The 72,089-nt window shown below is 35.1% G+C and overlaps 6 protein-coding genes across 6 annotated transcripts; all 6 read right to left on the reverse strand.

Moving 5' to 3' along the window:
* Nucleotides 1–13,116: 13,116 nt before the first annotated feature.
* On the reverse strand, nt 13,117–13,965 carry LOC123642607 (olfactory receptor 4A47-like). Its single transcript, XM_045557842.1, has one exon. It carries the CDS (start codon nt 13,963–13,965, stop codon nt 13,117–13,119), a length of 849 nt encoding a protein of 282 aa, XP_045413798.1.
* A 1,141-nt stretch (nt 13,966–15,106) lies between these two features.
* Nucleotides 15,107–16,033, reverse strand: LOC123641803 (olfactory receptor 4A15-like). Its single transcript, XM_045556738.1, has one exon. It carries the CDS (start codon nt 16,031–16,033, stop codon nt 15,107–15,109), a length of 927 nt encoding a protein of 308 aa, XP_045412694.1.
* Nucleotides 16,034–28,624: 12,591 nt separating this feature from the next.
* LOC123641804 (olfactory receptor 4C15-like) lies at nt 28,625–29,560 on the reverse strand. The gene has a single exon (XM_045556739.1). The coding sequence runs from the start codon at nt 29,558–29,560 to the stop codon at nt 28,625–28,627; it is 936 nt and encodes a 311-aa protein (XP_045412695.1).
* An 8,073-nt stretch (nt 29,561–37,633) lies between these two features.
* On the reverse strand, nt 37,634–45,740 carry LOC123642107 (olfactory receptor 4C12-like). Its single transcript, XM_045557020.1, is given in 3 exon segments — nt 37,634–38,573; nt 41,495–41,547; nt 45,735–45,740. Coding segments are annotated over 3 exon segments (999 nt in total).
* A 1,465-nt stretch (nt 45,741–47,205) lies between these two features.
* LOC123641805 (olfactory receptor 4A15-like) lies at nt 47,206–48,132 on the reverse strand. Its single transcript, XM_045556740.1, has one exon. It carries the CDS (start codon nt 48,130–48,132, stop codon nt 47,206–47,208), a length of 927 nt encoding a protein of 308 aa, XP_045412696.1.
* Nucleotides 48,133–62,552: 14,420 nt separating this feature from the next.
* On the reverse strand, nt 62,553–63,482 carry LOC123641806 (olfactory receptor 4A5-like). Its single transcript, XM_045556741.1, has one exon. It carries the CDS (start codon nt 63,480–63,482, stop codon nt 62,553–62,555), a length of 930 nt encoding a protein of 309 aa, XP_045412697.1.
* Between the last annotated feature and the right edge of the window lie 8,607 nt (nt 63,483–72,089).

Below are 72,089 nucleotides of genomic sequence, written 5' to 3' on the forward strand. Positions count from 1 at the left end.
CCTCACCTTTCACCTCTTGCAAAAATCAACTCAGTGGATAACAGACTTCAACTATGATGTGAAACTGTAAGAATTCTAGAAGAAAACGTTGGAAAAACTTTTATAGACATTGGCCTAGAAAAGAATTTATGAAGAAGACCCCAAAGGCAATCACAGTAACAGCAAAAATAAATCAATGGGATCTGGTCAAACTAAAAAGCTTCTGCACAACCAAAGAAACTATCATGAAAGCAAACAGACAACCTACAGAATAGGAGAACATATTCACATGTTACAGATCCGATAAAGGGCCGATAACTAGAATGTATATAGAACTCAGGAAAATCAGCAAGAAAAAATTGAACAACCCTATCAAAAAGTGGGCAAAGGACATGAACAGAAACTGTTCAAAAGAAAGTAGACTAATGGCTAACAAACATACGAAAAATGCTCAACATCTCTAATCATCAGGGAGATGCAAATCAAAACCACAATGAGATATCACTTATCTCCAGTGAGAATGGCCTTTATCAAAAAGTCCCCAAACAATAAATGTTGGCGTGGATGTGGAGAGATAGGAACACTCATACACTGCTGGTGGGACTGCAAACTAGTGCAACCTCTGTGGAAAGCAATATGGAGCTACCTCAAAGAGATACAAGTAGAATTACCATTTGATCCAGCAATCCCTTTACTGGGCATCTACCCAAAAGAACAAAAGATATTGTATAAAAAACACATCTGCACTAGAATGTTTATAGCTGCATAATTTACAATTGCAAAGATGTGGATACAAACCAAGTGCCCATCAATACATGAGTGGATTTATAATATGTGCTATATGTATACCATGGAGTTCTACTCAGCCACAAAAATCAATGACATTATGGCACCAATTGTATTATCCTGGATAGAGCTGGAACCCATTCTACTAAGTTAAGCATCCCAAGAATGGAAAAGCAAGCAGCACATGTACTTACCATCAAGTTGGTATCAACTGATCAACACTTAAGTGCATATATAGTAGTAACATTTATCAGATGTTGGGCAGATGGGAGAGGGGATGGGTGATGGGTATATACATACATAATGGGTACGGTGCACACTGTCTGAGGGGTGGACATGCTTGAAACTCTGACTCAGTGGGGCAAGGGAAATATATGTAACCTAAATATTTGTATCCCTGTAATATGCTGAAATAAAAAAATAAATAAAATAAATAAAAAAACCCAAAAGAAACCTAATTGGACAGGTGGTGGAAAGGAAGACAAGCTCGATATTAATCGAATAATTACATAATTCTTAATCACTCCACTTCCTTTATCCAGGGTTTTCTAAGAGCAATACCATTTTAGAATTAAAATATTCATCAGATATAAATAACCCCTTCTTTTTGTCAGATGATAGGGATACTTTAAAGTGTTAAAACTTTGAAAATGGAGACTATAGTGTCCTCATGGTTTATGATCACAAGATTTATGATTTGAAATCATTTACAAGGTAATTGTCCAAAAGGCACTGTGTTGTTCCAGATTGAATACTGGAACAGAAAAATGACACAAATTGACAAATTAGTGCAATGTGAATAAAATATGATATTTAGTTAATAGCAATATGTCAACGTTCATTTAATAGCCTTGACAAACATACACATGGTAATGTAAGATGGTAAGAGTAAGGGAAACTAAATGAGTAGTACACAGGAACTCTCCAAGGTATCTTAGTAACTTTTCTGTTAATCTAAAATTACTCCCAAGTAAAAGTTAATTGAAAACAAAACAGATTCTTCAGTTTGTGCTGTAAAATGCTAGCAATCCCAGCTTCATCAAGCAGTAGCCATGTATCATTGAACAAATCACCATGCCTCAGCCTCCTCTACTGTAAAAGAGATGGTCACACTTGTTCAAGCTGCCTGACCCATGAAAGTAAATCAGACAGTTATTATTGTGTTTTGCAAAGTAGAAATAAAATATTGATATCAGCGTTATTTTTAAGCAGCATTTTCCTTTAGACATAAAAGTGGTTTGGAAAATTGAATCAGTCTTAAGAATATAATATGTTTTTTACAGTATGTTATTTTTCATTTACATCCATTCTAAAATTGCAATGAAACTACTTTATCCATGTAATCCTTTTGAAAAAAACATTAGTAAATAATTTCAGAATCATTAACATGTCTGCGTTTTTTATACAAGTAACCCCAACTCTAAAAATTTATTCTGCAGGTGAAATGAGATCAGGAAGTTTTATAATGAAAGATTGTGCCGTGTCATTTATAATAGTGAAACTTGAGAAACAACTAAAATATTCAATGATAGGAAGAAGTTTATCTAAATGAGGATATTACAAATTAATATCACATAGTGCTTAGAGAAAATAAAGTGGACATATTTAAAATGAGAAGACTCACTCTCTAATGAGAGTCATGATTTCTTACCTTTAATGTCCTTCCCTGTGCCATTTGTTAGGGTGTCATTGTAGAAAGAGTAAATGCTGTGTTCTTTTTTTTTATTTCAGAGTATTACGGGGGTACAGATGATTTGGATACAGGGCACTTGTACTTGAATATTTATAGCAGCGCAATTCACAATGTCAAAGATATGGACAAAAGCCAAATGCCCACCAATACATGAGTGGACTAATAAAATGTGGCATATATATACTATGCAGTACTCTCCAATGATAAAAAAAAAATAGTGCACTAATACCTTTTTATTAACGTGGATGGAACTGGAGACCACTCTGCTGTATTCTATATCAATAACTCTGTAAATTGCAGCACTTGAATTTACCATGTTACATCAGTGTTCTTTAAACAGCCTCAGAAAATTCTGCTCTTTAAAACATCAGGTTGCGGAGGCCATTAGAAAATAAACGATAAATGAGAATGTTTTAGAAAGAATAAATAAAATGCTATTGGGGAGCAAGGACAAAAATATGCACTTGTTGCATTTCTAAGTTATTTAGATTTAACTTGAAAATGTAAGGCTGAAGATAGGTCTAATGTCATTAGACCTATAGTAATTAGGAGCTCCTACCCACCTCCCCCATTAACCAGACAGGAATTTGCATTCTAACAGCTGTTGTTCATTGGACACCTTATGTATCAAGTGCTGTTCTATGGACTCCACATGTATTATTTTATTTGTTTCCACATCCTTTCAGCTTGGTAATGTTATTATCCTCCTTAAGTATGAGCAGTCTAAGATCCAGAAAGGTTATGTAACTACCCCAAGTGTGCACATTTCTTAAGTGATAGGCTCATGGATTGCATTACACTTTATAGCCTGACCACAACACCCACACTTGGAAGCACTGCATCACAATTTGAAATCCTCTCTGAAAACGCAAAAATGTGAATTATAAATCTCACCATTTATCCGTTTATTTAAAATTCTGGTTATGCTAATCTCCCATTCTCCATGGAGAAAAGTCCATTTGGTGGCTGGCCAAAACATGAAGGTTGTTTCCAACTGTTCCTTGTAAATATAAGGGAGACAGGAAGACCATCTCTCCCAGAGGAGGTAGAGAATGTCCTTGGCGGCTTACCAAGTACCATCTTCTACATGATTTAAGAAAAATAAATAAACAAATATTTCATCATTGGTTTCCCATTGCAATTTATAGACGTTTCCCTGAGAAGTCATGAGCCTGTAGAATTGCTTCTCAGCTTCCCCAGGGTTTGCTCATCAGTATGATTTTCCAAACACAATTTTATGTGGATTGTCTTGCTCAAGTGTTTGGAAAACTTTTATGTCTCTGATGAATTAGAGGGTTTTTTTTTTTTTTTTCCTCTCTAAGTTCTCCTGGGTTTCTTTTTGAAGATGCTTTAATTTTCCTTCATGTTCAGGACTAGGACACTGTGTACACTGTGATGGAATATGCAGTGTCTCTTCAGAATTCAGGCAATTGTACTTACTAAATACAAGAGCTGAATTCTGCGCTAGGACAACATGAATCCATAAGGACAATGTACATTGCTTTGAGGCTTGAGTAGCAATGAGTGCTTATTAATGGATAACATTTTATGTATAAGTATGCAAAGATTCAGAGGGTCATCAAAATTTTACTTTTTCCTCAGACTGATCTTGAGATTCCAAGACTTTAAAACTAAAAGCACCATTTGTAGAGATTAAATAATTTTTTCTCAGTTTATTTATTTGAAAAGAAGATATGTCATGTCTGTTGAAGAAAAAATGTAGCATTGAGACTGAAACCTGAAGGACGACTTGAACTTAGCTCATCAGGCCCAGGAACCACACCAAACAATTGGTTGCTATATACAGTCTTCAAGTATTTTATCCTACCTATCTATATGTCTATTTACATCCTACAGAAATATGCAAAATTGAAGTAAGTTAAGGCCCAGAAACACCATCACTTCAATTGTCTGTGGAATCTAGACAAAAGTGTTATTTTGTTTTAATTAAAATGTTATGTGTGTGTCCTGACACAGAAGAATCACCTTATATGGACCACAGTCCTAAAAGGGTGTTATTTTGTATATATGACTCAGGAACAAGACTTCAGAATTCATTCTGGGACCCTGGTTCTTACTTCAAGCCACAGTTAGCATCTTCTACTTCATTCTATGTCTTTCTTGGTTTATTATTTGTTTTTGTTAAAAGACACCTGCAGTGGAATGTTTGTAGCAGCACAGTTGGCAATGGCAAAGATGTTACAATAACCCAAGTGCCCATCAATCCATGAGTGGATTAATAAAATGTGGTATAGGTATACCATGGAGTACTACTCAGCCAGAAAAAATGAGTATATAATTCTTACTCCTTGGAATAATTTGGATGGAACTGGAGTCCATTCTTATAAGTGAAGAATCACAAGAATGGAAAAAACAAGCAGCACATGTACTTACCATTAAATTGGAACTAATCTATTAACACTTATGTGCACATATGGAAATAACATTCATCAGAAACAAAGCAGGAGGGAGGAAGGGGGAGGGGATGGGTAAATTCACACTTAACGAGTACAATGTACACTATCTGTGGGATAGGCAAACTTATAACTTTGACTCAAACGGTACAAAAGCAATTTATGTAACCAAAACTTTTGTACCCCTGTAATACTCTGAAATACAAAAAGAAACAAATAATAAAAATAAAAAAATACAAAAAAAGGAGGGAAGATAATATAAGAAATATTATTTTGCACCATTATGAAAAAATAGGCTGAATTCTTTTTAATGTTTAAATCAGAAAAGAGAAAGAGACAGAGAGAGCCACCGCCAAGGAGAAGAAACAAGAGGTAAGGACATAGTAATTTGCACTTCCAGAATTTATCCAATATTCTGCTCATCCTACTGATTAAAATTCCATTTCATAAATTATTAAATTACAAAATTTACATTAAGTTTCCGAAGATAGATGTCTCAATTTCTGGGCAGGTTCTTCTGTTCATTAGAATTCTTTATTACTCAGTCCTTACCAAAATTTTTTACAAACCAGAACTTTAAGAAATGTTCTGATACCCAGTGGATCTAGTCTTCCTTCCCTATGCTTCTCACATTTTTTAATTACCAAAGGCTGGTATTCAACACAGGCCCACATCCATGTACATTATAGAATTGGCTTCTCAGTTTATGTGAAAAAATGGTTTGTCACTGGGGAGGAAAGGATGAGTGGGTATTAATTCATCACAAAATTATTATCTCTAAAATTAAGATCTCTGCTGGGGTGTGAGAGTCAGCCTAACATTTTTTACTGTAGGTCAGTTTACATAATTATTTTGACATAAAAAAATAAACAATTTGACTGAAGAGTAATGAGTTACTGTCAGATGTAGTGATTTACTGATGGAGATTTACAACGGTGAGCAGAAAGGAGGCACCTAGGTATTTGTATGGTGTCCAGAGCACATAGAGATTCTTCTATTTTCCTTCATTTATCATAACACTTTATTTTTTATTGGGCTTCCCATGAATACTGGCTTCCAATGACTCTCTCAAAGGTGCTCTCTTAATAATGATCACAGACACAAATCTGATGAACAAAGTATACAGGAAAATGTGAATAATTGTTTTCTTGTTCATGTCAAATCTCTCTTCCACACACCACCAGGAGGGAGGATAGATGAAACACCAGACTGAGGATAAAGAAAAGTGGTTCAACTGATGCAAGGCACGTCCCTGGTCACAGATGGCTTAAGACCAACACAGAAGCACAAAGTGTTACCATATCCAATGGAATCAAGAGAGAACACCAATTAGGATCAAATATTGGATCAGGGGATATCGAGATAAAAGTAGGCAGAGTAGGTGAGAGGCAACTAAAATAATCCAGGTGAAAGAGGATGGCAGCTTGGAACTAGGTGGCAGCTTAGAGTGACTAGAAGTGGTTGAATTTGGGATATACATGAAGGTTGAGTCATTGGGATTTCCTGATAGACTGGATATGGGGTATGAGATACAGAGATCAAATGTGTCATCAGCTGAGCTAGCAAGTATTGTTTGAGTAGAGTAGGTTTGGAAATGGGGGCAAAACCAAGAGTACATCTTTAGACTTGTTCATTTGAGAAACCTATTAGTCATTCAGGTGGCAATGGTGTGAAAGAATTGGGATTTCCAGATCTCAACCTTGAAAAAGAAGTGTGGGCTGGAGATATTAATTTGAGAATCTTGGTCATTTTAGGAGAGTGTGTCCTCGAAAACTGGGTTAAATGTTGCTACTAGATATCATAAAATTAGAAATGAGTAATGATCATTGAATTTAATGATACAGGGGCCATTGGTGCCCTAGACAGTAATTTACTAGTTTAATAACATGTCTGAGAATGTGTGGTGTGTAAGGAATTTCCGTATCTGTAATAAGGGAGACAGAATGAGCACGTATGAAACAATGCATGTATGATATAAGTTCCAGAATGGGAAAATATCAGTATGATCAACAGATTTCAAAGAATATGAAATGAGCTAGACCCTGACATGAGAATTTAGAAAATTTTAAATTCATTAATTTGCAACTGATAAAATGAGCAACAAGGGCAACAGCATTAGCAAGGCAGGAAGACAGAAAAGCAAGATGTACGTAGTTGAAATCTATGGACTCTGATATCCCAAAAAATTGGCTTATATTACAGATCTTTCAGGATGTAATTAACTGGAGGATAGACCCTCTCTCTTAATCTCAGTTGCTTTTCCGAGAGTGCATATTAAAGATACTAAATGTCTAGCATTATGGTTTGAATTTTAATGTTTAAACTTATAGACATTAAAATATAATAAAATAGTAACTTAAATTTTATTCATTAAACATTATAATGTTTTCATGTGACATATCTCATAAGATTAATCACATACACCCCTGCTGGCTCTGGGTGCAAGGTGCCTTGCGTACATGCACCCAAGTAGACTGGCAATAAGAGCTATCTTTACCTGTGTAATATTCCTGATTTTCCACATTACAGTTAGTTCTTATGCCTGAGTAGCTATTACATGACAGACAACCTTTCTGTGCCCCAGTTTCATTTTCTATAAAATGGCAAACTAATGTTACCTGTCTCCAGCGGTTTTTGTAAGGATTAAAGGATTTTGTCAATGTAAAAGGCTTAGATCAGTATCCCTAGTTCTTTTCCCAGGACGTGGAGAATGATACTGAGCACAAACTACCTTTAAACAGGCCCCCGACCTTTGCATGGATCCTACAGACATGTGCTTATGTACACTGCTACTAAGTGCTCACTTGGTCAGCAGGATATCAGCTTAATACTCCCCAACACACAGCAGAATATAACATTTTGAATTGACTTTAAAAGACAAGTCTTCCAAAACCATTTCCTAAAACAGCCTGCAGTTCTAACCAAAAGCAAAATAGGTTAAATAAAACATAAGTGTTTTCACTGTTATTTTTATAAATTAGGAAAGTAAAGCATGGCCTATTAAAAATATCCTACATACAGTGATAAAATGTTTAAAGTCAAAGGATCACTGCCAATCATAAGCACTAATGATGGATAAAATTAGTTTGATTTAATCATTACGCAATTATACATACCTCAAAACATCACATTGTAGCCCATACATGTATATAATTATTGTCAATTAAAAATTAAGAAATAACAAACACTTTCATGCACGTCCTTCAGAGGGTCATTTGTAGATATATTGTATATGTACAATCCTTTATGTATTTTACTTTATATGAAAGTATCAAAAATATGATGCATGAAATTTTATTTTTAGTTTTATTTCTTTTAGAGACAGGGTCTCACTCTGTCACCATGGCTGGATTGTAGTGGCACAATCATAGCTCACTGGGCTCAAACAATCCTCTTGCCTCAGCCGCCTGAGCAGCTAGGACTATATGCACGTGCCACCACACCTGTCTAATTATTTTCTTCTTTTCTTTTCTTTTTTTTTTATTTTCTTCTTTTCTTTTGCAGAGATGGGGTCTTGCTGTGTTGCTAGGCTGGTAAAAAATTCCTGGGCCAAAGTGATCGTCTCTCCTTGGACTCCCAAAGTGCTGGTATTATAGGCATGAGCCACTGCACTTAGCCTGAAATTCTAATCTAGTAGTTTCATGGGCCTCCTCCCCACCCCTACCTGCCTGATCCCTGATGAATGTTACTTTCAAATGTGCACATAAATGTTGATTGATTAGTAACAATTTAATGGTGACTACTTGTGGTGTTTGTTTTTCCACTCTTGTGATGAGTACCAGTCCACTTAGAAGAATGGGTACCAGTCCATCAAGGTTAATACAAGAGATATTAGGTCACCATTTTTTATGCCTGAGTAGTACTCCATGGTATACCTATACCATATTTGATTAATCCTTTCATGTATTGATGGGTACTTGGCTTGTTTCAATGTCTTTGCACTGATTTAAATATTTCTGTTGGAGAAATTCCTAGAAATGTCATGACCAGGTAAAAAAAATTCACATGCTTAGCTTTGATATATACTATAACATCAATGTCAAAATCCTATACCAGATTTTATTCCCATCAGTAGTATATTAAAGAGTAATTGTCTACACAGACTTATTAACACTAAATATTATTAATCTTGATTATATTCAACAAATGATGTGGTGAAAAATTATATTTCATTTTAATTTACCTTAATTCAATTATTTATTTATAAAATTGTGTGATAGCACAAACAATATGTGTATTATCGGTCTTAAGATAAAGCTAAATTAAAATCAATATAGGATCTACATAGAGATATGTCTGTATACAGTCATCCATATCCCACTAATGATAATTTTTAAAATCTCTCTTAGTATTACAGGTTTATATATATCACAAAAAGTATCTATCTTGTCTTTCTTTCTTTCTTTATTTTTTAAATTTCAGAATATTATGGGGGTCCAAACCCTTGGTCACATAAATTGCCTTTGCACCTTCCGAGTTAAAGTTACAAGAGATCCCATCACTCAGACAAGCGCACTGCACCCATTAGGTGTGAATTTACCATCCCCTCTTCTCCTCCCACCTCTTCCATCCCCGATGAATGTTACTTCCATAGGTGCACAAGAGTGTTGATCAATTAGTACCATTTTAATGATGAGTACCGTGATGTTTGTTTTCCTATTTTTGTGATATTTTAGTTAGAAGAATGGGCTCCAGCTCCATCCAGGATAATATAAGAGAGGTATTAGTTCACCATTTTTTTTTATGGCTGAGTAGTACTTAATACATTAGTTAGCACCTGCTATGTACCAGACATTTTGCTAGTACTTTATACATGTTTTCTCATTCAATCCTCACATCTGGAAAAGATGTGGCACATTTTATGGCTGTGAAAAAGCAAAGTAGTTAATTTGCTAAAGACTATACAGTTAGTATGTTATAGAGTCAGGATCTGAATCCAGGAAGTTCACTTTATGGCTCATGTGTGTATCTTGCATCTGAATTTCTTATGGAGCTAAACAATTTCTTCAATAAAATCTTGAAAGTAAGAAGGTGATAGTAATGTGTCTAGCACGGGCACCTGGGTTGCCCTTTTTAACAAGCAATCAGTGGCCCTGTGTCCTCAGAAAGCCTGTAACCTGACCACATGTATCATCAATAGTCTTCATCTCTAATTAAAGGCTTTCAAAGGATCATTACTGTACATAAGTCTTCTTAATTCAGTTTGCTTTCCTTGAGAGACACATGGAGATAGAGTTATCTACAGTAGCACTTTTATAGGATGAAAGTTACTACACCACAGTAGATTCAAAAATTAATGCTTTCTTGGAATGCTTCTGGAGGGAGAGGGCTTAGTCCCTGAACAACCTCCCTTGATATCACCACCCACTCCTAAGAAAATCATCAGCATCAAACTCAGCATGAATGCAGCTGCACACCAATAAATGTGTGTTTATATTGATAAATATGTTTACAATCCAATTCATCTCTGCATTAAAAATGAAAATCAGAATTTGAAGTATAATTAACTAATTATAATAGATAGGGAGATTACACATAAGTTCCTTCTCGAGAGCTATTAGTAGACAAATAAAGATGAAAGGAAGTCAGTACGAGAGGAAAGCAGAAATATATACACTTTCTACATATGCATATATATACATATATATATATATAGAGAGAGAGAGAGAGAGGGTGAGAGAGACAGACAGGCAGATAGAGAGAATCAAGTGAAAGAAGAGAAACAGATGGTCTCTCTAAAATCATCCTAGACATATGAGTTATTCATGTTCCTCCTCTTCCTAAGAGCATATCTCTGCAATACACACACTCTTATTTGCTAATGTTAATTACCTGGATAGAAGTCAAAAGGAAGACACTTAATTTCTGATAACTTGCCAAAAGAGATTAAAACAAATCAAGCTAGATATTGTTGATAGTTCAAGTCTCTCCATCTTGGGAGCACAATTTGTGTACATAGATAAAATGAAAGAGTGAATTAATGACACATTTTAAATATAATAGAATTATGCATGTATTTAAGGATTTGATTATTTCAACTATTTCAAAATAGTAGCTCAAATTGATAGGAACATGTTTAATGCTCAAATAAATTCTTAAGGCCACCTCCATGACACACTAGAGTTTCAAAGTAAGTCAGGACCGTCACAGCGAACAAATCATCTAATCATTCAATGGGGAGTTATATGATAGGACTAGAGTTTCTAATGATTTTAACAAAACATTGAAAACAGATGAATCAAGTGTCCCAGGACTTAAATAAGAAACAACCTTTGTGGTGGACAGAGGAACTTAAATGTCGTCTCCATAGGAAAAGTTGCGGAAAATGATAGCCAGCTAAGCCGTTTATAAAATCATTCATGGGACTGGGCCTGCCATTTGGCTGTATTCTGAGCTCAATTTGTAAGCAGTGTCCAATCCACCTTTTAGAAGAAACATCATTAATAAGATGTTCTCCTTTGGGTAATGGACCTGGGCTATGAGAGGGCAAAGCGCCCTTTTCAAACGGCACAGAATTCCACAATGTGCAGACTTACATCATTCAAACCGCATCCCTTTGAGGCTGTGTCTCTACTGACTGAGGAGCTCATCACAGTACCAGAGAATTCCCAGCCACCCTACAGTGATTGGGTTTTCCCAGGGGCAGAGCTCCACTGGAGCCAGGCCAAGCTGATGCACCACAAGCACAAATCCAGATCGTGGTCTTATCCATTCAAAGATTTGCTGCACAGCTAAGCTCTGTTCTTCAGTGACACATGATCCCACTGCTTGATCACACAGAAGAAGAAAAGGGACTGGTACTCATTTTGGCCACCTAACAATATCAGGACCTAGATTTTTTTGACATGTAGTCTGGTGCTCCCTTCACCTTTCAGACGATTATCAAAATCATGTCATCTAACTGCAGGGTAGCTGCCGTTACTAAGGATTAAAATATGGACCTTTTCCTGAAAAAAAAAAAAAACACTAAATTTCTTCTCACTCCATGATACTCAAATAACATGTTTTCAATTTAGAAATATTGTAAGTTACGTAAGTGGTTTAGCTGAGAAATATTTCCTTTGGTTTACCATGGAGTAATGATTCCCAATTTCTTTCCATATACCTTATAAACTATTTCCTAAAGCAGTTTTCAAAAAGATACCAGATTCAAGAACTAAATGTACAACCAGATTTTTTAATAGTGAAATTATTTTATGGATAACTTTTACTATTTGCTGTTGTAAAAAAAATTCATTTAATTGCCACTGGTAATTTTTAATCTAATAAATTGTTACTTTTCTAACATGTAATCAAAAACATTTTATATACTAAATCATAATTAAATATTAGTCCCAAGGTTTCTTATAGTGAAAATATCATAGTATGTAGAGTAAGCACACTTGGGCTCAAGGATTATGTATATATTCTATGATTTATTAATATTTATTTACCTGTTGATCCTCCATATTTCTGTAAAATTGGAACATTAGGTGTCAGTTTTATAAAGTTATTGTAACCATGTGAGGATCTTTAAAAATGTCTCATAGGTTTAATGCAATTAATCTATCTAATCACTGACAACTTTTACTCAGTAGAGGAAACCCAACACATTTTTAAATATAAGGTATATCAAGTGTGTGCTAAGAGATTATTGGCAAGATCTTCTTTCTAAATTGTAATATTAATATATTCCACACTGTCCTAGATACCATTAGGCAATACTGCTTGAATATACAGGCACGTTATACAACTCTGCAATTAGAAGAGAAATTTTTTTAATTTGCTGCAATACATAGGGGTTCTTATCTAAATGTTCTCTTTTTTTCTGATATCTTTTGATATGTTTATTTTTTTATTTCAGCATATTATGTGGGTACAAAAGTTTAGCTTATGTATATTGCCCTTGCCTCCCCCTCCCCCTACTGAGTCAGAGCTTAAAGCGTGATATGTTTGAAAGAGCATCAGATTTGGATCTAGATCAATGCAGATCAGAACTCGAGATCAGTTTCTGACATTGGGCTGGCAACTTAACTTTTTTGAATTTTGTTTTCTTCATCTGTAAAATTGAATAATCATAATAGTACCTACCTTGCAAAGTGCTGTGAGAATTGAGTAAAAGGTGGGGAAAAGGCTTTGAAGTAATGAAATATAAAATTTGAACAGATCATGATGGAAATATAATCTTCATATTAGATCATTTATTACCTGAAATTACATTCCTGTTTAATAGCATTCTGAATGCATTTTTTAACTCTGCATTCCTTACTGTGTAGATAACTGGATTAAAATGGGAGTGACGAGAGTATAAAACACTGCTATGGCTTTATCCATGGTAAAAGTAGCTACTGGTCGCAGATACATAAAAATACAAGGCACAAAGAATAAAATAACAACTGTGATGTGGGAGTCACAGGTGGAAAGGACATTTTTCCTCCCCACAGAGCTGTGAGTCTTCAAGGAGCACAGGATGACTGCATGGGATATCAACAATGACACAAAGGTGATCACAGGGATTAGCCCACCATTGGCAGCAACCAGGAGACCAACAAGGAAAGTGTCAGTGCAGGCCAGTTGTATCAGTGGGAAAATGTCACACATGAAGTGATCCATGATGTTGGGGCCACAGAATGGGAGCCAGAAAGTAACTAAAATCTGCCCAATAGAGTGGAGAAAACCTACTGTCCAAGACACCCCCACCAGGAGGCAGCATATGTGGTGGCCCATCTTGGTCACATAGTGCAGAGGTCTACAGATGGCCACATAGCGGTCATAGGCCAGGACCACCAGGAGGACAATCTCTGAAGCACCTAAGAAATGTTCAACAAAGAGCTGTGTCATGTAGCCCTTGAAGGAGATAGCTTTTGTCTCAGAGAGCAAGTCAGCTGGCATTTTAGGGATTATGGAAGAGGAATAGCGTGCATCTATCAAAGATAAGAAAGCCAGGAAGAAATACATTGGGGAGTCCAAAGTCTGGCTACAGATTATGGTAACCACAATGAGCAGGTTTCCCACGACCGTGACAATGTAGGTGATAAGTAACACCAAAAATAGAATTCTCTGTGTCTGAGGATTCAGTGTCAGACCCATGAGAATGAATCCAGTCACATTCATTCTGATTTCTTTTATTTCAATCCTGATGACAAATTCAGAAGTGGTGGATTAACCTGTAAAAAAAAATTCTTAATGGAAAAGGCACTATTTATTTTGGGTTTTCAGATAAGCCAAAGACATTTTAACAACAGAAACTATTTTCTTTCATGGGATTCCAGAAGAGAAGAAACATGCTTTTCTTTTTCTATTTTATAAAAAGAAATGAGAACAAATCTTTGAAGCTGTCTAATTCAGCTTCTAAGGAGGATGCTGAATTCCCAGCTGCTGGAGGACATCCAGGCAGAGAGCACTCACCTGTAAAAATTCTGACTCCTTCTCAGCTGGTAAGAAATGTTAGAAAACTCCTCCTTAAATATATTTTGAAAAACTACAACTCTTGGTTCATGTTCAGCACACTGTTGTTGATATACAGATTAATTCTAATTCACCCGCCCCCCTTGTTCTATTTAAATGCTCTTTAAGTAAGCTGCAGAGAAGAGGGCTCTGTCTGTCTTGTTCTCCTTTTTATGCCCAGCACTTGGTTCAGTGTCTGAGTCACAAAGGTATTCAATAAATATTGATTGAGTAAACAAATAAGTCAGAAGACTCTGCTTATTTCCTGTGTTTTTAAACTCTGTATACAGCTTTCACCCTTTGGATCTACTCTCACTCTTTTCCACCTCGGATGGTTGTTTTTCAAGGTCAGCTTTAACCAGCTGCCTTACCTCTGGCCAACAGGTGAATGCTAGCGATCAGGGAGGGGAGGAAAGGATGACAGGGCATTTATTTGGTTCGTTCTCTCCTTTGGCTTGTCAGTGGCTTGGGTGCCTTTAATTAAGACTCCAGCTCTTTGGGAAGAAAAAAGAAAAATTTAAGTACTTCTTCTTAAATAAGAACTTGATATAAAAGTAAAAATTGTTGTCCACCAAAGAATCTTAACACAGTATGATTGCATAAACATTAAAAGGGATTAATTAAACCTATGGAATTCTCTTGGTTTCTAAGGGGAATACCATATTCCATTACAATAAATATTAATTTATATGGATGTTTAAGAATAAATAGGCTAAATAACCAAAAGGAATGATAACAATGATAGTGAAAGTATTCCTTGCTTCTGTGAAAAAATGAATGTCATGTTCTGCCATTAGGGATACAGTCCTCATCCAACTAAGGTCACTTTTTTACTCCACAGTTTCCTCATGGCGTTTTTCATTTCTGCATTTCTCAGGGTGTAGATTAGGGGGTTCAGCATGGGAGTTATAAAAGTTAAAAACACACTCATGAATTTATCAATGGGGAGGGTAGAATTGGGCCTTGCATATAGGAAGATACAGGGGACAAAGAATAAAACGACCACAGTGATGTGGGATGCACAGGTGTACAAGGCTTTGTGTTTCCCTTCCAAACTCTGAGCCTTCAGAGAGCGTAATATGACCCCATAGGAAAGGAGGAGAATGAAGAAAGTGACAGTACAAATGGCCCCTCCATTAGCCATCATGGAAAGTCCAATGAGGTAGGTGTTGGTGCAAGCAAGTTCCAACAAGGGATATATATCACATGCAAAGTTGTCAATGACATTGGGGCCACAAAAAGGGAGCTGATAAATAAAAATAAATTGAACTAATGAGTGCAGAAAGCCTCCAATCCACGCCAGCAGCAGCATGAGAACACGCACGCGTGGATTCATGATGATCAAATAATGAAGCGGTTTACAGATGGCCACGTAGCGGTCATAGGCCATCACCACCAAAAGAATGACTTCTGCACCAGCAAATAAATGATCTATAAACACTTGAGTCATACAAGCCTGAAAGGAAATGGTCATTTGCTCAGAAAGCAAGTCTGTGATCATTTTGGGAGCAATGGTGGTCGAATAGACAGTATCTATAAATGATAAATAAGCCAGAAAAAAGTACATGGGGGAACCCAGGGACGGGCTGGCCGCGACGGTCACAACGATGAGCAGGTTGCCCAGAACCGTCACAATGTAGATGAGTAAGAACACGACAAACAGAACTTTCCGCCCCTCAGGGTTCTGTGTGAGCCCCAGAAGGATAAATTCAGTCACATTGTTCCTCTTTCCCATGTTCTTCTAAAGGTGTTGAACTCAGGTGTCAGAGCCTGCAAACAAAAGGGAGGATAATGAATTTAAGATGATCGCAAGCTGTATGTCAAAAGTGTAAAGCCTTAGTCAACAGTGTTTCCCCACAGGGCCTCACACAGGGTAGCTCATTAGAAAATATGTGTGTGGAACGTCCTTCTTCAGCTACCCTCTGCATTTTCACAAATTTCTTGCTTCAGCTACAGTGCTGAGACCAGCATTGTAACTGGAAGTTATGTAAGAGCAGATACATGTCTGAGATGATCTACTGAAATCAGGACAGCTGCTTTCTCCAGAGTATCTCTCAGAAATACTGCATTTTCAGTATTATGTTTTTTTTCTCAGGGTTTCTTGGCTCTTTAAAATCTGTCATGCAAACAATCTCATATGTTTGGGCTTTACTTATATACTGATGGAAAGTAATATCCAGTACATGGAACATAAAATTATAGACTGATGTTTGGATATTTGCCTTTCTGAAATTTTTTACTATCATCTCAAATAGCTCCCGTCATCTAGGCATAACTCCCTCACAGCAATGAAAAAACCAGGCACATGGTGAGTACTCATTGAATACTTAGTATAATTAAAGTAAATTTCTAAGCTCATGAGAGAGCAAGTGAATGGAGACAGTTGTATCAAATTCTTACCAGCCATGAAAATCCAATGAAGGCAATGTCGTATTTGAAAACATACACACACACACAAACACACACACACTGAATTGCCATTTATTGCAATTGAGGCTATTAAAGGAAAAAGAATTGATAATATAACTCAAAGTGGATGGTCATTGTACACACCTTTTCCCCACGTTTAAATTTTGTTTGGAATTTATTACTTTTTAACCATGATCAATTCAGAATGTCAATAATAAGGATTTTGGGGAAAATCATGGTATAGTAGAAAGAATGCTCAAAATCTGGAAATATTGGTTGATTTTGATGTTAGCGAACTTGGGAAAATCATGTTCTGCCTTATATTTCTTATTGGAAATGTAATGATTTTTCTAGATAAAGTTTCTGCGTTCTTATTGACAAATTTATCATAAATTACATGGTGTCATTTATGCTGGTAGATCATTTTTATACTAATCGGTATGATTTAGCATGTGCTAAAGGTTATTTGATTTTTTAAAATAATTAATACATGAGTTATTTTGTTCATTAGTTCTTGGCCACCTGAGTTCATACTGAATACAAGACATTCATTCTACCTTGAACAAAGTAAATAAACTGCTGGGTCTTTCAGATGTGAACCAGCGCCAATTTTATGTATCACATGTGCAACTTTGTATTAACATAATTATTTTAAATATGCTCCATTCTAGTGTCTACATTTGTTGACGGTCATTTGTGAAGGTCAGGAGATCATTCTATCCTTTATGCCTCTAGGTGAGCCCAGTTACACTCTAGCATGAGAGGGAGAACAAAAGTGTACACAGAAAGAAAATAAGAGATAACTGTGAAAAGGCAGATAGAAACCAGCAAAAGCCATAAGCTGAATGAAATAGGCTTTAAAATGGGCAAGCATTTTTGTTGAGGGGTTTGAAAGAGTTGAGAATAGAGGAATTTCAGATTCCTGAAGCTGTCAATCAAGTGGTGGCCTGGAAGGTAATAACATTAGTACCATCACTTGCCACTAGGAATCTATATTTCTGGGTAAAAAAAAAAATCCAAATTTAAACTTTAGGATGGATCAATAGGAAAGAGCAGCTGCCTAAAGAATGAGTTCCATCTTTTGGGCTTCTGATATTGCATTGCATATGTACATAAATAAATGTCCTCATTCACAATTATGAAGCTATATCTACATTTATAATAGAAAATAAATACTCAAAGTTCATATGAGTTGTCTAAGCATTCAAGAGATAACTTCCAGCAGGAGGAGATCTCCTGCTCACCCCTTGAGTACTTACAGCACTTACTTGTGTATCACACTGTAAGTGCTTAGGCAATATTTCACTATTAAAAACGTCTTAGCAGCATTATTACTCTAAACTGTCAAAAATTATCAATCCATCTGAATGATATAAAATTCTATACTTTATCAATATTATGTTTTATGAAAAAAGAAATATATTTGATTCAAACATCTGTAAGATTCTTCAAATTGCTTAACATATTGACTGAGAACAAATAAATCTTTAAGAAATGCTAAAGAAATGTTAATCCACAGTGAGTATCCCACATGACAATTAAATAACATAAATCAAGCAGATCTATACTATGCCAAACTCAACAACATAAGACAAAAATAAATCACTTATACAGTATGTGAGTTTTTAGTTTTCATCAAGACCCTGTTGAAACATACGATCACAATCAATACCTAAGTGTTTCTATTTAACTCTCTTTATAGTAAAAACTGTTTCCTATGTAAACAATAGCTGTTTTCAATAATAGAGCATCGACCATAGATATGATGCAGGAGGAATTTCAGGTGCTCATAAACATCTAATCAGTTCATCCGATTGTTTTCTAAACAAGATAAATTTTAAAGAAATATCACATTTTTCCAAGTTAATATCTTCATAATAAAGTAAAAATGCTACCTCTAATACCTGCCTGTGGTTGAATGGACTTTGCTAACAAATAAAGAAAGTAATAATCTGAGAAGGTGAATTGCCCATCTTGCATTCAGTAATGGTCAGTTTTGTTTTGTTCTACTTTGTAATTTTGCAAGGGTGGGCTGGTCTACCTGCAATAGTATAGCTTTGGAGAGCTCAGGCTCTAAATTCTGGTTTGGAATTTGAGCTTCAGAATTTGTATATATCAAGTGTGTGTCCTTGGATAAATGACTCAACATCATCTCTATAATCAGAATTATAACAACACCTACCACAGAGGGTGGTTTTAAGGATTAAATAGGACAATGCAAATAACATTCACTGAAATTTTCTGGCAAATAATAAACACTAAATAAATTCAAGATACTACTTACTATTATTTGTTTCCCCATATAATTTTAGTGTCACATTTTTGCAAGTGATATTACATAAATTTCTCCAAAGTCCACTCTCTTCTCTATCCAAAGAAGCATTCTCTATGGGATGGATGGATTGTCATTATTGTACACAGTTATGGAGGTTGTCCTTTCCATCCCCACTCACATTACTGTGTGGACATCCACTGTCTCTCTCCATACCTCTCTTTTTTCTTTGAAATGTATCAGTAAAACTTAATCTTACAGACCTTTTTGTAAAGGTGCATACTGTGGTGTTTAATAGTTCCATTCACTATATCTTAAGACCTTAAAACTTCCTGGGGACAGCAGATGGTGACAAACATTTTACTTCCTCTATTCTCAGTGCCTTCGCACCACCATTGCTGCCGCTGCTGCTGCTGGTCTCACTTTCTCCACTGCTGATCCTGCCACCAGCAATGTCTGCCACCACATCTCTCACTGCCCATCTCCCCTGCCCCAAAGCAAGCCTCAGAAAACCAGCAGTGTTTCTAACCCTCCAAAGCTTGTATTCAGTCTACCAGACCTCCACAGTTAATCACCTATTTGAGGTTGTTTGCAATTTTTTCCAACTTTATTGAGGATAATTGACAAATAATAAATGTATGTATTATAAAAAAAGGGGAAGAGATCAATATAATTAACCCACAGGCAGAAATAGATGTAGGCATTTTCCTTAAGGTTCTGTAGATCTTATACCTAACAAATTTCATAACCTCTATTTCCACAGAAACTAAAATATTCTTTATAATAGGGCATAAGTGCAGGTTCATGAATTTATGAGTAACTTGATTTCCCAGAATAGGATTACACACTTTGTAAAAAGGGACAATAAATTTGAATATCAAGATGTTATTTGGGGCATATGAAGAAAATAATAGAAATAAGAGACTGGAATAAATATTTGTACACCTATGTTCATAGCAGCAACTCAAGTGTCCATCAACTAATGAATTAATAAACAAATGGTGGTATTATCTACAATGGGATATCAATCAGCCTTAAAAATGTATAAATTGTGATACATGCCACAACATGGGTGAACCTTGAAGACATGCTGAGTGAGCTATGAAGGAAACCAGACACAAAAGGAAAACAGGTTATAATCTCACTTTTATGAGGCACCTGGAATAGTCCTATTCATAGAGACAGAAAGTGCAACAGTGGTTACCAGTGGTTAAGGGGAGGGGAGAACGGGGAATTATTGTTTAATTGGTACACAGTTTCCGTGTGGAATGATGAAAATTTTTGGAGACAGTGATAATGGTTGCACAACAATGTGTTACGGATATTTTACAAAAATAAAAAAAGTCAACAGAAATAAAACATCTACACAGAACCAGAACATTTAAAAATACATACACAAGGTACAATTTATAAAGAGCTATAGTAATCCTTCCTATTAACTTTAATGTATTAAGATACACAATACATAACTGTTGAGTTCTCAAACTTATGTAAAGCAACCTAAAAGAAGTTATTGTGAAGACCACATATATCACATTATATTTCTATATTGTGTTATGCATTTTCTCTATTTTAGTTTACATTTAAATAAAGCTAGTAAAAAATTTGGGGAAAACTATGGCCATTGCACTCATTCTAATAATATTGTATAAAGTGAAGGAAATGTATGTGCTGTCTGTTTTTTTCTTGGAGATTCTGGCAAAAAACATTTGAGAGCAAATGATAAAATCTTCTGAAGAAATATATATATATCATTCAAAGTAAGCCTATTTTGCTAGTATTATAATAGCAGTGAAGAGTTTTTGTAAATATATTACCTGGGTTTTATATTTCATCTTTGGTCACTTATTACAAAGCCAGGCTTCTGCAACTTTATCTTTGGTCCTAGAAGATGACAGCTTCTTTTGATAGCAGACAAGTCAGAATTGCCACCATATCAATCCAGGTGTGACTGTGAAGAAAAGAAAAGGGCATACTCAGTCACCAAAGCTGCAAATGCCTTGTCACACAGGGATATATCTCTTTTTACCTGCACAAAGAATGACCATCTTCTTCAACTTTCTTAAACATTTTACAGTTTGGATTATGGAATTATCCAGAGTTGGCTTCAAGAATAAACAGTTGATATGACTGATGAATCATCAAATTTGAAAGCTGCTAAGAATATGTATCAAAAATTAAACATATTTAAAATCTCACTAATCTAAATAATTTGCACAAAAGTTTTATACTATTTTTAGTCAATAGTGCACAAAACTGGAAAATCTGAAAAATGAACTTTGTTTTGAATATTTGTAAAGCATTTGCATGACTGCTTTAATATGGTTCATGTCTAATAAGGTAATGGCTTTTATTAATATTTCATATCTTGATGGTAACATTAATACCCAAGGAGAAATCTTCTCCCAGGTAAGGAAAGACATTAATGGGCACTTAACAATAAACAGCAAAATACTTCACTGAGTTGTTCAAACTGTTTATCCCCAAGGCCACTTCCAAATTAAATCCACTGAGGAATCATGCCCCAGAGAAGTGAGACTTCCCTCCCACCTGTTCCTTCCAGTGCATCCTGTATTTCTAGAATCTCCTCCTGGACAATAACTTTAAAATAATTAAGTGTTTAAGAAGATTGAGGATGGGTCTCCAGTCCCTTCTGGCTTATAGGGTTTCATTTGAGAAGTCTGCAGTTAGTCTGATAGGTTTTCCTTTGTAGGTTATCTGTTATTTTTGTCTTACTGTGCAAAGGATTTCCTCTTTCGTGTTTACTTTGGCCAGTCTGATAATTATGTGACTTGCTGATTACCTCTTTACCTTGAGTCTCCCAGGAATTCTGTGTGCTTCTCGTATCTGAATATCTAGGTTTCTTGCCAGGCCATGCATACTTTCTCTAGTATTCCAAGAAATAGATTTTCCAGCCATTATGTATTTTCTTCTTCTCTATCCAGGATGCCTATAATTCTTATATTTGGTTTCTTTATGTAATCTCGCATTTCCTGTATGTTCTGCTTTTGTCTCTTGCTTGTGTGTTCTTTTTCTTCATTTGATTTGTTTAGCACATAGGCATTATCTTAAAGCTCTGAGATTCTCTGCTCTGCATGATCCATTCAATTTTTAAGGCTTTGCACTGTGTTTTGAAGTTCCTTGAATGCATCCTTCATTTCCAAGATTTCTGGTTTTTTGGTAATATTTCAATTTCTTTAGAGTATTTTTCATTCATATCCTGTATTGTTCTCTTGGTTTCTTTCTTTTTTTTTTGGTATTTCCTTTTTTTATTAATCATTTTTTATTTCAGCATATTATAGGGGTACAAAAATTTAGATTATGTATATTGCCCTTGCCCCCCTACTCCCTGAGTCAGAGCTTCAAGTGTGTCCATCCCCTAGATGGTGCACATTGCACTCATTATGTATGTATACACCCATTGCCTCCCCCCACCACATCTGCCTGACACCCGATTAATGTGCTCTTAGGTGGTGATCAGTGAAACCAATTTGATGGTGAGTACATGTGGTGCTTATTTTTCCATTCTTGGGATACTTCACTTAGTAGAATGGGTTCCAGCTCTATCCAGGAAAATATAAGAGATGCAATATCCCCATTATTTCTTACAGCTGAGTAGTACTCCATGGTATGCATATACCACATTTTATTAATCCACTCATGTATTGATGGGCACTTGGGTTGTTTCCACATCTTTGCAATTGTGAATTGTGCTGCTATAAACATTCGGGTGCAGATGTCTTTTTCTATAATGACTTTTGTTCTTTTGGGTAGATGCCCAATAATGGGATTGCTGGATCAAATGGTAGGTCTACTTGTATCTGTTTAAGGTATCTCCATATTGCTTTCCACAGAGATTGTACTAGTTTGCAGTCCCACCAGCAGTGTATGAGTGTTCCTGTCTCTCTGCATCCACGGCAAGGTTTATTGTTATGGGACTTTTTGATAAAGGCCATTCTCACTGGAGTTAAGTGATATCTCATTGTGGTTTTGATTTGCATTTCCTTCATGATTAGAGAGATTGACCACTTTTTTATATGTTTGCTGGCCATTATTTTGTCTTCTTTTGAAAAGTTTCTGTTCTTGTCCTTTGCCCATTTATTGATAGGGTCGTTATATTTTTTTCTTGTTAATTTTCCTAAGTTCTATATAGATTCTTGTTATCAGCCCTTTATTGGGTGTGTAGAGAGCAAATATTTTCTCCCATTCTGTAGGCTGTCTTTTCACTCTAATGATAGTTTCCTTGGATGTGCAGAAGCTTTTTAATTTGATCAGGTCCCATTTATTCCATAACATTGAGAAGGATGATATCTTCCCCAACTCATTCTATGAAGCCAATGTCACCTTGAAACCAAAGCCAGGAATAGACATAACAAAGAAAGAAAACTACAGACCAATATCCTTCTAATCCAGCATCATTTCAAAAAAATTAATTCATCATGACCAGGTGCACTTTAACCCAGAGTTGCAATTATGTTTCAACATATGCGAATCTATAAATGCAGTTCACAACATAAATAAAAACAAGAACAAAGACCATATGATTCTCTGAATAGACCCAAAAAAAGCATTTAGCAAAATACAGCACACTTTTATGGCAAAAACTCTTAAGAAAATAGGCATATATGGGACATACCTTAAAATTATTAAGGCCATATAGGATAAACCCACAGCCAATATCATACTGAGTGGGGAAAAATCTGAAATCATTCCTGCTAGAACAGGAACCAGACAAAGTTTCCCAGTATCTCCAGTTCTATTCAACATAGTGCTGGAAGTCCTTTCCAGATCAATCAGACAAGAGAGAGGAATTAAGAGTGTACAAATAGGGCAGAAGAGGTCAAACTATTGCTCTTTGCTGAAGATATGCTATTATATCTAGAAAATACCAAGTATTCAACCAAGAGATTCCTGGAATTGGTAAATGAATTCAATAAAGTCTCAGGACACAAAATTAATGCACACAAATCATTGGCATTCATATATGCCAATAACAGTCAAGTGGAAAATTAAATCAAAGATGCAACAGCTTTCACAATAGCATCAAAGAAAATTAAATATTTAGTGACATATTTAATGAAGAAGGTGAGAGACATATATAGGGAGGACTATGAAACACTGAGAGAAAAACTGTAGAAGATGTAAACAGATGGAAAACCCTGCCCTGCTCATGGATTGGCAGAATCAATATTGTTAAAATGTCCACACCACCTAAAGTGATCTACAGAATTAATGCAATTCCTATCAAAATATCATCATCATACTTTGCAGATCTAGAAAAAGTAATTCTAAGCCTTGTATGCAACCAGAGAAGACCTCATATAGCCAAGGAAATCTTAAGCAAAAAGAAGAAACTTGGAGGTATCAGTCTACCAGACTTCAAGATTTACTATAAGGCTATAGTAACCAAAACATCATGGTACTGGCACAAGAACAGAGATATAGACCTTTGGAACAGGACTGAGAACCCAGATATAAAACCATCCTCATATTGTCATTTAATCTTTGACAAAGCAGACAAAAATGTACATTGGGGAAAAACATCTCCATTCAATAAATGGTGCTGGGAATCTAGATAACCACATGCAGAAGACGAAAACTGGATCCTCACTTCTCACCTCTCAAAAAAATCAACTCACAGTGGAAAACAGGCTTAAACCTGAGGTGTGAAACTATAAGGATTCTAGAAGAAAATGTTGGGAAAACTCCTATGGACATCAGCCTAGGCAAAGAATTTATGACAAAGACGCCCAAGGCAATCACAGCAGCAACAAAAAATCAATCCTAGATTTTTTTAAGTGGATTCTCACAGACTTTTATTGAAATGGCTATTCTGTGTCTTTAAACAGGAGGAAGGACCCGAATTCAGATGCTTTCTCTTCTTAATGTTACTGTCTTCTCCCTCTTTTTGCCTCCTTTCCAGCACTTGAAAAGGAAACGTGGGCATTTTAAAAACATGATGATTCATAAATATAAGATATGATCACTCCCATTAGCAAATGTAATGGCTGAGATGCTCACTGCAGCTTTCAAAGCTCTCAACTTGTTGCCCTCACTTGTCTTGCACTTGTCCTCCCAGTGCTCCTGCTCATCCATGCTCCGGCCACGCCTAACATTTTCCGTGCCTCATGACTACATGTAGACATCACACTCCCTGAATATTCCATATCTCAAGGAAGCTGAATGACCTCTGCTATAGCTTCAACCCTCCATATCTACCTGGGCACAGAGTACCCAGTTCAAGTACCAATTGCTTAGCAAAGCCTTCTCAGATTTTCCCAAAGAGCTCTCTCACTATTAATGGCCTTCCACTGTTAAAATGTGTGTGTGTGTGTGTGTGTGTGTGTGTGTTATTCATCATGTATTTCTTATGTGTATTCTCTCACTTTTCCTTCAACATCTTTTGTCCATTTGATATTACAGTATCTCACAGGCATGTTGGCTTGGCTCTGCTTTGCACACTTTAGGCTAAGCTGGGAGGGAGAGTAGAGCAGTGAGCAGTTACCGAGGATACGGACCGGAACCCAAGCCTGTGTGATCCACAGCAAACCCTCTCTTATGCTCTGCCCACCCTGCCATGCAAGGCATCAGACTCCACCACACAGGTGAAGCCAGCATAAAGCCAAGCGTCAAGCAGACGCCAGGTAAGCTGGGGAATCCTGAAACATTAGAATCTTTTCATCACTGGGGGAAATATGTCCCTGGAACTTCAAGATTTTGAAGAGACAGAACTAGATGACAACAGTCCTAAGTTCTCCTGAGTTGGAGGCAAGAGAGAAGAAATAGTTCGGTTGGGCTTGAAAAATGTACCTTTTTTTCTTGTAAAAAAAATAGAGATGACATCTGATACAAAGCTCACAGTTTTCTCTTTTTCAATTCAATTTACTCAGAAGATAATCATGTGCAGAATGTCTAAAATGTGTAAATTTTACTTTAGAGTTGTTCACTCTGCTGCAGAAGCTATGAGGAAAGGAGATATTCCACAGACAGCCAACCTTTCCTAAGGAGACCTGAGTTAGACTCCAAAAATGAGTCTAAAGTACCAGGAGAAAGTTTCTTACTTCTGCTTCTAGAACATTCTAAAAGAAAAAGAAAATATTTCACCATTCTGTGTAGAAACACTCTATAAAACCAACCAGCTCGATTAATCCAAAATATTCTCCAGCAGAACATGTGAATTAGACATGTATGTTTTCTCTGTCAAATATTTACAGAGATTTCATAAAAGTTCACAAAATCCCAGCCTCCAGAGAGAAAAAGACCACATCCCTTCCCACCCAACCTTGAAGGATTTTCTCAGTGAGGTATTTAGTACTGTTAATCTAAGACCACAGTAAACCAGGGGCCAATTAATCCCAAGCAAGGCTGTCAACAGGCAGATTCTGTCCTCAGAGCTTGACTTCCCTCCTGCCTGTGCTAAGGGACACCAATCACTACAGTGACCAGCTGCTCCCTCAGCCATGCCCTCAGAGTCACATCCAGGTGCAGACTACTGAAAGTTACGAAAAGATTTCTTCTTTTGTCCAAATCTTTTTGAATGGCCGAGATATAGACTCAAATAAATGTTAATACCAATACAATTGAATTGTAAATCCATCATTTGTATTTCTATGACTTTAGGCAAGTTTCTTAACTTCTCTTAATTTCCTATTCTGGAAAATATTACCGTTAAATATAATATTTAATAATCAGAAAAATAAATTATTTATAATCAATTTTTATTAATACTAATGATATTAATAAAATACATCATCAGTAGTTACAATGAAAACAACTAATAGAACTTCTATAATTTCCAAAGTCAGTAAGTCAGTGAAGGGCAGAAAGGAAAAGAGAAAAATGGAAAGAAAAGAAAATAATGGCTGTTTTTACATCTTTTTATTTTAAATGCACCTCTTAAGGTATAATTTATATACAATAAAATGTGGCATTTTAAAATGTATACCAGGGGAGTTTGACAAATGTATACACCCATGTAACTGCTACCACAGTGGTGTGTATTTATTCAAAGAAGCAGGTTTTGACTTTATGTTCTCCTCATTTTTATATTCTGCTTTTTTGCCTTCTGCTTTTTATTATTTGATTTCATTATATGCTTCCTTCTGAGGACTACGAGGGGAAATCTGTTCCTTTCCTCTTTCCTAGGTTCTGATGACTTGCTGGCAATTTTGAAATTCTTTAGCTTGTAGATGAATCACCCAATCTCTCTGCCTCCCTCTGCACGTGACATGCTCCCCTTGTGCATGTTTTTCTGTTTCCCATTTTTATGATGACACAGTTATGCTGTATTAGGATTCTCCCTAATAACCTCATTTTAACTCGATCATCTGCAAAGACTTTATTTCCAAATAAGGTCAAATAAACAGATACTGGGGGTTAGGACTTCAGCATTTTGGGGGGATAGAATTCAAACCATAACAATCCTATACAGCCCCTAAAACTGGGGAAAAAGTACTGCCTGATTCAGGCTCTCCAAATTTCTTCCAAAAGCTCTGTTGGTGTCTCTTCCTCCATCCCACCTCCAGCAGGGACCCTCTACCTGTGCAAAGCCCAGACTCTCCACCTCGGGCCCCTGCCAAGAATCAAGACAGGTTCCCAGGATAAAAGTGGCCACAAAATTCAACTCACTTTATTGAAGATCTTGTGTCTCTAATCTTATACCTTTCAGTTTCAGTTTTCTCAGTAGGTCTCCAGTATCTCGTACAAGTGATTCCTATACTGTATCTGGTGTTTCTAGTTGTTCACAGCAAGAGTATTTTTGGCCCAAGTTATTGCATCAAACCCAGGAGCAGAAGCCCATTTATATATTTTCATTATTGTTCATTTGTTAATTCAATACATATATATTGACCACTTACTATGTGCCAGTTACTGTTTTAGGCACTGGTGATTTAACGATAAAGTTTTATTATTTTTCTTAATCATCTGACTTTAAGATCCCACAGTAAAGATTTTGAGAAAGATAAAAATCCTTACTCTTATATGTATTATTTTCTAGTGTATAAACAATAAATAAAACGAATAAACTGTATGACATGCTAAGTAATGATAAGTGTTAAAGAGAAAAATTAAGCAGAAATGTAGGAATAGGAGTAACAAAAAGTGAGTGGATGAGATTTGCTATATTGTGAGGTAGTCAGAAAATGCGTTACTGAGAAGATACATTTGAATAATGAACCAAGGGAAGTGAGAGGGTAAGACTTGCACATACCTGGAGGAGGAATAATTGAGACACAGAGAACTATTTTACACGGTTTCTTTGGAGGTATATCCTGGGGTCATGTAAAAAGTTGACAGGAGCAATGGTTTGTAGGTTGTGATGGGGTTAAAGAATTGTTAGAGTTGAGTACTGATAAAAGAAAGGTTGAAATAATGATATATGGTTGAAAATTTTTGATTATTACATTCTAAGTAAATATAAATTTGAATGTTCTTAATTTACATATGTGGATACTGGGCTGCCAATTCAGAGTTGATGAGTGATCAGAGGGTGAAAATAAAATTTTCTGAGCCCCCATTAATGCTTTTTGTTATAACATTATGTTTCCTTTTTCTATACAATGTATAGTCCATAAAGTTTTTGTCCAAGACTATTTTAACTTTGTAACTCTTAACCCTGATTTTATAAAAAAAAATTTTAATAATTTATTTTGCATCAGAAACCACTAGTAATCTCTTCCATATTTTCCTCATGGAATTTTTTACCTCTTTATTCCTGAAGGTATAAATCAGAGGATTGAGCAAGGGAGTAAGGATAGCATAAACTACTGCCACCATTTTGTCAGAGGATAAAGCAGATGGAGGTCGTGCGTATACAAATATGCATGGGACAAAGAACAAAATCACAACAGCAATGTGAGATCCACAGGTAGACAGAGCTTTTCTCCGCCCTTCGGAACTATGAGTTCTCAGAGAGAACAAGATGACACTGTAGGAGACAAGCAACAAGGAGAAGGTTATGATACAAAAAACCCCACTGTTGACTACCACAAAAAGGCCAAAGACGTGAGTGTTGGTACAGGCAAGATCCAGTAATGGCTGAAAGTCACAACAGAAGTGATCAATGACATTGGGACCACAGAAAGGCAACTGGAAAGTAAAGAGAATTTGTATCATGGAATGCAGGAAGCCCCCTGTCCAGGCTACCCCTATCAGAATGCCACAGAACCTTTGGTTCATGATGGAAGAGTAATGCAAAGGCTTGCAAATGGCCACATACCGATCATAGGCCATGGCTGTGAGGACAATCAACTCTGCCCCACTTAGGAAGTGTTCAGCAAAAAGCTGAGTCATGCAGCCTTCAAAGGAGATGGTTTTCTTCTCATAGAGGGAGTCTACGACCATCTTCGGGGTGAAGACGGAGGAGAAGCATGCGTCTAGGAATGACAGGAAAGCCAAGAAGAAGTACATGGGAGACCCCAGTAATTCAGGGCTGTTGAGGATGGTTACTACAATTAGGGTGTTGCTCCCAACTGTTGCAATGTAGACAAACAAAAATACAACAAATAATATTTTCTGAACATTTGGATTCTGTGAAAGGCCCAGGAGGACAAACTCAGTAACAAAGCTTTGGTTTTGCATGATTTCCAAGGAAAAGGTGAAATCTCCAACAGTGGTGATCATGTAAAATCTGTAGTCATGATTAAGAAAAATTTGCTTCAGTTCAATTTATAGCATTATTATCATCAACAAGTTAGAGCATCCATATTCAAAATTACCATGAGTGCTTGTGTTGTCACTGGGAACACAAAACTCAAAATTGTTGAAGTAGTAGTGATAGGACCGACAGAATTGGGATGTAGATAAATAAATATAACACTACTTTAAAAGAGGCCGAGTTTGAAAGCGGGGAAGGCAAGCATCCACATGTGGTAGAGAAGAGAAATAGTTTTCTTCTCTGTCAAGTGACAGCTTTGATTATTTACTAGTGGCTTCCAGAGTGAATTATTGAAAAGGATTCTGAAGCCACCTGCAAGTTATGAAGAAAGGAAGACTGTAATTTATTGGCCATGCCTGCCACGGGCATGAAAGGGGAGCAGGGGTGATCAGCATGCCACCCTAATCTGCACACTGCCTCATCTACAAATAGAAGACAAAATAACATGCATTTTAAAAGCTTCTTGAAAATCATGGCTATTTCTCAAATATTTCTTTGAAAGTCCTAACTGTGTGGTGCCTTTAAATGAATTAATTCATTCTTCATAAAAGAGAATGATCTGGGGAAAATGTCAGTCTGTACACTTAATACATAACAAATATTACTAATTGTTGAGTTTATTTTTAATCTGTCATTTAAGAATGAGAATAGAAGTTTACAAATATAATAATGCCTATATGAGAGTGTTGTCATGGTGACTAAGTGTAGTAAGGTGGGGCTCAGGACCCACTGCCTAGAACACAGTCTGTGATAGTCCTATTGTCCCTGTTTGATTGGAGGGAAGCTCATGCTTAAAGAAGTTAAGTTCAAGCAAACAACAGATGCTGGATGTGGGGTTTGAACACAGAACCTCTGGCTCCACAGGATCAGCAGGGAAAGGAGTAGGATTTTCCTTTTCAGCAAGCATTTCAGAGCAGGGGTGACCTTTCTACAAGCACTTACATGTACAAATTGGCAGCCACCACATAGGCAAGGAAGAGAAACAAGTTGCACATAAGACAGAGTCTTGAGGCTTTATTAATTATTTGCCAATTATTCACACAATGTGTTCAGGTCTGATCCAGTCTACCTACTAAGGATATACATGTTTCAAATGTATTTGACAATTATCTTTAAGGAGAGGGGTGTATATATATTAATAGCTCACCTGCTCATCTCCTGGGATTATAAGGAGGGTCAAATTTGAAAATGTGAAAATATTGCTTATGATGAAGTGCCCTTATCAACGTAGTGATGAGTAACTCACTTACAGAGCCATCCACCTTACCCACAGAAAGGTTTGGAATGAATCATCCAGAATATTCTCCAACCTTTGACTTCATTTTCCATAGGTAGACACAGTTTCACCAGATGATTGGATGCTCATCTACACGCATACCTGAAATGCATCAGTCAAATAGCACATATGTGTATCTGCATGTGTTAATATTTGTGTATGTATACCTATGTAGTATATCTGAAAAACAGGTGAATAAAAGAAAAGAGGGAATTATTGTGAGATTTACATATAAGCTGATTTTTACATATACACATGGTAATATAAGATGGTAAGAGTATGGGAAACTAAGTGAGTAGTGCACAGGAACTCTCCAAGGTTTTTTAGCAACTTTTCTGTTAATCTAAAATTACTCCCAAGAAAAAGTTTAATTAAAAACAAAAGAAGTTGTTCAGTTTGTACTAGTAAAAAGCTAGCAATCCCAGCTTCATCATGCACTGGCCATGTGTCATTGAGCAAACCACCATTCCTCAGCCTCCTGTGCTATAAAATAGACAGTAACACTTATTCAAGCTGCCTGACTCATGGAAGTAAAACAGACAGTTGTTATTAATGTGTTTTATAAAGTAGAAATCATATATTGATGTCAGCATTATTTTTAAGCAGCATTTCCCTACAGACATAAAGTGATTTGGAAAATTGAATCAGTCATAAGAATATGTTTTTTACATCATGCTATTTTTTAATTATACCCATTCTAAAAGTGCAACGAAACTGCTTTATCCATGTAATGCTTTTGAAACACATATAAGTAAATAATTTCAGAATCATCAACATGTTTGTGTTTTTTATACAAGGAACCCCAACTCTAGAAATTTATTCTGCAAGTGAAATGAGACGAGGAAGTTTTATAATGAAGGATGGTGCCATGTCATTTATAATAGTGAAAGCTGAGAAACAACTAAAATATTCAATGATAGGAAGAAGTTCATCTAAATCAGGCTATTACAAATTAATATCACGTGGTGATTTAAACAAAACACTAATAATATGAGGAGATAGGTGAAGCATCTTTATAACATTAGTGAGAAAAACAATAAAAATTGTAATAACTCTTCTCATTTGTATAGATATTTTCAATATAATTTTATAATCTAGAAATAAACATAAAAATTATAGTGACATTTTATTTGCAATGTATATATTATTATCATTAAGATATTTAAAATTAAACAGGTTTAAAACCCACAATGTCATATTTTTTTATCATCTAAGCAGTTCAGAAAATGGAGGTGGGATTTGGGGATAAATCATTTGCATAGATGGAAGTAACATGCTAACATAAAACAGAATCTTACATTAAAGTTCTAAACTCTTGTATACTCTTCATACATTGCCATATCATGGGGCCAGCCCTCCCTGTCCTCTATGCATTCACTTTGATATCAATATTAAATTCACATTCTCCTCTAGGTAGCAGCTTATTCTGTCCGCATTTCTCCTAGAACCTTCCATGGTCTTTCCTTTCCTGACAGCCACACCCTTAATATGCTGGGGCTGCACCTCAGATTGCTCAGGTCCATTCAAAGCATCTTTTAGAGCTGTGAACTTGGGAAGTTGACCTTCTCATGCCTCACTATCCACATTACCTACTATTTCCTTCCTATCAGTTTTTGCAACAAAACTAAATCTGGCACCATTCATTACAAAAGTAATGGATTTTTTGTTTCAAGTTTGAAATATACATAACATTCAGAATTATAAGAAGAATTAGTAGTAAGGTTGTCATTAAAAGTAATGTTTTGTAGTTATATTTCAAGCAGTAAACTTTGGATGCATTTATGTACATATGTGTGCATATCAGTCACATTTGCATACTTTTTTCAAATAAATATTGTTATTACAAAGAAAAAGAATAAAATAAAATCCTATTTGTAATTGCCCTCCCTGTTAAATTCCTTAAATCCACCATATTTTTGATCCACGATTATTTTTCAGCAAGAAAAGATTTGTTCCTTGCCTGTCTAGCAAAACACATTCCTTTCCCTGGAAACCTGATAAATATGTTCTCCAATTTCAGAATTTCAGATCCTTTTCTCTGCCCTCAGTGTTGCTCTATAAATTTACCTAAATCTCTCAACTTTTATACTCTTACTGTTTCTGGAATTTGGAAATAAAAAACTTCCTCTATTCCACTGGTGTTCTTCCTGATGGATGCCTGGACCTTCTTTTTCCCCATTGTCTTAGTGATTTAGCTCATTTTAAGGAAGAGCGAAAGCCGTGACAAGTAGCACTAAAGCAATTTAAATTTTCCTGAATAATGCTGAGGGAGGAGCTTAATGCTATTTGTGACATTTCAAATGTGCATAGGGAAAATAAAATAAACGAAGTTAAAATCAGAAGACTCCACTCTGTGATTAGAGTCATGATTTCTTACTCTCGATGTCTTTCCCCGTGCCATTTGTTAAGATGTCATTGTGAAAATAATAAATGCTATATTCTTTTTTTTTATCTCAGAGTAATATGGGGGTGCAAATGATTTGGTTATAAGACACTGGCACCTGAATGTTTATAGCAGCACAATTCACAATCTCAAAGATGTGGAAACAGCCCAAATGCCCATCAGTACATGAGTGGATTAATAAAATGTGGTGTATGTATACTATGCAGTACTCCCCAGCCATAAAAAACATAGTGAACTAATACTTTTTTACTAACCTGGGTGTAACTGGAGATCACTCTGCTGTATTCACTATCAATAACTGTAAATTACAGCACTTGAATTTACCATGTTATATCAGTGTTCTTTAAATAGCCTCAGAAAATTCTGCTTTTTAATCTAAAATATCAGGATGGGGAGAGTATCTCAAGATAAATGATAAATGAGAATATTTTAGAAAGAATAAATATGTGCTTGTTGCATTTCTAAGCTATTAAGATTTAACTTGAATATGAAAGGCTGAAGATAGGTCTAATTTCATTAGACTTGAAGTAATTAGGAGCTCCTACTACCCTGCCCTCCTCCATTAAGCAAACAGGAATTTGCATTCTAATAGCTGCTGTTCATTTGACACATTTTGTATCAAGTACTGTTCTATGGACTCCACATGTATTATTTTATTCGTTTCCACATCCTTTCAGCTTGGTAATGTTATTATTCTCCTTAAGTATGAGCAGTCTAAGAGCCAGAAAGGTTATGTAACTAGTCCAAGTGTGCACAGTTCTTAACTGATAGGCTCATGGATTGCATTACACTTTACAGCCTGACCACAACACCCACACTTTGAAGCACTACATCACAAGTTGAAATCCTCTCTGAAAATGCAAAAATGTGAATTATAAATCTCACCATTTATCAGTTTATTGAAAATTCTGGTTATGCTAATCTCCCATTCTCCATGGAGAAAAGTCCATTTGGTGGCTGGCCAAAACGTGAAGATTTTTTCCAACCCTTCCTTCTACATCTAAGAGAGACAGGAGAAGAATCTCTGCCAGAGGAGGTAGAGAATGTCCCTCGCTGCTTACCAAGTGCCATCTTCCACATGGTTCAAGGAAAAATAAATAAACAAAAGTTTCATCCTTGGTTTCTCATTGCAATTTAAAGATGTTTCCCTGAGAGGTCATGAGCCTGTAGAATTGCTTCTTAGCTTCCCCCAGGGTTTGGAAATTTCCCCTGAGTATGATTTTCCAAACCCAATTTTATGTGGATTGTCTTGCTCAAGTGTTTGGAAAACTTTTATGTCTCTGATGAATTAGAGGATTTTGTTTTCTTTTTTTCTTTTTGATGTTCTCTTGGGTTTCTTTTTGAAGATGCTTTCATTTTCCTTTATGTTCAGGAATAAGACACTGTGCATACTGTGATGGAATCTGTAGTGTCTCTTTGGAAAATTTGGGCAATTGTAATTACCAAATAAAAGAGCTGAGTTTTGGGATAGGACAGTATGAATCCATAAGGATAACACCCATTGTCTTGGGACTAGGGTAGCAATGAGTGCTTATTTCAGGAGAACAGTTTATGTATAAGTATGCAAAGATTCAGAGGTTAATCAAAATTTTATCTTTTCCTCTCAGAAACTGATCTTGGGATTCCAAGACTTTAAAACTAAAAGCACCATTTGTAGAGATTAAAGAATCTTTTCTCTATTTATTTGAAAAGAAGATATATCATATCTGTTTAAGAAAAATGTAGCATTGGGACTGAAACCTGAAGGACAACTTTAACTTACTTCATCAGGCCCAGAAACCACACCAAACAATTTGTTGCTTTATACAATCTTCAAGTATTTTATCCTATGTATTTATATGTCAATTTTCATCCCACAGAAAAATGCAAAATTGAAGTGAGTTAAGGCCCAGAAACATCATCACTTCAATTGTCTGTGGAATTAAGACAAATTTGTTATTTTCATTTAACTGAAATTATATATGTGTGTCCTGACACAGAAGGATCATCTTACATGGACCACAGCCCTAGTCAGGGTGATATTTTGTAAATATCACTCAGCAAGAAGACTTCTGAATTCATTCTAGGACCCTCGTTCTCACTTCAAGCCACAGTTAGCATCTTCTACTTTATTATATGCCTTTCTTGGCTTACTATTTGTTTCTGTTAAAAGACACCTGCAGTGGATTGTTTATAGTAGCACAATTTGCAATTGTAAAGATGTGGAAATAACCCAAGAGCCCATCAGTACATGAGTGGATTAATAAAATGTGGTATATGTAGACCATGGAGTACTACTAAGCCATAAAAAATGATGAACTAATACTTCTTGTGTTAACCTGGATGGAACTGGAGTCCATTCTTCTAAGTGAAATATCACAAGAATGGAAAAAACAAACAGCACATGTACTCACCATTAAATTGGAACTAATCGATCAACACTTATGTGCACATATGGAAATAACATTCATCAGAAATAAAGCAGGAGGGAGGAAGGAGGAATGAATAGGTAAATTAACATCCAGTGGGTATGTTGTGCAATATTAGGGGATGAACACACTTATAACTTTGACTCAAAGGGTACTAGAGCAATTTATGTAACCAAAACGTTTGTGCCAAATAATATTATAAAATACAAAAAGAAAACAATAATAAAAATAAAAGAAATGCAAAAAAGACAAAGTATTGAAGATAATAGATGAAATATCATCGATAAGATATTCTCCTTTGGGTAATAGACCTGGGCTATAAGAGGGCAAAGTGCCATTTTCAAAAGGCACAGAATTCCACAATGTGCAGACTTACATCATTCCAACTGCATCCCTTTGAGGCTGTGTCTCTACTGACTGAGGAGCTCATCATAGTACCAGAGAATTCCCAGCCACCCTGCAGTGATTGGGTTTTCCCAGGGGCAGAGCTCCACTGGAGCCAGGCCAAGCTGATGCACCACAAGCACAAATCCAGGTCATGGTCTTATCCATTCACAGATTTGTTGCACAGCTAAGCTCTGTTCTTCAGTGACACATGATCCCACTACCTGATCACAGAGATGAAGAAAAGGGACTGGTACTCATTTTGGCCACTTAGAAATATCAGGACCGAGTTTTTCTGACATGTAGTCTGGTGCTCTCTTCACCTTTCAGAGGATTATCAAAATCATGTCATCTAACTGTAGGGTAGCTGCTGTTACTAAGGATTAAAATATGGACCTCAGCCAGAAAAAAATAAACACTAAATTTCTTCTCACTCCATGATACTCAAATAACATGTTTTCAATTTAGAAATATTGTAAGTTACGTAAGTGGTTTAGCTGAGAAATATTTCCTTTGGTTTACCATGGAGTAAAGATTCCCAAATTCTTTCCATATACCTTACAAACCATTTCCTAAAGCAGTATTCAAAAAGGATACCAGATTCAAGAACTGAATGTGCAACCATATTTTTAACAGTGAAGCTATTTTATGGATAAATTTTACTATTTGCTGTTGTAAAAGAAACTGCATTTAATTGCAACTAATGATTTTTAATCTAATAAATTGTCACTTTTCTAACATATAATCAAAAAATCTTTTATATACTAAACCATAATTAAATATTAGTCCCAAGATATTCTATAGTGAAAATACCATAGGGTATAAAGTAAGCACATTTGAGCTCAAGGATTATGTACATGTTCTATGATTTATTAGTAGTTATTTAACCTTTTAATCCTCCATTTTTCTGTACAGTAAGAACATTATTAGGTGTCAGTTTTATAAAGTTGTAACCATGTGAGGAAATTTAAGAATTTCACATAGGTTTAATACAATTAATTTTTATAATCATTGACAACTTTTACTCAGCAGAAGAAACCCAATGCATTTTTAAATATGATATATCAAGTGTGTGCCAAGAGAGTATTGGCAAGATCTTCTTTCTAAATTATAATATTAATATATTTCACACTCTCCTAGATACCAGTAGCCAATATTGCTTAAATATACAGGCACATTATACAACTCTGCAGTTAGAAGAGAAAATTTTTTTTTTTTTGCTGCAAAAAAGAGGGGTTCTCATCTATGTGTTCCATTTTTTTCTGATACCTTTTGATATGTTTGAAAAAGCACCAAATTTGGATCTAGATCAATGCACATTTGAACACTGGATCAGTTTCTGACATTGGGCTGGTTACTTAACTTTTCTGAATTTTGTTTTCTTCATCTGTAAAATTGAATAATCATAATAGTACCTACCTTGCAAAAGTGCGGTAAGAGTTAAGTGAGAGGTGGGGAAAAGACTTCAAAGTAATGAAATATAAAATGGAAAAGATTATGATGGAAATACAATCTTCATATTAGATCATTTATTATCTGAAATTGCATTTCTGTTTAATAACATTCTGAATGCATTTTTTACCTCTGCATTCCTTACTGTGTAGATAACTGGATTTAACATGGGAGTGACAAGAGTATAAAACACTGCTATGGCTTTATCCACGGGAAAGGTGGCTACTGGTCACAGATACATAAGAATACAGGGCACAAACAATAAAATAACAACTGTGATGTGGGAGTCACAAGTAGAAAGGGCCTTTTTCCTCCCCACAGAGCTGTGAGTCTTCAAGGAGCACAGGATGACCGCATAGGATATCAACAATGACACAAAGGTGATCACAGGGATTAGCCCACCATTGGCAGCAACCAGGAGACCAACAAGGAAAGTGTCAGTGCAGGCCAGTTGTATCAGTGGGAAAATGTCACACATGAAGTGATCCATGATGTTGGGGCCACAGAATGGGGGCCAGAAAGTAACTAAAATCTGCCCAATAGAGTGGAGAAAACCTACTGTCCAAGACACCCCCACCAGGAGGCAGCACATGCGGTGGCTCATCATGGTCACATAGTGCAGAGGTCTACAGGTGGCCACATAGCGGTCATAGGCCATGACCACCAGGAGGACAATCTCTGAAGCACCTAAGAAATGTTCAACAAAGAGCTGTGTCATGTAGCCCTTGAAGGAGATAGCTTTTGTCTCAGAGAGCAAGTCAGCTGGCATTTTAGGGATTATGGAAGAGGAATAGCATGCATCTATCAAAGATAAGAAAGCCAGGAAGAAATACATTGGGGAGTCCAAAGTCTGGCTACAGATTATGGTAACCACAATGAGCAGGTTTCCCACGACTGTGACAATGTAGGTGATAAGTAACACCAAAAATAGAATTCTCTGTGTCTGAGGATTCTGTGTGAGTCCCATCAGAATGAATCCAGTCACATTCATTCTGATTTCCTTTATTTCAATGCTGATGACAAATTCAGAAGTGGTGGATTAACCTGTAAAAACAAAATTCTTAATGGAAAATGTGATGAGCACTATCTAGTTTGAGTTTTCAGGAAACCAAAGGCATTTTAATAACAGAAGCTATTTTCTTTCATGGGAGAAGAGAAGAAACATGCTTTTCTTTTTCTATTTTATAAAAAAAGATACGAGAATAAATATTTGAAGCTGTTTAATGCAGCTTCTAATGAGTATTCTGAATTCCCGGTCTCTGGAGGACATCCAGGCAGAGAGAACTCACCTGTAAAAAATCTGACTCCTTCTCAGCCAGGAAGAAATGTTAGAAAACTCCTCCTTAAATATATTTTGAAAAACTCTTTTACAACTCTTGGTTCATGTTCAGCACACTGTTGATATACAGATTAATTCTAATTCACCCGCCTCCCTTGTTCTATTTAAATGCTCTTTAAATAAGCTGCAGAGAAGAGGGCTCTGTCTGTCTTGTTCTCCTTTTTATGCCCAGCACTTGGTTCAGTGTCTGAGTCACAAAGGTATTCAATAAATATTGATTGAGTAAACAAATAAGTCAGAAGACTCTGCTTATTTCCTGTGTTTTTAAACTCTGTATACAGCTTTCACCCTTTGGATCTACTCTCACTCTTTTCCACCTCGGATGGTTGTTTTTCAAGGTCAGCTTTAACCAGCTGCCTTACCTCTGGCCAACAGGTGAATGCTAGCGATCAGGGAGGGGAGGAAAGGATCACAGGGCATTTATTTGGTTGGTTCCTCCCTGTGGTTTGTCAGTGGCTTGGGTGCCTTTAATTAAGATTACAGTTCTTTGGGGAGGACCTTTGCTACTACAATGCCTTTTGGATTCCTATAATCACCTTCTCCCTTGCTCTCTCCGGCCTACTTGTGGTAATGGTTGCCTACTGTTACCAGCTCTCGGGTGCTTTATCATGCCTTAGTAGTTTTCTTTAAACCTAGCCATACCTTGAAAAGTAATCTTCACTAAATCCTCTTTAATTTTTCATTCTGAGTATGCTGTTTCTTGCCAAGACTCCAAAGGATGCAGAAAATTTGTATTTTTCCCCTGTAAATACAGTTGATCCTTGAACAACACAGGTTTGAACTGAGTGGGTCCACTGATTCGTGGATTTTCTCCTGCTTCTGCCACCTCTGAGACAGCAAGACCAATCCCTCCTCTTCCTCCTCCTCTGTAGCCTACTCAGCATGGAGACAATGAAGACGAAGACCTTTGTGATGATCCACTTTCACTTAATAAGTAGTAAATATATTTTTCTTCTTTATGATTTTCTTAATAACACTTTCTTTTCTCTAGCTTACTTTAAGAATACAGTATATAAAATGTATAGCATACAAAATATGTGTTAATCGACTGTTTATAAGTAAGGCTTCCCATCAATAGTAGGCTATTAGTAGTTAAATTTTGGGGAAGTCAAAAGGCATTTGTGGATTTTTGACTGCACAGGGGCTGTCACCCCTACCCCCAGCTTTGTTTAAATGTCAATTGTAAATAGAAATAAATAATAAAAAAATATTTTCCTTTTATATAAATTTATTTTATTTAAAAGCATCTGTACTTCTTTTGATATATAATGGCTAAATATATTTAATTTTTGTCAGGAAAAATATTGCAAAAGACGTTTAAATGTAATACAAAAATCACTAGATATCTTCAATCTCTGTGTTTTCTTAGCCTTCTCTTTGGGGCTAGATGATTCTATGGAGTTTGTGCCTTTCACTATCTTTGAGCTATTTTACAACTCTATAAAATATTTAAAGTCCATATATTCTTACCCTGTTTGTTATTTCATCATGGGTTTTTCTGTTTTATTGTATTTGGGATTTATTTCTATTTAATCAACTTATAAAGATTTCTTTTCAAACTTGCTTTGAAGTCAAATGGAAACAAAACATGCTATTAAAGAACATTCTTATTAACATTATTCTACTCCTCATATTAGACTTCGCTAATATGAGTATTCTTGTCCATAAGTACATCCACGCTGTTGTATGTCATTTGGCCATGGTGTTTGCATGTGTGTGTGTGTTGGGGTGGCGGGAAGGGTTACCTAATAGAATATAGTTTTAAGTTTTATTTAAAAATAAATTTATAAGTTCAATTCCAAATATGTATTGATTATCTACTATATTCCTGACACTCTAGGAAGTGGAAATATAGTAGTGGAAAAAAGAAAAACAGATAAAGTCTCCATTTTCATGTTCTAGAAGGGAGAGACAGTAGGGAGTAAATTAAAAAAATGAATTATATAGTATGTCCAAGTGCAATACCTGCCATGAGAAAAGTAAAGTAGAGTAAATGATACATGGTGGCTGCAGAGAGGGATCATTTTCCGCAAGGTAGTCGGAGAAGGCTTCCTGGAGAGGGAATACATAAGCAGGCCTGAAGGAATTGAGGAAGGAGCCAAAAAGATATCTAAGGAAAGAGGTTCCAGGTAGAAATACCAGCAAATGAAAAGTCCCTGAGGAGGAAGCATGGTTAGTACCAGTGATCTGAGGATGCAAGTGTCACTAGAGTGGCACAGGCCAGGATTGGCTGCTGGCAGATCTTGTAAGGCCTTTAGATCATTGTAAGGGGTATAAGTTTATTCTAAATTACAAATAGGTTTTGTGCTTTGGAAGGTTTTGCATGTCAGCAGAATGACATGATCTGACTTAATTGTCCATTGGATTATTATGGCTACTGTAAGGAGAGTAGGCTATAGAGGAGCAAGAGCAGAAGCAAGGTGACAAGGGATGATGTTATTGTAACTGCCCAGCTAAAAGGTGATAGTGGTTTGGACCAGGACGGTCGTAGTGGAAGTGGATGCATGGTGAAGGTGGATCCCATAGAATTTTTTTCCTTTTTTCTTTCAGGATGCTACAGGGGTATAAATGTTAAGGTTACATATATTGCCTCACCCCACCTGAGTCAGAGCTTCTACCATGTCCATCCCATAGAATTTGCTGATGGCCTTGAAGTAAGGTATAAAAAGAGAAAAGAATAAAAATTACTCCAAAGTTTTTGGACTATACAACCTAAAGACAATGTTGCCATTTATTGAGAAAATTTTATATATGGAAGCCACAACTAACGCAGCCAACATTTTCTTGGGTTGTGCCACACATACTCAATTTTTATATCAACATTGAGTCAGGCATAATTATTATTTTAATTTAACAGATGAAATAACTAAGACTTAGTGTAAGGAAGTTGTTCAATGTTTCTTTGTAGGCTGTAACTCCAGCCTCCCATTGGTATAAAGAGCAAAGGCAATTCTATAAAATGTATTTAACATCTGAAACTCTGTACTATTTTCTGTAAAGTGAAGATTATTGGCTCAGACAGTAACTGTGAAAGTAAAAAAGATACTAGCTCAATAATTGGCACAAATTAGGTATGAATATAAAGTAAGTAGCTGCCAATATCAGCTATTTTAATTCATATTGAAATTTTTAAGAGTATGATGTCATTATTGACTGAAAATGGATGACATTTGATCATGACTATTAAAATCATACCGTTCTTTCTATGAGGCCGTACCTGTGTATGCCACCCAAAAGCAAAGGATTAATATAAAGAATGACATGTTTGTCTATCATTTATCTGCATGGATTTTAACCACTCAACATTTATTTTTTTTCTTGTTTACCAGTGTGACTGTATGCTATTTAACATGCACGCACACACACACACACATACATCACACACATCAAATTATTGGTTATTTTGACATTAGGCAGATATAGACAGTGTTTCTCACACACGATTACATTTTTAATAGGGATGTCAAATGTAATTTTCTGATATAAAGAAATATATTTACTTACAAGAGTTGTTATTCACTGATACTCTTTCCTTTAAATCATTTTTTTCTACTTTACTGCTCAGCAACCTCCCTCTACCACAAAGAAAGATCTCTGCCTGTTCACTGCTCTCCATCACCTTCTAATGCCTCTAGATGTGTTTTCATGCTGAAGATAAAGTGAAACGTTAAAGTAGGTAATAGTATGATAACTTTGTAACTGCCTAATCTTAAAAGATCCACCTGAGTTTCCCACCACCTCAAAAAGCAAATGACTGCTATTTCTTGCATAAAGATATTAAGAATTTGGAAACATTAAGGCTCCAACTATTTCCCATATATTTTCAAGCGAGAAAATTTCAACTCATACAGAGAAGTTTGTGTTTCACTGACTTCACATGTGATACTAACAGCCACATCTGTCACTGATAACCATAATGTTTTCACAAACCTCTCTCATCTAGGAACAGATATTGAATAATCAAGAGCACATTTCCAAACAATGCTCTTCCTCTCTTAGAACCAAACTACATGTGTGTTGAGAATGGAAAGTTCTACTAAGCATTTAATTAATACAAAAGCTATAAATCATTTCAGTGTGTTTAAATAGAGTATCAGTTTTTGTCTTTAGGAATTAAGGAAATATTTCTCCAAAGTCTTTCAACTTAATGGAGATATGTATATGCATTTACTATATTGTTAAAGTTTATACATTTTTTGAAAAACAGGCAAATGATGCAAAATTATTCACGGAAAAATAAAGAAAATAAATGTAGCAAACCAGCATTATTATGTTTATTATAAAACTGAAATATTTTTCTCATTCTTTTTATTTATCTGTATTTAATATTTTTCTGCATTATTATTAACATACTAGTCTCACTTTAGGAAAGACAGCTTTAAAGAAATTTTGATACTCTTCTGAATGCTCCAATAGCTCTTTCTCATCTCTATTTCCATTTTTGTGGTCTTAGAAATATTGAAATTTCTGAGAAATTTAAATACTAAGGAAATTAAGGATAATTTCCTCATAAGAGAGGTGAATAATTTATTGAATTATAAACTTCTGTGTGAAGGTTACCATTATTAGTACCTGTAATTATCAAAAGCGAATATTAATTGACTGCTTCACACTCATTAGGCACTGTGAAAAGCCCTTTATATAGATTATTTCATCTAATATTTTTTAAAAGAGGCATATGTGGCAGGAATACTCCTTCTTCTATTTTACAGATAGAAACACTGAGACATGGAGAGGTGAGACCTTATACTCCAGGACATGCAGGTAATGGAGAGCAGACCTGAAGACATAACGCAAGTCTGTCAAGCCTCAAGTCCTGATCTTAGCTTGGCTCCCCAGTGCCGCCCATGCAAAAACTTACCTAGGTCACTAGCATTATCCCTCTTTAAACTCCATCTTTCAAAAAGGCTTTAAGGAGACTATTCCTCATCCTAACTTATAGAGGCATAAAAAATTGATTTAAACAACACTTGGGAATTTGAAACATGTCAACTTCTGAGATTCCTCTAAGAAATTCCTATCTCCCTTCTCAGGAGAATGCAGAATTGTTAATTTACTTACAATTACACACTGCATAAGGACATTTCAATCAATAAAGAGCACATGTGGAATGGTGGTCCATTAAGATTATAATACCACATTTTTACCATGCCTTTTCTATCTTTAGTTATGTTTAGATACGCAAATACTTGGCATTGTGTTGCAAATGCATACAGTATTCAGCACAGTAACATGCTATATAGGTTTGTGGCCTAGGAGCAATAGGCTCTACCATATAGCCTAGGTGTGTAGTACGCTAGAGCATCTAGGGTTATTTAAATATACTCTATGATGTTTACACAATGACATTGCCAAATGATGCATTTCTCAGAATATATCTTTGTCATTAAGTCACACATGACTGTATTTATTTATCTTAAGTCAGTTAAAAACAGGATTTTTAACCTGTTCTAAATTCTATATTAAAAAGAAATATACATACAGCACTCATTATTTGTAAGGAACTTCTATATTAATCTCAAAATAACCCTATGAGATGAGTACATTACTCCCAATTCATAGATAGAAAAGGCAAGGCTTAGAACGGTTTATTTCATTTATCCAGAATGGTGTACCTAGTAAATGGTAGAACTACAAGCCAATTTCTGCTCTTTCAGTTCCACCGTGTTCACTGGCAAATTTAAGAGCTCTCCAAAATGCAAAATCTCTGGAAAGTGTTGGACTATGTTTCATTTTAAGCAAATTCATAATCTTGGATTTCATATTATATTAAAAGAGAGTTTTCTAAGAATTCAAGCACATAGAGGCCCGATTTGATCTATGAATAGGTAAACCAATAGATGTATGTTTTTGTGACTGGGGGAAGACTATGGCAATATAGTATCATGTTGTATATGCTCTTCCAGATCATTGCCATTTCCATATCAAGAGGTAGGGTCTATCCTCTCTACTGGAACATGGTGTGTACTATATGATTATCTTGACGAATGGAATACGGTAGAAATGATTGTATTAATATGTAACTTCTAAGGTTAAGTAAAAAAAAAAGATAAAGATAACACAACTTCTGCTTGACTCACCCTCTTGGGACACATACTTTTTGGAGCACTCAGCCACCATGTCAAAAGTCCCATTGTGCTAAAGCCTGCATACCTGAGAGACCATGTGGAGAAACCACATAGAAATAGGGGCATATACCCAAGGAGCCCCAGCTATTTTAGCTCCCACTATTCCACTGTTCAAGACTTTCAGACCTATGTGCAGACATGTGAGTGAAGAAACTTTTTAGGTGACTTTAGCAACAGCCTATTCCTGACTGCAACCCCATGAGCCAGAAATACCCAGCTGAGCTGATTACAAATTTATGACCCACAGAAAGTATCTGAAATAATAATAAAGTTGTTGTTGTTGTTTTATGGCACTAAATGTTTGGGTGACTTGTTACACAGCAGCAGTATCTAAAACACTACAATAATTTAGACATATAGTATTGGCTCCTGAATAGACTAATTGAACAAAATAGAAAACTAGAAAATAGAATAATTGATATGTAAATACATATGAAGGTGGTAGTATTGCAGGATAGTGAAAAAGTGAATGATTATTCAATAAATGTCCTGGGAAAATTTAATTATTTTTATGAAAAGAAAGCAAAGTGTATTTCTACCTCACACCTTACCTGAATATTCAAACCCTATATGGATTAAATAAGTTATTGTAAAAAGAAAAACTATAAGTTTTTAGAGAAAATTATTTCTATATAAAAATCATGGCAAGAAAGGACTTTGAGAAATATGTGCAGAGGACTTTCTTCCTGAGTTCAGCTTCCTCATACCTGCATCTTGGCTTGGGTGGTGAATCCTTGATCCCTACTGTGTTTCTTCCAGTACCAATTGCCAGATTCTCCAATTGCAATAATTATGAAGTTTCTAAATTCCTATATTGGATTCCTTTTTCATTAAAAAATCTAGAATACATTCTATTTCCTTCACTAAAGAATAAATAAAATTTCAGGGTGGACTTTTATTCAACTTATTCAATCTGTTGAAGTACTGAATGCACTAATATTAAGCGCACTAAGTAAATGTCTTGTAAATTGACACAAGGATTAAAAAACACAACTTTTTGCTTTATTGTATATGCTGTGGGTTGATTTTTCTACAAGGCAATATGTAATTCAAGAACCTTTAAAAATTATCTTTGTAATACAGTATTAATTCTTCAAATCTACTATAGAGCAATTGTAAACACAGAAGATACCTTTGATCTATCTAAAGTCAATGAGAACATACAGTTTACAGATAATCAGAAAGGCATTCATTGTGCAAAACAAAACAATATGTTCCCAAAATGTTTAAAATTCATAGTGTTTTTCTCTTTTTAAAAAGTGCACCCAGAGAGTTAACTTAAGGTAGGCAGATTCTATGGACTCTACTGTGATATGAATGACTTAAACGCATATTTTAACTGTTGGAGGAGGCCAATTGATCTAGATATACATAGAGTGTGGCTGGACATTTTTCTATCCAAAAGTTGGTCAGAATGTATCAAATCAATCATATGCTACCTGTATGTACATCTTAGCTCTGTAACAGTATGCAGTTGATAAACTTCATTTCTCATGGAGTTATCCTCACCTGTGAACATATTATGTGAATCTTTAAATCAATTAATTTGACCAAAACATTTATTTTTACTGTTAGATTAACACATTTTAACAATGTGAAATTTTAAGTTTAAAATATCAATCTCTTTAACTAAAGGGAACAAGTTCTATTAGGTCATGTTTTTACGTGCCAGAGAGGTACCACAGCCCACAAACAAGAATACATTTTTAATGTTCTCACTACGAAAAATGATAAGTTGGTGAAGTTATAGCTATGTTAATTAGCTTGATTAAATCTTTCTATAATGGATACATAGCTCAAAACATCACATTGTATCACATAAATATATAATTATTATTTATCAATTGAAAATAAATAAGAGAAAAAAGATAAATTGAAATATTTTTTAAAAAAATAAGAACTTGAAATAAAACTAAAAATTGTTGTTCACCAAAGAATCTTCACACAGTATGATTACATAAACAGTATAAGGGACTAATTAAACCTATGCAATTCTCTTGGTCTCTAAGGGGTATAGTGTATTCCACTTCAATAAATATTAATTTATATGGCTGTTTCAGAATAAATAGGCTAAATAACCAAAAAGAATGACAACAAAATGGAGTAACTGATAGTGGAAGTATTCCTTGCTTCTGTGAAAAAAATGAATGTCATGTTCTTCTATTAGGTATACAGCCCTCATCCAACTAAGGTCACTTTTTTACTCCACAGTTTCCTCATGGCGTTTTTCATTTCTGCATTCCTCAGGGTGTAGATTAGGGGGTTCAGCATGGGCGTTATCAAAGTTAAAAACACACTCATGAACTTATCAATGGGAAGGGTAGAATTGGGCCTTGCATATAGGAAGATACAGGGGACAAAGAATAAAATGACCACAGTCATGTGGGACGCGCAGGTGTACAAAGCTTTGCGTTTCCCTTCCAAACTCTGAGCCTTCAGAGAGCATAATATGACCCCATAGGAAAGGAGGAGAATGAAGAAAGTGACAGTACAAAAGGCCCCTCCATTAGCCATCATGGAAAGTCCAATGAGGTAGGTGTTGGTGCAAGAAAGTTCCAACAAGGGATACATATCACACAGGAAGTTGTCAATAACATTGGGGCCACAAAAAGGGAGCTGATAAATAAAAACAAATTGAATTAATGAATGCAGAAAGCCTCCAATCCATGCCACCAACAGCATGAGAACACACACCCACCGATTCATGATGATCAAATAATGAAGTGGTTTACAGATGGCCACGTAGCGGTCATAGGCCATCACCACCAAAAGAATGATTTCAGCACCACCGAATAAATGATCTATAAAAACTTGAGTCATACAAGCCTGAAAAGAAATGGTCATTTGCTCAGAAAGCAAGTCTGTGATCATTTTGGGAGCAATGGCGGTTGAATAGACAGTATCTATAAATGATAAATAAGCCAGAAAAAAGTACATGGGGGAACCCAGGGACGGGCTGGCCGCGACGGTCACAACGATGAGCAGGTTGCCCAGAACTGTCACAATGTAGATGAGTAAGAACATGACAAACAGAACTTTCCGGCCCTCAGGGTTCTGTGTGAGCCCCAGGAGGATAAATTCAGTCACATTGTTCTTCTTTCCCATCTTCTTCTAAAGATATTGAACTCAGGTGTCAGAGCCTGCAAACAAAAGGGCCCATAATGAATTTGAGATGATCGCAAGCTCCATGTCAAAACTGTAAAGCCTTAGTCAACAGTGTTCCCTGGAGGGCCTCACACAGGGCAGCTCATTAGAAAATACGTGTGTGGAATGTCCTTCCTCAACTACCGTCTTCATTTTCACAAATTTCTTGGTTCAGCTGCAGTGATGAGACTTCAGCATTGTAACTGGAAGGTATATAGGAGCAGATATATCTGAGATGATCTACTGAAATCAAGACAGCTGCTTTCTCCAGAGTGTCTCTCACAAATACTGCATTTTTGATATTATGTTTTTCTCTTGAAGGTGTCTTGGCTCTCTAAAATCTACTATGTGAAGAATCTCATATGTTTTGGCTCTACTTATTTGCAGATATAAAGTAATACCCAGTAATACCCCGTGCATGGAACATAAAATTATAGGCTGATGTTCAAATATTTACCTTTGTGAAATACTTTGCTATCATCTCATATAGCACCTATCATCTAAGAGTAACTCACTCACAGCAATGAAAAAACCAGGCACATCATGAGTGCTCATTGAATACTTACTATAATTAAAGTGAATTTCAAAGCTCATGAGAGAGCAAGTGAATGGAGATAGTTGCATTAAATTCTTACCAGCCATGAAAGTCCAATGAAGGCAATGTTTTATTTGAAAATACATATGTACATACACATACACATACACACAGACACACACACAAAAACTGAATTGCCATTTATTACAACCTAGGATGTTAAAGGAAAAAAAATGGATAATAGGATTCAAAGTGGATGGGCACTGCACATTTTCCCCAGCTTTCAAATTTGTTTGGAATGTATTATGTTTTAACCACGATCAATTCAGAATGTGAAAAATAAACGTTTTGGGCAAAATAATTGTATAGTAGAACAAATGCTAAAAATCTGGAAATATTAGTTGATTTTGATCTTAGTCATTTTGAGAAAATCATGTTCTGCCTTATATTCCTTATTGGAAATGTAATGAGTTTTCCAGATACGCATTTCTGCATTCTTCCATTGGCATCTTTATCCTAAATGACATAATATCATTTTTGGCAGCAGACTGTTTTTATATTAATCAGCCTGATTTAGCATGTGTTAAACGTCATTTGGTTATTAAGATAATCAATACATGAGTTATTCTGTTCATTAGTTCTTGGCTATCTGAGTTCATGCCGAATATAAGACATTCATTCTATCTTGAGTAAAGTAAATAAACTGCAGGGCCTTCCAGATGATAACCAGGACCCATTTTATGTACAACATGTGCAACTTTGTATTAGCAGGATTATTTTAAATATGTTCTATTCTAGTGTCTACATTTGTTGATGGTCATTTGTGAAGGTCAGGAGATCATTCTATCTTTTGTGCCTCTAGGTGAGCCAAGTTACACTCAAGCATGAGAGGGAGAACAAAAGTGTAGACAGAAAGAAAATAAGAGATAACTGTGAAAAGGCAGATAGAAACCAGCAAAGGCCATAAACTGAATGAAATAGGGTTTAAAATAGGTAAGCATTTTTGTTGGGGGATCTGAATGAGTTGAGAATAGAGGAATTTCAGATTCATGATGCTGTCAATCAGGTCGTGGCCTGGAAGGTAATAGCATTAGGACCATCACTTGCCACTAGGAATCTTTATGTTTCTGGGTAAAAAAAAAAGTCCAAATTTAAACTTTAGGATGGACCAATAGGAAAGACCAACTGCCTAAAGAATGAGTTCCATCTTTGGGGCTTCTGATATTTAATTGCATATGTACATGATTAAATGTCCTCACTCACAATTATGAAGCTATATATGCATTTATAATACAAAATTAATACTCACAGTTCATAGGAGCTGTCTGAGCATTCAAGGGATAACTTCCAGCAGGAGGATGTCTCTTGCTCAACCCTTGAGCACTTACAAGATTTACTTGTGTATCACACTGTAAGTGCTCAGGCAATATTTCACTATTAAAAAATGTCTTAGCAGCATTATTATTATTCTAAACTATCAAAAATTATCAAGCCATATGAATGATATAAAATTCTAGGGTCGGGCGTGGTGGCTCACGCCTGTAATCCTAGCATGTGGGAGGACAAGGTGGGTGGATTGTTTGAGCTCAGGAGTTTGAGACCAGCCTGAGCAAGAGCAAGACCCTGTCTCTACTAAAAATAGAAAGAAATTATATGGACAACTAAAAATATATACAGAAAAAATTAACTGGGCATGGTGGCACATGCCTGTAGTCCCAGCTACTCGGGAGGCTGAGGCAGGAGAATTGCTTGAGCCCAGGAGTTTGACGTTGCTGTGAGCTAGGCTGACGCCACAGCACTCTAGCCCAGGCAACAGAGCGAGACTCTGTCTCAAAAACAACAACAACAACAACAACAACAACAAATTCTACACTTTATCAAGATTATGTTTTACGAAAAAAAGAAACATATCTGATTCAAACATCAGAGATTCTTCAAATTTCTTAACATATTCAATGAGAACGAATAAATCATTAAGAAATGCTCAAAAATGTCAATCCATGGTGTATCCCACATGACAATTAAAATAATGTAAATCAAGTAGATCTATACTATGCCAAATTCAACAAGATAAGATAAAAATAAATCGCTTGTATAGTATGCGAGTTTTGAGTTTAATTGAAATATATGATCATAATCCATACCTAAATATTTCTATTTAACTCTCTTTACAATAAAAACTGTTTCCTATGTAAACAATAGCTGTTTTGAATAATAAAGCATTGACCATAGATATGATGCAGGACGAATTTGAGGTGCTAATAAACATCTAATCAGTTCATCAGATTGTTTTCCAAACAAGATAAATTTTAAAGAAATATCACATTTTTTCTAAGTTAGTATTTTCATAATAATGTAAAAATACTATCTCTAAAACCTGCATGTGGTTGAATGGACTTTTCTGACAAATAAAGAAAGCAATAATCTGAGAAGTTAAATTGCCAATCTCATATACAGTCATGGTCAGTTTTGTTTTATACTTCTTTGTAATTTTGCAAGGGTGGGCTGGTATGCCTGCATTACTATAGTTTCAGAGAGCTCATTTTCCAAATTCTGGTTTGGAATTTGAGCTTCAGAATCCATATACACCAAATGGGTATATTTGGATAAATTATTCAACAGCATCATCTGTGTAATGAGAATTATAATAGCACCTAACATGGAAAGTAGTTTTAAGGATTAAATAGGACAGTGCAAATAAAGCTCACCAAAATTTTTTGGCAAATAATAAACACTAAATAAATTCAAAATACTATTTACTATTATTTGTTTTCCCATATAATTTTAGTGCCACATTTTTGCAATTGATATTATATAAATTTCTCCAAGTCCACTCTCCTCTCTATCCACTCTCCTCTCCTGGATAGGAAACATTCCCTATAGGATGGATGGATTGTCATTATTTTACATAGCTATGGAGGTTGTCCTTTCCATTCCCACTCACATTACTGTGTGGAAATTCACTGTCTTTCTCTATACCTTGTTTCCCTCTTTGAAATTTATCATTGAAACTAAATTTAATCTGAGGGTCCTTTTAGGAAATTAGAGGGTCAACTGAGTGCATACTGTGGTGTGTTCAATTTCATTCACTACATTCTAAGAACTTAAAAATGAGAAAATGTCCGTGCAATTAACTCATAGGCAGAAGGAGACGTTGGCATTTTCCTTTAGGTTCTGTAGAGATTATACCCAACAAATTTCATAATCTCTTTTTCCACAGAGACTAAAATACTCTTTCTAAGAAGGCATAAGTGCAGGTTCATGAATTTAATGAGTAACTCGATTTCCCAGAACATTTTTCCACATTTTGTGATAAGGGGCTATTAATTTACATATCAAAATGTTATTTTGGGCATATGCAGAAAAGAATATTTATGAGACTGGAACAAATATTTGTACATCAATGTTTATAGAAGCAGTATTCACTAGTCAAAAGGTAGAAACAACTCAAATTTCCATCAACTAATAAATTAATAAACAAATTGTGATATACACACACAATGGGATATTTGGTGTGGATGTGGAGAGATAGGGACACTCATACACTGCTGGTGGGACTGCAAACTAGTGCAACCTCTGTGGAAACTAATATGAAGATACCTCAGAGAGCTACAAGGAGAACTACTATTTGATCCAGCAATCCCATTACTGGGCATCTACCCAGAGAAGAAAAAGGCATTCTATAAAAAAGACATCTGCACTAGAATGTTTATAGCAGCACAATTCACAATTGCAAAGATGTGGAAACAACCCCAGTGCCCATCAATACATGAGTGGATTAATAAAATGTGGTATATGGATATCATGGAGTTCCGCTCAGCCACAAAAAAACAATGGTGACCTTGCACCTCTTATTATCCTGGATAGAGCTGGAGCCCATTGTAATAAGTGAAGTATCACAAGAATGGGAAAATAAGCACCACATGTACTCACCATCAAATTGGTATTAACTGACCAACACTTAAGTGCATATATGGTAGTAACATCCACCGGGTATCAGGCAGATGGAGGGGGAGGAGTGGATAGGTATATACACACATAATGGGTGTGGTGTGCACCATCTGGGGGATGACATGCTAGAAGCTCTGACTTGGGTGGGGCAAAGGGAATATGTAACCTAAACATTTGTAACCCCGTAATATGATACAATTAAAAAAACAGCCTTGAAAATGAATAAATTATGACACATGCTGCAACATAGATGAACACTGAAGACATGCTGAGGTATGAAAGAAACCAGACACAAAGGAAAAAATACATTATGATCTCACTTTTATGAGGCACCTGGAATAGTCCTATTCATAGAGACAGAAAGTGCAACAGTGGTTACCGGTGGTTAAGGGGAGGAGGGGAGAATGTGGAATTATTGTTTACGGGTACACAGTTTCAGTGTGGAATGATGAAAAATTTTGGAGATGGATAGTGATGATGGTTGCACAACAGTATATTATGTATGTTTTAGAAAAATAAAAAAAAAAATCAGCAGAAATAAAACATCTATACAGAACCAGAACATTTAAAAATACATATAAAAGGTACAATTTGTAAAGAGCTATAGAAATCCTCACTATTAACTTTAATGTATGAAAATACAAATAAATAATTGGGTTCTCAAACTTATATAAAGCAATATAAAAGAATTTATTCTGAAGACCACATATTTGTCACATTATATTGTTATGTTGTGTTATGCATTTTCTCTATTTCAGTTTACATTTAAGTAAATCTAGTGAAAAATTTGGACAAAAGAATGGCCATTGCACTTATTCTAATAATATCCTATACAATGAAACAAATGCATGTGCTACCTTATTGTTGGAGATTCTGGAAAAAAACATTTGAGATCAAATGATAAAACCATCTTGTTAAGAAATATACACAATTCATTCAAAGTCTATTTTGCCAGTAATATAATAGCAATGAACAGTTTTTGTAAATATGTTACCTGGATTTCTAGTTCATCTTTGGTCACTTGTTACAAAGCCAGGCTTCTGCAAGTTTATCTTTGGTCCTAGAAGGTAACAGCTTCTTTTGATAGCAGACAAGTCAGAATTGCCACCATATCAATCCAGGCGTGACTGTGAAGAAAAGGGCACACTCAGTCACCGAAGCTGTAAATGCCTTGTCACACAGGGACATATCTCTTTTTACCTGCACAAAGAATGACCATCTTCTTCAACTTTCATAAACATTTTACAGTTTGGATTATGGAATTATCCAGAGTTAGCTTCAAGAATAAACAGTTGATATATTTGAAAGGTGTTGGGAATATGTATCAAGAATTAAACAAATTTAAAACCTCACTTACTGACCTAAATAATTTGAACAAAACTTTTATACTATTTTTAGTCAATAGTGCACAAAACTGGATAATCTGAAAAATGAGCTTTGTTTTGGATATTTTTAAAGTATTTGTATGACATAATTATTATGGTTCATGTCTAATAAGGTAATGGTATTTATTAATACTTTATATCTTCATGGTAACATTAATACCCAAGGGGAAATCTTCTCCCTGATTAGGAAAGACATTACTGGACACTTAACAATAAACAGGAAAATACTTCACTGAGATGTTCAAACTGTTTATCCCCAAGGCCACATTCAAATTATATTCACTGAGGAATCATGCCCCAGAGAACTGAGACCTCCCTCCCACATGTTCCTTCCAGTGCATGCTGTATTTCTAGAATCTCCTCCTGGACAATAACTTTAAGACAATTAAGTGGAAAAAAAAATAGAAATCCAACAGCAAAGGGTAAGTCATTTATTAACAGCAAAGATATAAGTTTGCATAAACAAGAATTCTTTTTTTAAATTAATCAGCATATATTGTAAAATCAAAAACCAAGAAGACACTGGAGTAAAAAGAAAAGCACGAGCGTTTGTGTATTGCAAACATACTTAAAGGGAATGGCACAAGATCATAGCTAATCAACTCACTAAAAGTTTCAATGAAATTCAGATGAGATAATATCCACATATCAAATACAAGTTAGAAGTTTTGTCCAGAAGAAAAGAATCTTTCTAAAAAAGAAATATAGAAATTAAGACCTATAATTTAAAAGAGATTATTATGAAATTATATAAGGAAAAATAAAAATAAATACAGACATTTTTTCACACTTGATATTCATATGTCTTTTATATAATAATGGCAGCTCCTTAAATCTAACTATCTCTACACATCCTCCAAAAAAAATACATATAAATATATAATATCTCATAGAACTAGGATATTCAGCATAACTAAGACACTGAGAATATTATGAACTTCTAATTACCTCTATATACAGAAAGTAACATCAAATCCCAACAGAGATACCTCTGCAGCTCATGATTCAAGCATGAGAGGAAAGTGAAGGAAGCCTGAAGAGACCGTGAAGAAGAGGAGAGGAAAGATGAAAGCCCAAGAGAGATGGAGTATAGCCTGAATCACCCAGAAGGTTGTAAGTCACACTAGTTTTGACGTCACTAAAGAATGAGGTCTGCGGTCTGGAAAATCAATGTGGAGTACAGGGATGGAATGAAAGTGTGGAGGATCTATGATGACATATTCAAAAAGCATCACTTCTGGGGAAGATGAAGATGAGTAGCAATGAAAGGCCCTCTTGGGAGAGTTGGTGGTAAAAGAAGAGAAGGGAGAAAAGGAAATTAGGATTTCAGGAAGCAAAGAAAAATGACAAAATCTAAAGGTACTCTAATCCTTTCCTCACTTAAAAAGTATTACTATGCTAAAAGAAAATAAAAAGAGGTCATTTATGAACGAGAAATCTTATTAATACAAGACACCAAAACAATGGACTTTCTCTCTACCCAAATAGCAGACTTATGTCAGGACTCCAAAATGAACAGCAGACAAAAATCAGCGTGACTCCATACAAAACTATGATAAGAAGAAACCAGAAAATGAGAACAATAAGAACTCAACTCCTGATACTTCCAAAATCAAGAAATAAAGAAAACTGTTAGAAAAATTTGTCAGTTGGGTTTTCAAAGAAATAATTTCTAATAGAGGTATGTATGCAGGGTTTATTGGTGTGTGCCCTAGGGAATAGCACTTGTAACAATACAGTGGGAAGTACACTGGACAGAGGGAGAAACTGACATGAACGCTGTTGCATGAAAAGCCCATATCATAGGCAATTTTGAGATAGGGATGGCCTCAAAGATGTCCAAATCAAGGTAAATAAGCTGGACCTTTGTACCCTTGATTCCATCAGTAATTATATGCAGGCAAAGATGAGCCATGATGTAGCATGCCTGTAAGATGCACAGAACTTTAATGTCATGATAAAGAAATTATCAGATTGAGACTGACAGAAACTCTCCAAACAAACATGAGCTGTTCCATAAAGTGGTAATAAGTAATAAGTAATAAAAATTCAAAGAAGTAATAAAGAACTATAAAGTGAAGAGACATAGCAACTAAATTCAATGCATGATCCCATATTTGACCCTGGGCAAAAAAAAAAAATCTACACAAACATTATTGGAATAGCTCTTACTATTTGAATATGGACATATATTGGCTAATATTAATAATATTGTATAAATGTTACTTACTTTGATAATTCTCTGCCTTTGTGCAAGAAAATGTTTTTTGTTCTTATAGAATATATATATTGAAATATTTAGGAATACAGGGTCACATTGTCTCATTTCCAGAATGTCTAAAACAACCTTTAAAAAGAACTTCCTTGTTCCCTTTCTACTGATACTACTGAAAACCATAGTAAGCAAGACAGTGTGTACAGAATAGACTCTGGAAACAAACCCTTACATTTATTGCCAATTCATTTTTGATAAGGGTGCCAAAAAAAAGCCAAGGAGGTTGGGGGAGATTAGTCTTTTCAAGAAATGGTGATAGAACTCTTGATATCCTCATGTAAAATAGTGAAGCTGGATTCTTACCTCACAATATACACAAAATTAACTCCAAATGAATCAGGGACCTAAAAGAACTAAAAACATCAAATTCTGAATTAAATAGACTAAATCTTAATGACCTTGGATTAGGCAATTATTTCTCAGATATGAGCAAACACAAATAGTAAAGGATTAAATAGATAAATGGAACATTATACAAATTTAAAAATACTGAATTTCAAAAGAATTTTTCAAAGAAAGTGAACACATCTCCCAGAATGGGAGAAAAAATTTTCAAGCCATTTATATGATAAGGGAGGTTTTACAATTCAAAAATTAAAGAAAAAACAAATAAAAGATAGGCAAAGGGTTTGAATAGATATTTCTCCCCAAAAAATATACAAAAATGACCAAAAGGCACCAGATAATGGAATTAACATCATTATACATTAGAAGCTGCAAATCAAAACCATACTGAGATTGAAGCAGAAAATCAACAAACACTTGATTTAAATGAAACTCTAGAAGAAATGGACATAACAGATATTTACAGAATATTTTACCCAATAATTGCAGAATATACATTCTCCTTATCAGCACATGAGAGATTTGCTAAGATTGATCATATCATAGGCCATAAAACAAGTCTCAGCAAACTCAGAAAAATCCAAATCATACCATGTATCTTCTCAGATCACAGTGGAATGAAACTAGAAATCAATTCCAAGAGAAATTCTCAAACCTACACAAAGTCATGGAAGTTAAACAACCTGTTGCTAAATCATTCTTAGGTTAATGATGAAATTAAGATGGAAATAAAGATTCTCCAAATGAATGACAAAGAGAGCACAAAATTTCAAAATCTATATAGTGAAAGCATTGCTAAGAGTAAAATTGATAGCCTTAAGTATTTACATTAAAAAAAGAAAGATCACAAATTAACAACCTAATGTAACTTCTCAAGGAACTAGAAAAAGAAGAACAAACCAAAACCAGAAGTCAGCAGAAGAGAATAAATAACAAAGTTCAGAGCAGAACTAAACAAAATGGAAGTGAAAATATTAGAAAGATTCAATGAAACAAAAAGTTGGCTCTTTGAAAAGATAAACAAAATTGATAAGCCACTAGCCAGATTAACTAGAGTAGATGAGAAAGAATTCAAATAATTTCAACCAAAAATGAAAAAGGAGAGATTAAAACTGATACAGAAATACAAAATATGTTCCATGAATACTATGAAAACCTCTCTCACACAAACTAGAAAACCTAGAGGAAATGGATAAATTTCTGGAAACACACAAGCTCCCTAGCCTGAATCAGGAAGAAATAGAAATCCTCAACAGACCGATAAGAATCAAAAATAATAAACAGATCTTCCAAGAAAAAAAAGCCCTGGACCAGACAGACTCACAACTGAATTCTAGCAGACCTACAAATAAGAAGTAGCACCTGTACTAAAGAAATCATTCCATAACATTGAGAAGGAGGGAATCCTTCATAACTCATTCTATGAAACCAGTGTCACATTGATACCAAAGCCAGGAAAGGATGCAACAACAACAACAACAAACACAAAACAAGAGGCCAATATCCTTAATGAATATAGGTGCAAAATTCCACAACAGAATACTAGCAAACTGAATTCAACAGCACATCCAAAAGAGAATTCACCATCATCAAGTGGGTTCCATCCCAGGAAGCACGGATAGTTCAACATATGCAAATCAATAAATGTGATTCACTACATAAGCAGAAACAAAAACAAACACCAAATGATCATCTCAAGACATGCAGAAAAAGCATTTAATAAAAACCAGCATGATAAAAATCCTTAGCAAACTAGGCATAGAAGAAGTATATGTCAAAATTATAAATGAAATACATGAAAAACTCACAGCCAACATTATACTGAATGGGGTAATGTTGAAATCATTCTCCTTAAGTACTAGAACACGATAAAGGTGCCCACTGTCACCACTTGTAGTCAACATTGTACTGGAAGTCCTAGTCAGAGAAATCAGGAAAGAGAAAGAAATGAAGGGCATCCAAATTGGGAAAGAGGAGATCAAACTATCCCTGTTTGCTGAAGATATGATATTTGATCTATAAAACCCTAAAGATGGTACCAAAAGACTCCTAGAATTGATAAATAAATTCAGCAAAATCTCAGGTTAAAAATATACACAAATCAGTAGCATTTCTATATACTAATAAGAGTCAAGCTGAAGGACAAATTAGGGACTCAAACCATTTGTAACAGCTACAAAGAAAATAAAATATTTAGGCATGTACTTAATCGAGGATGTGGAAAATCTCTACAATCAGAACTACAAAACACTGGTAAAGAAAGAAATCATAGATGACATCAACAGACAGACATCCCATACTCACGGGCTGATATAATCAACATTGTTAAAATGTCCATACTGCCCAAAGTGATTTACAGATTCAACGCAATTCCCATCAGAATACCAACATCTTATTTCAGAGATCTAGAAAAAATAATCGTAAGATTCATTTCAAACCAAAAAAGCCTGAACAGCCAGAGCAATCTAAAACAAAAACGACTGCTCTGGATGTATCACATTACCTAACTTTACATTATACTACAAGGCTTTAGTAAGCAAAAGAAATGGTACTGGTACAAAAGTAGAGACATAGACCAATGGAATGGAGATCCCAGAAGTAAAAAATCATGTAGCTACAACCAATCAATCTTGAGCAAAGCAGATAAAAACATACATGGAGAAAGGACACCCTGTTCAATAAATGATGCTGAAAAAATTGGATAGTATCATGCATAAAAATGGAACAGGACCCATATGTCCCATCATATACAAAAATTAACTCAAGATGGATCAAAGACTTAAATGTGAGGCGTGAAGTCATAAACATTCTAGAAGAAAATGTAGGAAAATCTCTTACAGACACTTGCCTAGCTAAATAATTTATGACTAACACCCCAAAGCAAAATACAGCAACAACAACAACAACAACAACAAAAAAATGTGACTTAATTAAATTAACTTCTGCCTGGAAAAGGAAATAATCAACAGAGTAAACAGGAAAGACAGAGGATGGGAGGAATTACTCACAAACTGTATATCTGACAAAGGACTAATATCCAGAATCTACAAAGAACATGGTGACTACATAGTTGTTAACAATGTATTTTATTTGTGAAAGTTGCTAAGAGAGTAGATTTTAAGTGTTCTCAATACAAAAAAATGATTAGTATGTGGGGTAATGCATATATTAATTAGCTAGATTTAGCTATTTCTCAATGTGTACATATTTTTAAAACAAAATGTTGTATACATGATATATCTATATAATTTTATTTGTCATTTAAAAATATTCATGAATAAAAAGATAAAAAATAAATAATTAAATTCTTATTCATCAAATAAAATGATAAAATTATAAAAAAGGAAAATCACAAACTGAGAAAACACAGAATTGTATGAAGAATACATACAAACAAGAAAGATTTAGTATACAGGATTGCTAAAGAACTCCAATGAATCAATGAATTAATAATAATGGGAAACTACCAGTAGATAAATTAGAAAAAGACATAAATACACATTTCATAGAAGATTGGAAAAAATGGAGATCAAACATGAGAATACACTCAACATCAAAAGCAGTAATGATTATAAATTAAAACCACAGTGAACTCACAGTCTTAAAGCCATTACATTAGCAAAAATATCAAACATCTCACCATATCAGGTGTTGGTAAAGATTTAAAGTAATAGAACCGTTATGCCTTGCTGGTAGGAATGTAACTTATAACACAGCATTAGGGGAAACTACAGCCATCTGTAAAAATGAACATATAAACATTCTACTTAACACAAAAGAATTGCTTTCAGGATGTCCACAGCAGTACTGTGTGCAATACACAAAACTGGAATCCACCCAAATGGTCACTGATTGAATGGTTACATAACGTGGGGTATATTCACACGTATAATAACACACAGCAGGGGAAATGAAAAGACTAAGGCAACATGCAGCAATGTGATCATATTTTAGAAAGTTAACATTGTGGATAAAAGTAAAATTCAGAAAATTATGTACCATAAATGTAATTTTAATAAAGGTAAGGAATAATAAAATCTAAATGATGTAGTCTAAGGATAAATTTAGTGTTGGTATTACCTATGGGGAAAGGCAGAGAAATAGCATCAGGGAGGTACACACGAGTATTTTCAATTACATTGATAATATTTCAGGTAATAAGCTACACAATTTATGAATAAATTCCATCTATTATCAGATATGAAAAAATCATTTCATTATTTTATTTTATTCTTTTAAAAGAATTTATTAGTTGCCCACCTATGCTCCTTTCAGGGAAGTTTTATTGCTGCCATTTGGGGAAGGTCATTTTCTTCAGCCCTCAAGCCTTTGCCTTCCCTTATAATAATGCAGTTGTTTCCTGGTCCTGGCCCCATGAGCAACAGCAGGCCTTTGTCTGAGGCTGCCGCAAAACCCACATGTCAGGGTCTGAGTGCAAGTTTGTGTCCAGCTCTGGGAAGCAGAGGGAGGGTGGAAAGTTGGGTGTGTGTATGTGGAAGCTGGGCAGAGCCCTGCCTAGAGATGTGTGGGTAAGGTGAGTGGCCCCATGTGCACCCCAGCTCCACTTAAAATAATAAGAGTTTTAAAATATGTTTTCATTTAGTAAAGTAAATTTGTATTTTAGATCTCTAGATTCATTGATCTTCCTGTCTTCTTCTCCTCCTTTGTATCCTCTGACTAATGTAGAACATGAGGACTATAGGTAACAAAATTGTACTGCATTTGGAATTTATGCTAAAGGAGTATATTTTAGCTACTCTTTTCACAAAAACAAAAAAAATGGGTAACTGTCTAAGACTATAGATAAGTACATTTGCTTTACTGTAGTAACCCTTTTTACCGTTTATGTGTTTCCTATAACACCATGTTATATACCTTAAATATACAAAATAAATTTTGTTTGTTAAAAATGTAAATTTTTACAAAGCACAGATAATGTTCCATATTGCAATGAAAACAATTCTATCTTCTTCCTGGTTTCTGATATTCCAAGATGGCTGCTGTTTGATAAAAACCTTTTTTATTATAAAATTGAAAAGCAGTTATTTATACCACAACAAATCATTTTTAAGTGTGTAAGTATTTAAACTGAAATTGACATTTAGGGAAACACATTGCTTATGCAAACTAATACATGTCTTTACCAATATCTTCAGCATCATGAAGACAAAATAAGAAGCTTTACTGAAGAATGGCAAAAATGCAGTCGATAGCTAGTGAGAAAATTCACAAAAATGGACCAAAGTAAAGTATCTATATCGTAATTAAGAACTAGAATATGTTTTCTTCACCGTCCACATTCCAGCCAACAAAATTGTCCACTGATAGTTTCTCTAAACAAAATATTATCTGTCAACCAAATGTCCTGAACTAGAAATGGATAGACACTGACCTACTGGAACAGAAGTATTCTTAAGGCAAAATGTATGGAACTGCTACAGAAAGCTGCTTTGCTGATAGAATAATGAACATTAAAACTTAAAATTCACTGTTTTGGGCCTAGAAATTTGTTCTAAGTATTAGCCAAATTGCTTTCTCATGAATGTGAGTGATAGCATATTTAAAAAAACAGCCTGTTGTTCCCCTTTGAAAAGAATAAACCACTTTCTTCTAGGTCCCATTTCAATATAAACTAAGAAAAATAAAGTTACAAGGTGAGCTTAGTTTTATTTTTCTTATACCAGGATACCTGTGCCTTTTATTTATCTTGCAGAATTTTTTTTATTTGTTTCTAATCTCAAAAGATAATTTATTCTGCTTTTCTGATGATGTCATATAAATAAAGAGAAGCATTCCTAGTGAATCCATTGAATTGACTACAAAACCCACTCTTAGAATTTATTGTCTGTGCCTTAGAACTGGTAATACACATGTTCAGTGTGGAAGGCATTCATATTCCATCTATAGTTAACTTTTTACACCAGAGTTTTTTCATAGCATTTTTCATCTCTGAATTTCTCAAGGTATATATTAAAGGATTCAACATGGGAGTGATAACTGTGTAAAATATGGTTATGAGTTTATCAATAGGAAAGTTGGAGACAGGTCTGACATACATGAAAATACAGGGAACAAAAAAGAGGACAACCACAGTGATGTGGGAGCTACAGGTAGACAGGGCTTTAGCCCTCCCTTCCTGACTGTAACTTTTAAGGGAACTTAGAATGACTCCATAGGAGATGAGTAGAAGGACAAAGACAACCATGCAGATGGCTCCACCATTGGCAACCACAGTGAGACCTAAAAAGTAGGTGTCAGTGCATGCAAGTTCCAATAACGGGTACATGTCGCAGCCAAAGTGGTCGATGACATTGGGGCCACAGAAGGGGAGACTGTACACAAAGGCAATTTGAACAACAGAGTGCACAAATCCACCACCCCAGGACACCATCAACAAAAGAATGCAAACCCGTCGGTTCATGATGGTCAAATAGTGCAGAGGCTTACAGATGGCCATGTAGCGATCATAGGCCATTGCCACCAGAAGGAAGACCTCAGCTCCACCAAACAAGTGTTCTATAAAGAGCTGGCCCATGCATGCTGGGAAAGAAATCATCTTTTTATCACAGAGTAGGTCTGCAAGCAATTTGGGTGAAATGGCAGTGGAATAGGCAGCATCCATGAGTGACAGGGAGGCCAGGAAGAAGTACATTGGGGAGCCCAAGGAGGGGCTGCTGATAACAGTCACCACGATGAGCAGGTTGCCCACCATCGTCACAACGTATGTGAGTAAAAACATTACAAATAATGCTTTTTGCTCATCAGGATCCTGAGTGAGACCCAGGAGGACAAATTCTGTCACATTGTTACTCCCTCCCATATAGTCTTCTGTAAGACTTCATCAGAGCTGAGAGCTCAGGAGAGCAGCACCTGTAATGAAATGGTGAACAGGACCGTGAACACACTGATAGTGCCATGGAGCACATCTTCATTATCATACCTTCTACAGTGTTTGTGCACAATGAACATTTAGTAAGTATCCAGTGAGTTCCTCTTTTAAATCTCATCCAGACCTTCCTTTAACAACTCCATTTTCCTCAGATGATATTGTTTTGCTCCTACAAGCAAAAGTTTCTATCTCTAAGTCTTAGTGGATATTCTATAGAGAAGAATAGTTAAAGGCCTAACAACCATTCATACATTTATAAACTCCTTATGTAAAATATGTTACATCTTGTCTCAGATACCAGCTGTAAAGAACAGGGAAAGGGCTCTGGCTCTCAAGAAACTTACTCTCTGGTGGTGACAATAATCTTTAAACAAATAAATTGGCATAGAGTCAGTCCTTTGAATTTGTAGCAGTTATGGTATCTTTACAATATGATCTGTGTAGCACCAAACATAACGTCTTCTGAAATATCTCATCCAATACTATGGCAATCACTATCATACCTTTGATACCTCATGACTGAAAGAGTATTCTGTCTTCGTGAATCTCTCATTAAATATCAGGAAATTGGACTTTGAACTGTATTTTGGAACTATCTATGATACCATCAGTGCAGCCCTACTTTGCTGATTTTTTTTTTCATTTTTCTTTTTTTTATAATAAAATAGCAATTTCCCAGATTATCACTGTTCCTTGCAAAATGTAAGCCAGTGGCAAATGGGATTTGATCATTACAGTGAACAAATAATGACTCTAAATTTCTCATCAGGGCGTACGCATTTAAGATCCAAGACGTTCTTGGAGAGAGAGCACAGCACAGTAGTGAATAATGTGGACTCTGGAGGCACCCTGCCTCTGCCACAATCCCAGCATCACCACTTACTATGTGACTTTGAGCAGCTTAATAAACCTCTCTGTGCTTCTTTCAGTGTCGTCGTTTTTCGAAGGAGAATACCCATAGAATGAGGACAACCCTCTTAGGGTTGTTGTTGTATTACCACAAAGCAAATCGCCTGGCACCTGGTAAATCCTCCATAAGTGAGAGCTATCATTAGTGTTCTTCAATTTGTCGCTGTGAACATTCAGTAAGAACAAATCATCCGGATCTTGGTTAACTTGAAAAGAATTACAGAAATAGTCCAAGATAAAATAAATAAATAGTTCACCAATAACTCATTAATTTCTTTCCAGGAATAAAATAAATTTATATATCATAGGAATTACCTACCAAATTATATGTGAGTAATAATTATACCTGTGCTGGGATGGACTTTGATGAGAAGCATGCAGAATAGTAGGGGGAAAGTTGGACCCATCACCAGAGGGAAACCTGCATGGTATAAAATGAAAGAAAGGAAGGATCAAATCAGGAACTGAAAAATTATAGTTAATAAATGAATGTCCATAAGTAATAAGAATATTAATGTGATAATTAAGTGAGGCTATTATTCTTTTAAAAATCTTTTTCCGAAAGATTTATTTCAGTGAGGAAGTACTGGGAGCCCAATCTCCTGAGAGTCCCTGGGGATACATAGGAGGCTTCATGGGGCAGCCAGAACAAATAAACACAGACCAGATCCTTGTAAAGTAAACCTTTAAAAATTCAAGAAGGAAAATTCTTTGATTTCCTAAATTTTCTAGATCTTATGGTTAAGGACAAAGTTAAAGAACAGAGAATAATGGGAGAAGTATAGATACAAACCCAAAATTTCTGGTTATTTACTGCTGAGGAAAATTACAAAATTAATAAACCTCCCAAGAAGACAATATGATTCCATTTACAGGCATTTGACAGTGGAGGACATCCTCTGAATGAGGTGTTCGAGATCTCTCTAGAAGCCAGTAGAAATGAACATCCTACACATCTCATTGACATAATTCAGGAGTTCTGTCAATTTTGAAGGTATAGACTGCTAAAGGTATAATTGTCAAGAAACATAGCTGTATAAGGTAGTCTGTATCCAATTCTCTTTTTTATCCACACCTCACTTTCTGCAAGGTTTAGTGCCTTTCCTCTCTTTAAACAGCAATGACAGATTAAACCAGGGTAAATCTTCTAGTGGACAATTTAACTATTAATATTTACTTATTAAAATAGGGTACATAATCTATCCTCTAAAGTGGAGGTTATCAAAGATTTAATACTTTAAAAACCAAACGATAGTATTACTAGGCTTTCAACTTAAAACAATAAGTTAACACATCGCTAGAGGAAAAACAATTTAACATAGTTTCTTAAGAACATGACATTTTGAAAGTTAAATTACCATATTAGGAAAAATACTCTCTATAGTATTTTAAAATTACAGTCTTGTACATCTTTCTAAATGACAGTAGACAAGGTACTTTCCCGAGCAAGGGTTTCTTTACACACACACACACAGAGACACACACACACACACACACACACACACACACTAACATAGATTCTGCGAGAATTTTTAGGTTCCTACATTAAAGCCCATATCTTGCTTCCAGAATATAGTATGCATTTGCTCTGTTACACTTTAACAAGTTTAGTAAGATACACAATTTTAAATTCTCCAATTCAAATATATCTAAAATAATTCTACAGCTTTGTCAATACATCATGTAAAATATCATATCCCAAAAACTGAGATTATAATCCATTGGTTTATCTGCTATACACATAACATTCACTGTATTTCTCTTTTTATTTGACAAACAGGGAAATAAAATACCTATCAGGCTGTATATTAAAACCAAATACACTTTGTATATGCAGATTAATTTCACTGTTTTGCTAGATTAATTTTTCTAATTCAGATTTGTCAAATGAAAACATATGATATTTAAGACATTAGGTATATTTCAACACATCCCAGGAATTTTCAATGAGTGTCCCATTTCAGTTGTTTCAAAAACTCACTTCTTGGGGCTTGTCCTAGTTCTGGAAAAAATCAATGCTTCTTTCACTGACTGTAGTGGTGGATACCTCATGCGGCCTTGTGTGATCACGGAACACATGGTGATATGAGGATGATCAGTGAATCTAGAAATAGATCCAAGTGGCTGCAGTTTCCACATCTACATAGGCTTCCTATTATCGTATTCTTTCAGAGAGATGTAGAAGTATACAAAGCACATGCCTAAAATATAAAGACCAGTCACTTAAACATAATTCCAATATTTACTGTAAAAAGGTAGTTGGATATTCTCACCTGATTAAAAATTTGTTAATAAAAAAACAGAGATGCTATGTTTGTATGACTATGTAAAAATTGACCTACTTGACCTAATTAGTGGAAATTAACATGGCCAACTCCATTATTTGGTGGCACAAATAAACAAAAAATTAATAAAGCTAAACTTATTTGCTGAATTTTTCTCTTCTCAATTTTGATGAAACAACCAAAAAAAGCACTTTATTTTGATGGAGCATTGATTATAACATTCATCTGCTTAGCTACTAACTTCTGTACCTAACAAGGAAAATGCTGGGATCTAACTTCTTGGAAAAGCCAATAAGAGAACTTTCTCACAGATAGAAGAATAAAATCTTTAGTTCTTCAGTCCTTCAAATAGTATACCTCTATGACCACTGCTTTCCTAATAAAAAATATCTTCCTCTATCATCCCAATATCATCCCAGGAAATATAAACCTTCCACAAATTTATGCAAGTAATGAAGTATATAACAAGAAAACATCACAGGAATGGGAATAGATACCAACTGAACATGTACTCCAGCTTTGGATAAAAATTGAATTTCAGAAATCTCTTGGGTTATTTTATCAGGGTAATAATTCTTCTATTTATATGTGCAGACACAGTTTATGACTTTTCAAATCATCAGTCTTTTAAATGAAAGAGACTGTAAGGTCATTATATATGAGTTAATTAGAATATTTGGAACAAATTCAGATGCAGTAATCTCTCTGAACAATTTTCTTCCCTAGAACAATCCCTAGAGGAAAAATACTTGTGTCTTCCCAAGAATAAGTAGCTGAATGCCAAGGAATGTGAAAAGCCTGTAATGTGAAAAGAAAAATTCTAAAGTAAATTGAATAATAAATTATGAGTTTCACATTATGAAATATTTAGGTAAGGCAAGTCATATTTAAACCAGAATGAAAGGGGAAGCAGCCCAAGTTCCCTTCCCCAACCATGTCCCCAGCAAAGGAGGGTTTTACTCTGTTAGAAAGTCTCTACGCAAGAAGCCATGAGGCTCAAAGACAGAGAGCCTTAGATCTAAGTTGATATTTTAAATCTTGGAGAGATAGGTAATGTTAGTTCTGCAGTTTTCGGTTGAGGTAGAAGCTATTGATGAAGGTCTACATCTGTGTCAGATGTAGCCACAGTGATCTTTTGACAGTAACTCAATCCTTCATTTTAGTCTAATTTCAATTTAGTAGCTGCTTCTACAAGAAAGAAACTGTTCTTTTCCAAGTTCTTAGGGACAGCACCTAAGAACTTCCACTGTTATTTCCTTAACTATGGATATCATAGGCTCCCTTGGGTATCTTTATCTCATCATATGTTTAGTTAAATATTTGTTCTCCTATGTCATAAGGGTCTTAGATAAAGAGTCACATAAATACCTATCTGAATCAGCTAAAGTCCTTATCCACTAAAAATAAGCAGTTTTTAACTTACGTAATAAATGGATTGAATCCAGGAAACCCAAATATCCTATGTATTATATCTGAGATTTAAAGAGCAGATCTAAACATTATGCCTCTCTTATTGATAAATGCTAAAAGATGCACAAACATATTTTAATTCTGAAGAACTATCTTTTGTGATCAAAATACTGTGGATTCAATTATGACTCCAAGAGGAACAGCTAATATATGCATAAGGCATCATTCCCTGTGTCCCTTTCAGCTGAATTCAAAGAACTACTAGTGTTTTCTGCTTATGAGGCAAAGGTGTTTGCTACAATGGATGATGTCCACAACAACCAAAAATCTGAATTTATTTACTCCAATAAAGAATACACTGAAAATATTAACTGATGTAGATGTTGCCTCAAAATATGCCATAGTCCACAGTAATTCTGTATAATCAATCTCTATAGTCAACCTAGAAATCCAAATATAGATCTAGCAAAAATATTTTATTTTACCCCAAATCTCCAAAATAAGAGTGACCAGGGGAGCTGGAAAAATGTAATATACATGAGCTTGAATGCACTTTAAAAAAAAGCAAGGCCCAAAGGATCTGTGGAATGAATATTTTGAGGGAAAGCCAGAGAGCTAGACTCTGCATGTGGGGTCTCTCTTCTCTAAAAGTATAGGGTAATTCTAAAACTCAAAAATGAAAGCCTGCAAAACTGAGAGGACCTTTCTGTAAAAGCTTTACTCTGAGGGACAAGTGAAATTCAAGGTGTATCAAGGAGAAGAGTCTTTTTTCAACAGCCAGGCTTTCATCTGAGACCATTTGAGGGTTTTACTCTTGGAGTGGGAGAGAATAGACCATAGAGTGGTCCTCAAAGGAAATCAAGCCCAGCTTGAATCATCTAATTTCTTCATTGAATTAACGTTATCTGGGATCTTCACATCTGCAATCCTAGTTGTCATCTAGAAACATGGGAAATCCTCTCTTAAATAAGGAAACATTGTAAAACGTCTTGAGTCATCTGACAGCATTTTATATATAAAATCTAGCGCTTAAAAGTAATAAAATATGAGAGAATAAAAGGCCTGATTGAAAGACAGGAGCAATAAGACATAGATGATTGAATGATAAAAAAACAAGCATTTTAAAATAAGCTTACTATGTACAAAAATTAAAACACAACACAGACAAATTAGAAAACTATAATAAAATATATAACAACTGAAATTAAAAACTCAATGATTGGCTTTAACAGCATATCAGAAACTGATAAGCAGAGAATTAGTAAATTAGAAGAAAGATTAGAAAAAAATATGTAGACCAATGGTGAGAGCAATAAAGTGAATGCAGAAAATAGTATAAAATAGGTATGCAGGACACAGTGTAAAACTCTCACATATATTTAATGTAATTACAACTCCAGAAAGAGAAGAGAAAGAGAATAGGGTAGCCAAAATATTTGAAAAGATACAGCTGAAAATTTTCTAAAACTGTTGAAAGACTTTAAGCTGTAAATTCATAGGGTGTTAAAAGTTTTGTGAAGAAAAATTTTTAAAAAGAATAATTTGAAAAAGATAAATAGAAAAGGTAAAGCACAGTGAGACTAAAAGAAAAAGAAAGACTATTGAGGACAGGGCGCATTGAAGAAATTAACACTAAGACCGACAACCTATTTCTTAAAAAGAAGTGGAGAAAACCAGAAGATGAAGTAAATAGATCTTCACGGTGCTAACTGAAAATACATGTGCACATAGAACTAAATATCAATTTTAAAATCTTACAGAAATGTAGGCAAAATGCAGACATTTTCCTGATGAAATTAAAAAAAATAGTTAGAGATTTTATAAACAGCCAAGTGATACTTTATAGACCTCTGAAGACTGATCTTCATGAAAAAGCAAAAAGGTCTGAAGTGGTAAGAAGGAAATGCAGGCAAGAATGAAGACTACGAGAAACAGGAAATATGAGAGTAAGTAAAAATGAATATTAACTATAGGCAGTATTTATAAATGTAAAACAAATAGGAAGATGGTGAGTTCAAATCCAAATACATGGTTTCTTTGTATTTCAAAAAGTTTACAGATTACAAGTGTTTTTGTTACATGGATGAATTGAATCATGCTAAAGTCAGGGCTTTCAGTGTACCTGTCAGCAGTATAGCGTACATTGTACATGATAGGGAGCTTTTATCCCTTCCCCCTTCTTAGTTTTCAATGCCCCTTACTCCACTTTATGACCATGTATATCCCCTGTTTAGTTCCAACCTGTAAGTAAGAATATACGATATTTGTTTTTTAATTCCTGAGACACTTCACTTAGGGTGATGGTCTCCACTTCCACCCAAGTTTCTGTGAAAGACACTGTTCCATTCCTTCTAATAGCTGAGCAGAATTCTATGGTATGGATATGCCACATTCTCTTTATTCACTTATGTTTGTTCCATATCTTTGCCAATGTTAATTGTGCATAATAAACATTCTAGTGCAGGTGTCTTTTTTATAAAATGCCTTCTTTACCTTTGGGTAGATACCCAGTAATTGGATTGCTGGATCTAATAGTAGGTCTACTTTTATTAGTACTTCTCTGAGGAATCTCCATACTGCTTTCCATAGTGGGTGTACTAGCTTCCATTATCATCACAGCGTATAAGTATTCCCATTTCACTGCATCCATGACAATATCTATTGTTTTCTGACTTTTTAATAATTACAATGATTAATTATATTTTAAAAAATAAATGAGTAAATTTCACCTGTTTACATAAAACAAAACTCAATGGTAAGAGCCTTACACAAAAAATCTTAAATAAGAGGCTAAAAAAGGTAAAAATAAAATAGTAGAATAAACTACATAATCCCTGACCAAAAGAATAGTTTCTCTACTAGTGTCAGGCAAAAACAGACTGCAAGCCAGGATTAAAAGCTAGATTATCCTAAAGAAAGAAACAGACAAATCAGCAACAGTACAAGATGATTTTTAGCTTAACTCTCAGTAAAGGTGAGACAATGCTCCCCCCAAAATTTATAAATATATTTAAGATTTAAACAACACCATTAACCACCCACTGATACAGGAGAAGAATGCATCTAGCATCTGTAAAATAGACATTCTTCTCAAGTGCACATGGAACGTTTTCAAAATCAATCAGTTGCTGTTCCATAAAGCAATTATCAACAAATTTCAAAGATTAATAATCATAAAGTATGTCTCTGAACATGAAGAATATAAGCTAGAAAATAAAAACCTAAAATTAGCCAGATAATTTCTGTATGTTTGAAAATTAAGCAAATAATTTCTAAAGAACCCATTGGCAAAATAAATAACAATAGAAGTTAAAAATAATTTGAGCTTAATGATGAGGATATAACATATCAAAGCTTATAAAATCAGCCAAAATCTTACTGGCATTTATTATCACAAATATCAAACATGTTACAATATCAAATTTTGGTGAAGATGTAGAGTAATGGGAGTATTATGTCCTGCTGATAGGAGTGTAACTTGTAACAGCATTAGGGAAAACTGCAATCATCTGTACAAGTGAACATATAAACATTCTACTTAACAGAAAAGAATTTCTTTCAGGATGTCCATAGCAGTACTGTGGCAATATAAAAACTGTAAACCACCCAAATGGTCCCTGATTGAGTGATTACATAATGTGTTGTATATTCACACAATGTGTAATACAAACAGGGGAGATGATGCATCTAAGGCAATATGAACCCATGTGACCAAATATTAGAAAGTTAACATTGTGGATAAAAGTAAAATTCAGAAAATTATGTACCATAAATGTAAATTTAATAATGGTAAGCAATAATAAAATCTAAATGATATAGTTTAAGGATGAATTTAGTGTTGGTATTACCTTGGGGGAAATGCAGAGAAACAGCATCAGGGAGGTACACACAAATAGTTTCAATTACATTGATAGTATTTTAGGTAAAAAGCTAC

This window comes from Lemur catta, chromosome 7 (genome assembly GCF_020740605.2).
Source record: "Lemur catta isolate mLemCat1 chromosome 7, mLemCat1.pri, whole genome shotgun sequence".
NCBI lineage: Eukaryota > Metazoa > Chordata > Mammalia > Primates > Lemuridae > Lemur > Lemur catta.

Coding starts and splice junctions, on each gene's coding strand:
- LOC123642607 (XM_045557842.1), bottom strand. CDS start 13,965: ATGAATGTGACTGGATTCATTCTCATGGGTCTGACACTGAATCCTCAG.
- LOC123641803 (XM_045556738.1), bottom strand. CDS start 16,033: ATGGGAAAGAGGAACAATGTGACTGAATTTATCCTTCTGGGGCTCACA.
- LOC123641804 (XM_045556739.1), bottom strand. CDS start 29,560: ATGCAAAACCAAAGCTTTGTTACTGAGTTTGTCCTCCTGGGCCTTTCA.
- LOC123641805 (XM_045556740.1), bottom strand. CDS start 48,132: ATGGGAAAGAAGAACAATGTGACTGAATTTATCCTCCTGGGGCTCACA.
- LOC123641806 (XM_045556741.1), bottom strand. CDS start 63,482: ATGGGAGGGAGTAACAATGTGACAGAATTTGTCCTCCTGGGTCTCACT.